Raw genomic sequence first — 72089 nt, forward strand, 5'->3', positions numbered from 1 at the left:
TTCAGATTCAATTTAAAAAGTGGAAAAAATTACAGAGATTTGGGGGAAAGTTACAAAAGTTGTAAAATATCTATAAGAAAGGCTGGTCAATTTTTCCTCATTAAAAATATACCAAAAAATACAACAACAAAAAATCGCTGGGTCTTATTTAGCTTTACAGCACAAGGATAATTATTTAAAGTGCAGTTACTGTTTGTAGCTGATGTTTCACAGATGTGTCCCACAGTGTGATACCTCATTTCTGATACCTCCTTTCTGGAACCGTGGTGGGATATGGATCAACCCAATAGGGGAGACTTTTATAATAATAGTTCAAGGAGATTTTCAATTGCAGCAAGAATTTTCACTAATAATGAAAGAATTAATTGAAGCGCTTATAATCCTCTGCTATGGCTCTACCTTTGACAATGAACTAGCCATCTTGCCTTAACAAAATTACTGCCTGCATTTTTCCCCTATTTTATAAATACTAATTGTATTATATATATATATATATATATATATATATATTTATTTATTTATTTATTTATTTATTACAAATCGTGTCATAATGAAAAACAGGTCAACCTTAATGCTAAGTTTAAAACAAAAAACTAATAGAGAACGTGCGAGCGTGGCACTGACTTTACTGCGTGAACGGGACATGACACTCCACCCAGAATATTCTGCAATAAAGCTACTTACCTTGGGTTTTGGTCGAGCTCCAGTTGACATCTGGTTTGGCACACCATCAAGATTCTGGATGTTTCCAGTTTTATTTCTACAAATTCCTTTCCTCTGATAATTTTTTTTAAAGCTTAGTCATCACATTTATAGAATTCTGTAGAAAGAAATTTTAAGCGGGTTATTTTTCACATACAAAGAATTATTCTTAGGCAGTAATTTATCTAAATTAGTCAATAAAATACATGTTTTGAAAATTAGCATAAACTGTGAGAATATTGCCCTATGTTAATAAATTTTCCAAAGACATTTATGATTAGGCTCAGTGAGATCAGGCTTGTTAAGCCTAAGAAGTTTTTGTAAATATAAATTTATAAATTAAAATTAGTTTGATCTACCAAGGTAAAATATAGTACTATGTTGGCATATCATAAAACTTTCTAAAATTCAAAACCAAAGGTGTTTTTAAAATGGAAATAATAAGATGTGGCTCATACAGAGCCACATTATTCTTTAAGGTTTTAACATCTCAGTTAATATATTTTGTTAAGTAAGGAACAGATTATAAATTTATATTCCTGAGGGTTAGCTATAGAATTAAAATTACTGAAAACATATTAGCATAAAGAGAATCCTGAACTTTATAGATATAAAGTCCTTTTCTAGAATGTTGGATAAATCCTCATTGAACTGGAGTAATTAAGTTTGTCTTGATTAATTCTTCCCACTGCTTGGAAACCTTCCACATCTCTCTATGTCCAAGTTCCTTATACAAGTTACCTAGCAGCCTCTAGTGCAAAGTTCTCTCCTGGTCTGTACTTGTTCCTTCTGGAACAAGTATTAAGTTCTACAGAAATAGGGAAGATTAAAAATGTGAATTTTTCATTTAACTAAAATTTTACTCATTGAGTAAAAATTACTCATCATGGGGGAGGGGTGAACAAAAGATCTAGAATAAACAAACCTCACTGAATTATATATGAATGTAGCACTGCCAAATATTAACTATATATCCTTGGACTTAATTTCCTCAAATACTAATTTGGTCACCTGTAAAGCAATACTTTCTGACATTTATTGAACACTTCATTGTGCCTGGCATATTTGACCAATGGAATATAAGTCCAAAGAAACCAGCCAAGTCTGAGTGGAATCATTAAATGTGCTGTTTGGAAATTACATTTTTCTTACTCTTGATGCTTGCAGCAACTCTCCTGTGGTGAAAAGGATTGACTATGATGATGAGAATAATAGTGATATGGTGATGATAATGGTAGGTAGCATATGTTTGACAGGCACTATTACATGTTTCATATTCTTGTCTTTTAAACACAATCACCTGATATTTTTCTTACACTAGAAGCTTACCAACTCAAAAATGTGTCCTAGAAGGGTTTGAGAATATAGAAGAGTTTGTACACACTTCTGTCCTCGACAAAAGGCCATGAGGAAGCTAATGGGGCCATGTCTTACTTCAAGTATACACGGACTTTTATAGGTATGACTTATTAAATTAAAAAAAAAAAAAAGGCAGCAACAAGTAAGACTACAATGAACTGGCAGCCAGCAGGGCTGACAATGCAGTGAGTCAGCACTGGTTTGACCAATGAGGGCTACACTCTTCTGATTCCTGCTAATGTCTATCTTTGCCACTAGTGTAGACAATTTGACAGGTGCGTAGAGGAACAACTCCCTGCGGGCTCATCTGTAAAAAATGAGGATGGTGCTGGCACCTATTTCACCAGGCTGCAGTGTATTGCATGAAAGCCCTTTGAGGACTGCTGGTGTTGCTGTTGTTACGACTCAGCAGGTGGGGAGAGTCCTCTCCTCTAGGACGTTAGGGACTGTATCTTATCCAGGAAAAAAAAAATGACATTCGCTGAGAGATTGTTAAATACAAGATCCTGTGTAAGGTACTTTCACATATATTTCTTCACTTTCTTCTCCCCAGCCATTCTGTGAGGTGAGTCTTGTTGTTCTTATTTTATAAAACAATTACTAGGGACACCTGAGTGGCTCAGTCCTTAAGCATCTGCTTTTGGCTCAGGTCATGATCCCAGAGTTCTGGTATCAAGCCCTACATTGGGCTCCCTGCTCAGTGGAGAACCTTCCTCTCTCTCTCTCTGTGTCAAATAAATAACATCTTAAAAACAAACAAATAAAAAAAAATTACTAAAGAGAATGAGTTCTTGACTAGGCTCACAAGGCAAATGACAGCATTTAGCTCTCTTGATTCTCCTCAGTGATTTCTCTACTCCCCCAGATTTCTCTTTGTTTCCTTGCAGCCCCATCTCCACGTCCTCTTCAGTCTAAATACCATCATAGGCCCTTGCTCATCTGGCTAACAGGCTTGGGCTCCACTTAGCCCTGTAGATGATGGATACCTATAGAGATCAGGAAATGAGCCTGAAACTGTAGGAAGGAATTGACCAAAAGAACACAGCAGCTCTCTAGAACTCCCATGGCAAAGGTAGGGCCACTTTTAGCACTTTCTGAATGCATGCTAAGGTACCTGATATTTTTGAAGCTGTTATAAGTAATATCTTCTTGTTAAATTACGTTTTTGATGTTCTGTAATTGGTACATAAAAATTCAATTGGTTTTTCTTAATTGATGTTGTATCCATAAATATATGTAAGGTTTTTAATTAATGTTATGTACTTGGGGGTGTTGTCTTTGTACTATTGTATCTGGGACTAATAATACTTTTGTTTCCTTTCTATTCCTTGTACTTTTCTTCCTTTCATTTTCCTAATTACTAGGCTAGGATCTCTAAACAGTGTTGATTAGAGGTGGTAAAAGATATGATCTTACTTCTGATTTTAAGGAGAATGCTTCTGAAACTTCTTCATTTAAAGTGTGACTCTAACTGTAATGGTTTTGTTTTTGTGTTAATCAGGCAGTTCCTTTCTTTTGATCAAAAATTTTTATATGAAAAGATGTTGAATTTTACTGAATGCATTTCCTCCATTTACTAAGATAATCAAATTTTTTTCTTTAATCTCCTAAATTATAAATCATATTAATCCTGTATTAAGCCAACCATGCATTCCTGTATTATATCATCCAAGTGACTTTCAAGTCTTTAAAGATTATTTATCATAATGAATCTTGGAATTTGTCAAATTCCCTTTAGATAACTGGACATATCAATCAACTATATTAAGATATTTATAATTTTTTTTTAGATTTTATGTATTTATTTGACAGACAGAGGGAGGAGAAGCAGGCTTTCCATGGAGCAGGGAGCCTGATGTGGGGATTGATCCTAGGACCCTGGGATCATGACCAAAGCCAAAGGCAGATGCTTAACTAACTGAGCCACCCAGGGGCACTAATATTTACAATTATTAAACCATCCTTACATGCACGACATCAACTATGCTTGGTTGTGAGAAGCAATTCCTTTTAATCTTACTCCGTTTGGTTAGCTGTTGTTTTCTTTAGTACTTTTACTTTCAAATTCATTTTTGTCCTGTGTCAAGCTTTTGTATCAAGATGTTAGTTTCATAAAATAAACAGGGAAGCTACACGTCTTTATAAATGAGATTCAGAAAATTTACATTGCATGAGAATTATCCATTCTTTGAAAATTTCAAAGGACTCACAGGCCCTTAGAGGTAGGTAATTTTTTTGAGAACTTGTTTCATTTATCCCATTGGTTTTGGTCTATTCTGGTATGTAACTCCTGAATGAATTTTGACAATATATATTTTTATATAGTGTTATCTGTTACAAAGTCTTTCAAATTTATTAGTAGACCTATGTATACTCTTATACTTCTAAAATAATATTGTATCTGATACTATAGCCTTCTTGTTCCTAATTTTATTTCTGTTACCTAGTGGAAAGAGCCTAGGATTTAGGTTAGACAGACTCAACAATACGGCAGAAAAGTCAATTCATTTGTTAGATCTCAGCTTAATCACCACCACCTCTGGGAAACCTTGAATCACTCCTGAGAGAAGTTTCTGTGGATTTCTGTACTTCCTCTGTCAAAACATTTGTTTCACAGTATTATCATTGTTTGTTTAATGGGCACCTTCAAAGTTAAACTGTAAGCTCTGTGAGAGTAAGGACAAGATAGGTCTAGTTTACCACAAAGCACCTAGCACAGTGTCTGAAACAGAATGAACACTCAGTAAATCATTCTCTGCCTGTCTCTTCCACAAGTTTTAGTTGACTTTTATAGCTACCATACCAAAAGAGCAGAAGAGTGATTAAAAATGCCAGCTCTGGAGCTAGAGTGCAGAGTTCAAAGCTAGGCTCTGCCATTCACTAGCTATATGCTTATGAAAAAATTACTTCACTTCTCTGGACTTCAGTTGCCTCTCTGTAAAATTAGAAATAATAATCCTGGTCAGTAGGGACTTTGTATATGTAAAACACTTAAAACACTGTCTGGTACACAGTAAGTGATGAATTAATGATAGCTATTCTTATGTTAGTACATAACAAGTAAATGAATGGATAAAAGAATAATGAACCTGTGAAAACAGAGAAAATAGTGATAATATTTGCTCTGCTCTGGGTGTTCTGAAGATCAAGTGACAGGAATTTTAAATAATGAAAACCATTTGAAATATTTTATTAGAACCATCACAAATGGGAAGCCCAAGTGGCCCCAAGAAAGGAGAACTGTGTTCTTCTTTGGAAAAAAAAATTAACAAGGCCAGAGAAATATTTAACAAGGCTTTGTTCCGATTTGGAGCAAAGAAGTTGGAATATATTTCTCAAATTAGAATTTTTCTTTTATATCTCAGCTTCTACAATACAACTAAGTTATTTCAACAGTTTAATTTAATGTTTTTATAACTATGAAATACCTGAATAAAAATTTTTCTTCAGACATGATAGCTCTTTTGGAAGTAATTTCTGATTTTCCAAATCTGTTTTTCCCTAGATATTTCTATCTATTACTTACTTTTCAGAGTTCATACATTATTCAAATAACGCCTTTTCATTTATTTTTCTCCTGGACAAAGAAATTTTAAAATGCTATCCTTATAGTCATTCTCAAAGGTTGCCATGTATAAATATTAGCCCTAGAGTATTAGACTTCACTGATGTAATAATGATTGAACATTTTTTCCTATATACAACTATGTCATGATATAGAATTGCAAGAAACCAATAAGGAAATTCCACATTAAGAATGTGAGCCAAAATCTCATATAAAAAGAGCTAAGAAAAAATTCCTAAAATATTTACAGTTATGCAAACATACCAAAAATTAAAGTGGTGTGCTATTATTGACTGTCCAAACCTAGACAGATAAAGAGAAAATTATGTGACTCATTTTACTCTTTTCAGAAGAAAAGAAATAAAAAATGGGAATACAGACAGATAAATAATCCTTTTCTTCAAAAAATTCTAGGACATTTCTAAAATATAATACGCAATATCCTAATGTTTACATATTACTTAAAAGAGCAGCATGCACTTCTTTAATGACATTCTTTAATTTCCTCATTTGCAAGAGGAAACTTACTAATTAACTGATTTGGAAGTTGAAGACCATTACATTTAATTTTTAGAAGAAAGCACATTTATAAAGAAACATCCATATTTTAAAACACTTAAAATACTGACTTAATATCCAGTTGCAAGAGTAGGCATAAATAATGTAACACCAGTTTTTGATACCAAATATAAATGAAGTGGGCCAAAGGTTAAAACTATGCATAGACTCAAAGTCACCTCTGCCATTTATTTTGCAAGTAGTAGATGTGTTCTGTATATCAAAAGAGAAGCTTGTGTAATTTACCCTCAGGGAACATTAAAAACACAAAGAAGATATTAAAAATTTTCCTGAGCTGAGCTAAAGTAGTTTTTATTGGATTCATTTTTTACAATGTTTCTAATCTGTTCTTCCTATAACTGGGACTAATTTACTTATCCTGCTAAATTAGACTAAAAAAGACATACTTGATTCCAGATCCATCTGAGAGAGGCCTTCCAGTTTTTTGTATTCCTACTATTAGACACAAGATTCACAGGAATGATAACTACTATTTATTTAGTGCTTGTACTGAGTGTAGCAAAAGCAGGTTGCTGCCTCAATTCAGGTTCTGTTTTTTCTGCTTACTGTGCTGTGACCTGAGCAAGTTACTTAAGTTCTCAATGTCTCTGCCATCTCATGAAATTAAGATGGTGTTATTAATAGGACCTATTAATATGATTTTATTTATTACTTCCCTTTTCATTTTTTGGCCCATATTTTATCAAGATGTTGTTAGGACTTCAAGAAACCAGAGTTCTAACTGTATTATAGCCTCTGTGAGAGCTTTGACTGCACCCTTGCTGATGGATCAAGTACCACAAAAAAGACAGTGGAGAACCAACACCTACAGTCTATGGAAAAGGGCCAGGCTGACTGAAGAACCCAAATGTCTCTTTCAAATCCTTCGCTGGGATCCACTGAAGATGGTTACAGAAGTGACAGAACAAAGATTAAGATGTGAGAACACAGAAGACGCATGACAACATGCAGTTCAACTTAACATAGTGACACATAGGACGAGCTTCAGCAGCCTTGTGGCTTTGTCATTTATAGATAGTTGATTGCAGTATCTACATTTTACCCCTGCACCCACTGGCTTCCTTAAGCAAAGTATCTTTGGAGCTACTCAATTCCTGTCTCCATTCATTCATTCATTCATTCACTCCTATGCAAAGCACTGCGCAAGCACTGGGAAAACAAAAGTAAATATATTTCCTTAAAGAGCTCCAGTCTAGGGAGAAAAAGACACGTAGACTGATAATATTACAAGGATTTAAACCAAAGTATGTATACAATGACATGGGAACACAGACAAAACAGCAAATAATTTTGCCTAGGGAAAAGGAAGAGTTCATAGAGAAAATAACCTTTAAACTGCATTTTGAAGGAAGAATAGTACTATTGCAGGGGCAGAGAATCACAAAGACATGAAAGCCTAAGAAGAATACCAAATGTTCAAAGAATAGTGAGGATTTTTGTCTGACTCCATCTGACTGGGCCTGGCAGATAATAACAACACAGGATGTGTGTTAGTGAAATGGGGGTCCCCAAATAAGAAACCACATATTAAGGAGTCTGAATTTTTCCTGTAGGTAATGGGGATGCTGTGGATTTCTTGTTGTTGTATTTTACAACTGAGAAAGTTAAACCATACCGGGAGATTATATAAATATCAAGGAATTTAAACATGCCTCAGTATCTCAACATTTCTCATGTGAATTCAACTCTCCCTTGCCTCTGCTCCCTCCCTTTTTTGCAGATGCTTTTTCAAAACAATGTTTTTATTGTCAACTAGAAATGCAGAAAAGCACATAAACAAATGCATAGCTTAATGAATTACTCAACTGTGAAGAACCTTCTAATCACCATCTGGTCAATGGTTAAAACTTTGCTAGAACTCTGTCCTAGTCCCCCAACAAAATCCTCCAATATACTCCATACCAATTTCAATCTACTTCTTCCTCCCAAAAGGAACTGTTATGGACTTCTATAGAAATTATTTCCTTGCATTTTTCATAGTTTTATCAGTCAAATGTATCTAGATGCTAAAGTTTAGTTCAGACTCTATACAAATTTTTTGATATATTTTAATTCTCTTAATCTATAACTTATTTCTGTTACTGTTTACCTGTTGAAAAACCCAAGTTTTTTCTACACATCATAGTTTTCCACAGTCTAAAATTTGCAAACTGCATATTCAGTACTGCATTTCAACTTGTTCCTGTCTTCTGTTTTTCTGAAAATCAGTATGTGAATCCGATTTGGGTTCCACGACTCTTGGTAGTGCTGAGAGCTTCCATCAAGAAGTATATATCTGGGGGCACCTGGGTGGCTCAGTGGTTAAAGCCTCTGCCTTCGGCTCAGGTCATGATCTCAGGGTCCTGGGATCGAGCCCCGCATCAGGCTCTCTGCTCGGCAGCGAGCCTGCTTCCACCTCTCTCTCTATCTGCCTGCCTCTCTGCCTACTTGTGATCTCTGCCTGTCAAATAAATAAATAAAATCTTAAAAAAAAAAAAGAAGTATATATCTGATTTTCTTTTTTATATTAGCAGCCATTGATGCTAACTACCTACATTTGTGAATTTATTGAGGGTTGCAGTATGATTACATTTTAATTCTTTTTTCATTTATAAGTTGGAATATATTCACATAGAGATGTTTCCCTCATTTATTATTTGGTTACTCAGTGTCACAGTTCATAAAGGAAAGCAGGATAAATGTTTAAGTCTTTACTTCATTATTAGTTTTCAAGATAATAAACTGGTTTCCTATTATCCTCTGAAAGTAATCATTTTCTTTAAATGCCATTATGAACACATGGATTTAAACATATTTGATGAGTTTCAAACCACTGTAATTATTCCCATGATTGAAATTTACATTGTTCAACCTTTGGCCAATAGGAACCTTTTCAAGTAGTATTTGATAGCTTCCTAGCCATGAAATGTCAAGCTATTTTAGGTTTATCTTGTATATTTCATCCCCTAAATCTAGAATTAAATATTTTTCAAGAAGCTCTGATTTCTTTTAATGAGAAATTGTATTCCAAGAATACAATCTACAGAATAAGGATACAATACTCATTACTACTGGGTTGGTGATTAGTTTCTAGTTGTTTTCCACAAGGAAAGAGAGAAATACTTCATGAGTTCATATTGATACTTACAATTCAAATTTAGGATTACAGTACTTTTAATCTCTCAGTTATTACATTTGTTTCCCCTTCCTTCTACACTGAGAACATTGATTCCCAAGGACACAGGCTATGACAGAATAGAAAATCCCATAATCACTCATTTGTTTTAAACTCATATTACATGTAGAATAGTCTCAAATTAACAATATTAATACTACCACCACATGAGTACTAAAAACACTTAAAATATTTTTTTGCATATGCTCTCCCAATTTTTTATCCCTTCCTACATGTTTAGCCATTATGTACTATACTCTCATTCTCTTAGCCTTCATTTTGTCTTAGTCCTACTAAGAACTCCATATTCAATGCCCATCATTCCTTCTGTTGAAAACTCTCAGGTCATTAGGTTACCTGAGGCTCAATCTCTAGTAGATTCTTCAGAAAGAGCTGAAGAGTCCTGGTGCTCTTTTCACTTGAAAGTCAATTTCACTGGATACAAAATGCTTGGCTCATGTCTTCTTTCCTTCAGAATCTAAAGGAAAGAAATGAGAGAATTTTATTTTATTTTATTTGAACAGAGTTGCTCTTGAAAAGTATGATTATTTAATTATAATCTCCTATAAATTGCATGTCCCCCCCCAGTCAAAGAATATTTTTTCTCTTAAACCCACTAATTGTACTAGAACATCTTTGGGTGTGTCATTCTGGGTTGATATTCTTAAGTGTATGGTGAGCTCTTTCAACATTTAACTCCAAATCACTTTTATCTCAGAAAAGTTTTCTGAATTATAATTTTTTGAATTTCTTCTGATCACTTCATTTAGTTTTCTTCTTCTTTTGTGGCTTTTAAAAATATATTTTAAGAAATTCTATTTTGAAGTCATAAAAACATTCCAAAATTTTCAAGCTTTGACTTTCACTCTTAAGCTCTTCATACCTCTGGAACTGAGTTTTGTGTAAAGTGTGATGTGTGTAAGCAATTCTTTTCATGAAAACATAGGAGAGAAACTTATGTTACTTGGGTTATCAAAAAAGTTGTACTTCAGAGCAATTGTTGCCTTGTATCTCATGGAATTATGAATTAGTCTGATTCACATCTGGTATCTGATTCACGTAAAAGGAATGTAAGTGTAGCAATGCCCATGTTCACTTAAGGCAGCAGAGCAGAGAGATAGGGCCATGTTAGGAACTCACTGTACTCCTATGTACGACTTAGCCAAGGAAGGACAAGTACTTTGTGTGGACCAGATGCACAACTTTCAGATGAAGAAACCAGCCAAAAGGTCTCTTAGAAAGGACTACATTGCCAAGAGATATACTTAAGGGAAAGAACCACTTTTTTTGAGATCTCCAAAGAATGAATCTGGGTGACGTGAACTCACCAGATGCCACAGCTAAATGTTGCTTGAAGTCTTAAGTGGTCAGTTGGGGAAAAAGGCCCAACTTGGAGTGCTTGGAGTAGTTGAATATTACAGGCAGAGGAATTTAAAGGGCCTGCTTTAAATACCAGTCAAGCCCCAAGAATGCCAATTCCAGATTACTACACTAATGGCCATGTAAACTTGGATCTTTTCCCCCAATCCTTTCAACACTGTCCAGCTCTAGGGGAAAGCCCTACACAGATGCTAGGCCCTTAACAAACGATGGCTCTCATGATGAGTGCCCTTCTTAGCTATCATAGTCTGAGATATCGTCTCTTACTTGATCACAAGGTATTTCCCATTGGATGAGTGTCTCCAATTATTCTCAAAGTTACTAGAAAGTAAGGACATATTTTATATTTACTTCATAGTCATCAGAATATTAGAAAGAACTTTGTACTTACAATTTTTGAATAATTTGTTACTGATTAATGAGTACAGGTAAGTGGAGTTAATACATCACAACAGGAGTGCCTTGGGGCAGGCATGAAAAGCCAATCAGCAGCCCTGAAATAGTACATTCTATTAACCTAGTCAGCTATTTACTGCATTTTCTAGTCTCAGACTTCTAATTATCAATACAATGTCACTTTGTTTTACATCTTGGAATCTCCTACCATAAAAGATCAGGCCTTTAAAAATTACATTATCTGGGGATATCGGCATCTTTTCTTTGGAATGGTACGCAAGCTCAGTGAGAGTCAACTGACTTCACTGGTTGATGGTATATCATCACAACAAATGATGATGTATAAAATTGTCTTTAAGCTATGTGAGAGTGTTCTGAAGCAACAAGGAAAATAGCTGAAAACGAGAAGGGCATGTTTTCCTTTGGATTTAAACGTAATTCCTGAGGTATTCGAAGTCAACATTTTTAAAAAGGTCTTTTGCTTTTTAATCACTTAATTTAATCGTGTAATCCTTGGTTTAAAGATGTTTGAAACCATATGCCTGATTTTTTTCATGCATTTTTCATGGCTCTATTCTAGGATCATGTGTACTGTTATGTAGGCAGAAAAGAACATTTTCTTTTCTAATATATTTCTTTTATTCATACAATCCACTGTTGAAATACTGTTGAAAAAGATTTCAATGTCTTCAGATATATTTACATTCTTCTTAATCTAATCACTAAGTGTCTTCTGTAAACACCATGAGGGTAGGGATTGTGTCTGTTTTAACATTATTTTATAAAAACTGAATTTTCTTTCATTAATCTATAAATTGTGTTAATCCACCATCCAAACAAAACACCCCAAAGATAGACAGTAGGGAAAATTAAAATGCATTGTTTTCTTTTCTAAGAAAAGAAATAGTTTTTCTTTGTTTTTCTTTTTTAATCAAGTAACTTTTCTAAATTCCAGAAAAATACAAGAAACAAAAATGGGTTTTCATTATCATGTAAACTGAATGAGTGACCAAAAATAAAACCAAAGGAAAAAAAGGCACTAACTGGAAATTTTAGCACCAAGTCATCATGTGAACATTCGTATCAGTGATTTAAAAGCAGTGTGGCATAGATAATTAAATATTTAATCATGATAATGATTACTTATAATTTAAAAGCAGTTCAGGAGAGTCATGTGGAATTATTTTTGAACTATAACAATTTCAAATTAATGTGCTTAACTAAAATACACTTGTATTTTATATTTTACCACAGAAAACAAAAGGCAATCAATTAAGGATAGAATTGATTTTTAGTAATTTAAAAACAAAATTTCAAGAAGCAGATAATCGAAAGAAAAAGTCAGTTTTTTTGTTTTAATTTTAAAAATAATTCAATTGTATGAATTAAAGGGATAGGACAATGGGCTGCTCCAAAGGGAGGTAGGGCAGAGAGATACTTCTTAGACTATAGTAGTTGTTATATACTAAGGTCAACTTTATTTTGAACATAGAAAACTTATATTCTTTCTCTTATTACAAAAGCCAAAGTAAGTATGTTCCAGTTCTCAATATGACTATTTGTGTTTTGGCAATAAAGGAAATGTTGCACCCTTATTTATGGCTTCTTCTTCTATCTCTACAATAACCCCATTCAGAGTAGTAAAAGGCACATTTGTTGTACTGTTCCATGTAAGTCCATTATAAAAGGCAAGATGACTGCCAGAAAATCTATACTTAAACTACTGGATTGTAATAGGACTGAGCAATCCCTTATAGAACACATAGAGGTCAGATTTAACACTCCAACTTGACCTCATCATGATCTGGTATAAGAGCATTTGATAATTTTTAAGACATTAATAGAGCAGGGTTATGGGAAAGCCACTCTAGCCTTGACATTTAATTTTTTGTATGTGCATATAAATGAATTCAATATATGACTGTTCCAAAAGAATCTCAAATAATTCAAGTTTGCCCAATTATAGAATAGATATAATTAAATGTGAAACCCTCGTAATACATTTAGAGAACTGGGAACTCAAATGTAGGGAAAAAAAATGGTGAGGCAAGACTGAAATGGTAAATAAGATTACTAACTTGTGTTGCCATTATTTCTTTGTACATGATTTTTAGAGCAAGGAAATTAGGAAATTTAATTAGTGAAACATAATTTGGATAATTTTATAGTTAATATTTTAAGAAATTTTCTTATTTTATCTGTTCCAAGCTATATATGTCTATTCTATGGATTAGGAAAATAAAGCAGCACCAAATAATAAAGGAAATCAACCTCAGAAAATAGAGTATTTCATTTTGAATGGTGTTTTCTTATCACAGGAGAATCTCTTACTGGATCTGAGTATCTTATAAAATTACTCAGTTCATATACACTTCTTAACTGTTATGTTCCCTTGATAAAATAGAAATTAAGTAGGTAGACCTTAGAAATGGATATGAGAGTTGACATGATAAAACCTGAGGACAAGTGTTTGTATTCAAGGGTCTTACAACTGTGTCAGAGCTAGAACAATCTGAAGAGAAGGGATAAAATGGAAAAGCCAGCAGATAGTTCTTTTAATGGACATTCAACTATAAAATAAATTGGTTTTCCCCTTTAAAGAAAAAAGAAAGCCCTCTGCCAGCACATTGAACAGAACTTCCCATGATGTTTGATAACAGCCTATCCTCCAGTCTTTGGATGATCCAGGCTAATTATTAATACACTAAAGCTGAGCTCATGTTCCATTGTGTTATATAGTTTTCTAAGCAAAACTGCCTCACAATAGTGTTCCATTGGTTTGTTAATAATAAAATTCCCTTGGAAATTATTCATATTAGAGCTGTTTTATATTAAATTTTATTCTAAGTTAAACTCTATCAAATTTTATTTTAGGTAACAAAAACTATTTCAGGATTCATTAAATAGCAGCGAGAGAACAAAATCACAAAGTATTATACTTGAACACTATGGGAGATGAAACTGTTTTGGAACAGTCCTGACTGTGGCTTTCAATAAAATGGAGAAGCTATGTTTACAGAACTCTGAGGCAAGTTGTTTCATAGTTTTTATAGTTTTTGCATCCTAGTGCCATGTTCAGTGTTCAACAGAGGATCAATCAATGTTTACTGAATAAAGCAAACTATGAGATGAGCAGAAATCTCAAAATATTGTGGGTTCTCAAACAGTGCTGCCATACGGACAAATACCTGAAGTCTATAAAAATACTATTTCAGGATAAAACTATAAAAATATAAAACTATAAAAATAGTTTTATACATAATAATAGAACCTATCATGTATCAGCCACTTTATAATAGTATCTTTTTAAACCCAACAATCACCCTGGAAAGCAGACATCTTGTTTTTCAAATTAGGGAACTGAGGCTTACAAAACTTAAGTAATTTAATTCTCCACCAAGAAGTGGAGAATGGATTAAGTCCTGCCCATTCTGACCTTTCTATAGCATACCCATGAGCTAGTGGGCAATGTTTTACATAATTATTGCTTGAAATTACAGTAAGAAATCAAATCCACTTTCTGTTTGGGGAGTGTCTATCTCTTTACTGGTATCTACAAAAATAAAGGGATGCATTTCTTCCTGTGTAGACTGGAACATATTTTTGTATTGTTAAGAATACCAAAGGTGACAGTCTGAATTCATAGCTACAGCAAGTTGTGCTTGGTTTACGTGAAAACAAAACTGCCTTGGGACCCTCAGTAGAAGGAACAGAGAGCAGAAGACATGGATAGGCAAACTCTGAAAAGAAGTAAGGGTATTTCCTAGGAACCCATCTGTGGCAAATGTGGGTATCACCTCCAGGAGGCCCTAGAGACACTTCCAGAAGCAAGACAGAAAGCCACTGATGTGTCTCCCGCATTGTTTCTGGTGTTTGGGGACAAGAATTGGTAACACTGATACAGGAAGAATCATTGAGACTTTTAAATTTTATTTATTTGAGAGAAAGAGAACCAGAGAGAGCACAAGTGGGGAGGAGAGGGAAAGCCAGGCAGGGAGCTCCATCCCAGGACCCTGTGATCATGACTTTAGCTGAAGGCAGCCGCTTAACCAACTGAGACACCCAGGCACTCTTCATCTTTGAGACTTCTTAAGTTAAGAGGATCTTCCACTTATGCCAATGATGTACTTCTTTTGTTTTCTTTCTTTCTTTCTTCCTTTTTTTAAATCAGGCCCTCTTAATGAGGAACTAAAAAAGCTGGTTAAAAATACAAGAAGGATCTTTTGATGCCATCTTGAGAGGACAAGATCCTGGAGAGAAGGTATAGAGAAGTCTGCCCACATTCAGCTGTTTTTCCCTTTGACTTACTTGCCAATTTGGAAGGTATTCCTGAGGCTGGAAGTCACTCAGAACATGGCCGCTAAGAAGTAGAGAAGCCAAGAATAGCTTTTGGGAGTCCCACGGTTCTGAGAAAATAAAAACTGCAGTTCAAGGACAACCAATGAGGAATAGCCTTTGAAAATACCCCAGGGGGTGCCTGGGTGGCTCAGTCAGTTAAACATCTGCCTTTGGTCATGATCTCAGGGTGCTGGGATGAAGCACAGCATCAGCTCCCTGCTCAGCAGGGAGTCTGCTTCTCCCTCTGTTTCTCCCCCTCGTGGCGTGTGCTCGCTCTCTCTCACTTATTTTCTTTCTCTCAAATAAATAAAGAGAATCTTAAAAAAAAAAATACTTAAAAAAAAAAGAAAATACCTCAGGCTTTCAGTTGAGACACAGAAAAGGGCCATCATAGGAATAAGGAGGGACCTAAAATAGACCAGACCTAACAGACTGAAAAAAAACAGATTAAGGTGCTCTATCCCTGACCTACCTTCTTGACAGAAGAAAAAGTAAAATCTTTCATGGAAGTAAAAAACATTCCTCAGAGTCTAGTTTTTTCATAAACAAAGATAAAATTCCATTAAGAACTTCTGGGCACATCAGGAAACAGGAAAAAGAAAAAGACAATAGAAACAAGATACATAGATGATTTACATATTGGAGTTACTAGGCATAGACTTTAGGATTTTGCAAGAGATGTAGAATCTAAAAGAATCAAATGGAAATTTGATTTGGAAATTTCTATCACAAATGGAAATCAAAACCAGAAGCTTAAATTTAAATAATACATCTCTTAAATTAAATTTAAAAAATAAATAATACATTTATAATAAAATAAAAAAACATTAAATACTTAGGAAAAAACTTAACAATAGATATGCAAGACTTGTATGCTGAAAATTACATAGAGAGATTAAAGACCAAGACAAATGGAGAGATATGCTGTGATTATAGATTTGAAAACTCTTGTTAAGATGTCAGTTCTCCCCAGACTGATCAGAAGATTCCCAGAATCCCAATCAAAATCCTAGCAGTCTCTTTCAGAAATTGAAATGCCAATTCTAAAATTTATACTACAATGCAAAAGGAATCAGAATGACCAAAACAATTTTGAGAAAAAAGGAAGTGGATAAGTTGGCATAAGGATAGACATATATTTATCAATGAACTGAATACATATTCAGATAATCACACAAAGATACCAAAGTAATTCACTGGGGGAAAAGGATAATCCTTTCATCAAATCCTGCAAGAATAACTGGATTTTGAAAATTATGAATATCAATTCCTATTGTTATACCATACAGATGAGTTAACCTTTGATGATGATAAGCTTAAATGTAATTGTGAATATTAAAAGCATAATAGGATTTTATTTATAGCTTTATGCTAATGAATTTTAATATTTGGGTAATATGTACAAATTCCTAGAAAAATACAACTTACAAAAAATGCTCTTCAAAATACGCTCTTAAAAAAATGAAAAGACAGGCCACAAACTGGTAGAAAAACATTCACAACACACACTTTGACAAAAAACATGTGTACAAGGGGAAGGAGAAATGGAGAAGTATTAGTCAGAAGGTACAAAGTTGGTTATACAATAAGATTACAGCACAGTGCTGACAGTACAATAATGTATTATATACTCAAAAATTTGTTAAGAGGGTAGATCTTATGTAAAGAGTGCTTTTATCACAAAACAATAAATAATAAAGAAAATAATGTACATAATCCATAAATAATTCCTACAACTCAATTACAAGAAAAACTCCATTTTAAAAATGGGCAAAAGTTTCAAACACACTTCACCAAAATAAAACTAACACCATACAACCACTCAACTTGCTAAAACAAAAGACAGAATCAAGTGTTTGCATTTGATAGAAAGATCCATCATCCTTTTAAACTAGATGGAAGATGTTCAAAAAGTACAGATGCAGGTAGAGGAGATGGTGGAAAAGAGAGAATTCTTGGCTTATGCTCACAATTTTATTTTTTAATAAAGTATGAAGCAAAGTCATTGGTTGAAGAGGCAGCTGGTAATTTGAGAAAGTAAGAATAATAATGAAATATTTGGTTTCCAGAAGACAGCAAAGTAACTATAAAGAAAAGGAGTTGGATGACTGGACAATGTGGAGAGCCCATCTAAGTGTGAGATCGTTGTTAGTTCATCCAATTGTTGAGCTCTGGGTGCAAGCACAGAAAATATAAATGCATGAGTTCATCCATGAGCCAGGTTTTGCCCGGCAAGCAGTGGTAAGGAACAAGAACTGAGGTATTTGCTCAAATGATTTAATGCTGATGATTTAATGTGATTTAAATGCTGCTATTTGTGAAACTAAATAAATAAAATTGATGCATTTTTTAAACTATGAAGAAGCATGTTAGTGTAAATTACTGATATAATGATGGCAAAATGAAGCACTCTTTCAACTACATGCAATATATCCAAAGCTGATATGTCTAATAAAAAATTTATTCCTTATTCTACACATTCAGGTTGAGATCTAAAATGGTTTTTCCCTTACTATCTTCCAAATATGCCTCTTTCCACATTTTCACAACTTTGACTCTTTCTCCTTCACATGTTTTCTAATATCTACCACCATGTTTTTTTTTTTTCTTTTTAAATTTTTCCTGGATGTCTTGACCCCTGTTTGTCCTATTTCTACACTTGATCTTAGCCAAAGGGCCAAGAAGCGATCTGTTTGTCCTATTTCTAATCAGCCTAATGATACTGCAATGTTGCTCACATTTTTTTTCTTGGATTTTCATATAAACATATGTCATGGCACTCCTCAAGCCACAACAGATTCTTTTACACCTGCTACCAAGACCACCCAAAAGATTTTATTGAGAAACAGTAAAACGTCCTTATTTAGCAACTAGAGACAATCTAACTTTCTTGCATTCTCCAGTCCACCTGTTTCTCTCAGTATATCCGCTCAAGTTTCTATTCCTTTCCCTCTGGCTTTCCCAAGTACTCCGTTCTTATGTAGGCCACAGAAAAGAAAGAGTTCTGAAATACAGAAGCAAAAGTGTTTACCAAAACTGAATGAATTTCTTGGGAGAACCAGTCACCTTGCAAGCTGACACTTTTCGAATTAGTCTAAAATTAATGGATAATGAGGATGGATACAGATTGATTTCTCCAATGTCTTAGTTGTTTCCATGCGGCATCTAAAAACAAAACCAAACCAGTGCCCTTTTCATTAGTTACTAAGGTCTGTCCATACATAAAAGTGGTTTTCCTCTCTACAAAACATGGAAAAACGGCAGAATCTTCCTCTGGAACGCTTTGTACAAGCAGCCTGCCTTTAGTTAACAAAGTATGATCAAGACCAAGGCTACACCACAAAAAGTACAATATAAAATGTTTACACTGACAAAAACAGAAAAATGAAGTCGACTGAACTCCTTAAATTCCCGAGAAGCACTGTTAAAAAGCAAACGGACCCTTCCTTAATTAATTTTTTTGGGTTCCACGGGAGTAGTCTATTTGCCTGAGTCCCTTTCCTTGTGACATCTACTGCCTCATCATGATTGATACTTGAAGAAACAGTGGGTGGATCGAGCGGGTCCAGAGACTTAGAAGGAAAGGCTGGGTCCATACCAGAACTGGGACCGCACCCGGCAAACATGTGGATCGCTTTAGAGTGAAGAGGAAAATACAGCTCGAGTTTTTACCTCATATACCATTAACTTTCCACAAAGATTTCCAGAAACCTGACTCACAGATAGAAACCCAAACCCTGTGGGCGGGAGTGGGGGGGGGGGGGGGGACAACCTACTACGTCACCACTTCCGCCTCGCCAGGCTAGCAAACGTGCAAAAATGGAGAAAAAGACGCACACGCCAGCGGCGATTACGTCCCGAAAGTGCGCACGCGCACGGCGAGGCCCCGCCCCTCGCGTTCCCCCGCCCCACCTCCACCAGCCCCGCGCTCCCGCCTTGGACAGGCGCGCGCACCACAATGCAGCTCCCTCTGGCACCGCCCGGGGCTTCCGCCCCGAGGACCGACGGTCGCAGTTCGGTTCCGGTCCTAGTCCCGCCCCCACGCGGGAACTCTCCAGAAGTCTTAATATCCGGGACCAGAGGCTGGCGCCAGGGCGCATTTCCGGCGAGGGACACGAAGGGAAGGATCCGGTGACGCCTCTTCCCGTCCCCCTAGTCACCCAGGCTCCAGCTCTCGGTGCGGCAGCGCCATCTGGTGCCGCGTCTCCCGCCGCCTGCGAAGGGGGCGCGCGCACCTTTCTTTCGGAACCTTCCAGAGAAATCGCGGCCCCGGCGTATTTTTCCCCCTCGCCCCACGGAAGGGAGGCACCCCAGTCTCCGCCCTGCCGGTTCCCGCGCAGGAGGTACTTCGCAGGACTTTGAAGAGGAGGTTGCTTGTAGGAGTGGCGGTGTACTCTCAAAATGGAGAGGAAACGGGTTTCTTTCTCTAGTTTTAAGCTCAGAAAAAAGGTTTCTGTGTTTTTATGCTTCCATGTGCCTTGTTCCTGAACTATTCCCAGTCATCCCCGCATGAATTTCTTAAGTCTGTCAGGAATGGGGTCCTCTGTTTCTCATTTGCTGGGACGATGGCTCAGGCTTTGTGGCTTCGGTTGTCCTCTGATAATAAAAGCTTTTGTTCCTTTCCACGTATTAAACCACTGTTGTAAAAGCGTTTGGAGCCCACTGAGAAGCGTAAAATTTGGTAGATAAGTTGTTTGCAAAACAGGCTAGAATCGCTTAATTCTACCTTTGACGCTATGTTACACTATATGTTAACTAACTAGAATTTAAATAAAAACTTGAAACATTAAAAAAAGAAAAAAACAGGCTAAGGAAATTTCCCAGTCATAGTCTCAGAGATGCTCAGGCTGAATATAGATTTGTTTGCCTGGCGTATTTCTTTTAAATAACTCGAGAGGAAACAAATTCCCCAAAGTCCGCAAAATCGAGGAAAATGTCTTGACCGATAATGCATTCTTACGTGGCAACCTAACCTAGATTTCCCTGGAAGCTTGTAGGCCTGATAATTTTAGGTAGCTAGCACAAGATTGTTCTTGGTGTTTTATTGGAATGGGGTTTTAGCTGAATATCAAAGGATATAATGAAAGTGAGATAAGTTTCCTTCAGAATTTGTACAGTAGCGTGTATTAACTTGATTCAATTCTTCCATAATAGGGCTGTGGTTCTTAAACTTGAGCATCCATCAGAAGTCCCTGAAAGGTTTACTAAGCAGATTGGCCTTAACCTCCCAAGTATCTAACTGGGAAGGACTGGGAGTACAGCTGGATAATTATAGCTTTGATAAATTCTCCCCTGATATTTAAGGTATTGGTACTAGAACCACACCTGGAAGAATTTCGAGTTCAGGATTGCTTTGTCATTAATGTTCTTTGCTATTACAGGAGAGACAGTGATGATACTAGAACTGGAGAAATGTGTAGGCCTTTGACCCCTTTACTGGAAAGTAGTAAGTAAGCCTTAGAACCAGGAAAGTTGGACATAAAGGAATATTCCCACATTAAAGTGACTACCATGTATAAATGTTCTATGTATGATCATGTGATAGAGGGTGCTGTAATACCAGGTATATTAAATATTTCAGTTATTCTGCAGTAATTTGTGCCCTTCACATTTGCTGCCTGAAGTCAGTAAACCAGAAATTACTAGAATTAAGGACAAGGTTTTTCTAATTTTATCCTCTGGAAGATGCCAGGCTTTTTCAAAGTCCTTTTGCATCTCCCCAAGTTCCCTTATTTCTCTGAATCCTTTACCAACCCTACTTAACTTCACCCACACCATGCCATTCACAAATGGACACAATGCTTTCATTGGCTAAAAATGGCCCTCTCTTTTGTAAAAATGGCTTACCTAATCTTTTCTGCAGGCCTTTTCCTCTTAATTCTGTCAAATCCTAACTTTGCCACTGCATTTGACTCTGACACAGTATCGTGTACCACACACTGTTTTATTCTTGCTCCTAAGCGAACTACAAACTGTTACATAGGTTTTTTATGTTCATAGCTGAAATTATTTCTAAAATCAGTTAAAAGTTTAGAATGTTTGCTGTTGTGTGACTGCCTTTACTGTAAAAATAACATATAGGGGCGCCTGGGTGGCTCAGTGGGTTAAGCCTCTGCCTTGGGCTCAGGTCATGATCTCAGGGTCCTGGGATCGAGCCCTGCATCTGGCTCTCTGCTCAGCAGGGAGCCTGCTCCCCCCCCCCACCCGCCTGCCTCTCTGCCTACTTGTGATCTCTCTCTGTCAAATAAATAAATAAAAATCTCTTTAAAAAATTTAAAAAAATAACATATACCTTTGATTTGTAAATTTGTATATCTAAAGATCAACAAAGATGGGATCCCTGGGTGGCTCAGTCGGTTAAGCATCTGCCTTTGGCTCAGGTCATGATCCCAGGGTCCTGAGATAGCCCCACTTTGGGCTCCCTGCTCAATGGCGAGCCTGCTTCTCCCTCTCCCTCTGCTGCTCCCCATGCTTGTGCTCACTTGCTGTCTCTATTGCTCTGTCAAATAAAAATCTTAAAGATCAACAAAGACCATTGAAATGTTTTTGCAGTAATTTTTTTAAAGATTTTATTTATTTATTTGATAGAGAGAAATCACAAGTAGGCAGAGAGGCAGGCAGAGAGAGAGGAGGAAGCAGGCTCCCCGCTGAGCAGAAAGCCCGATGCGGGGCTTGAACCCAGGACCTGGGATCATGACCTGAGCCTAAGGCAGGGGCCTAACCCACTGAGCCACCCAGGTGCCCCTGTTTTTGCAGTAATTTAGTAAGGTTTTTATGAATCAAAATCAATTTTAATAATATCACTGAAGTGATTAAAGGAATGAATTCATTGTAAGATTTGAGGAATCAATCCATGCTGTCTAAAATGTAATATATCACAAAATTACATCAGATCAATGAGATTGTCCTTTATATATTTTTATGAAATCAGATATTAATCACACATGCTTGTTTTTCTGTGTATTTTAGTTGCACCCACTACATTTTGTATTTTGAGCTCTATGTCAGACACTGGGTTCCCTAAATCAGTCTTGATCTAAAGCAAATTCATGGCTTTGAGAACGCTCTTCCTGGAAAAATGCCAGGCTCATAGTTTTATAGTTACATACGAACGAGCCCAGTTTCGTAGATTGATTTTTACTGACAACTACGTGCTTCTTAGTAGTAACCTGCTGAATGAGTTATTAAGGCTTACTAAATTTGGTATTCATAGACGAAGATTATTGCAGTACCACAAATAACTGAGAATTCTAACTCAGCACTCCACGCAGCTGTGTGATGCCACCGACTCTTGGCACCTTTACAAACTCTTACCCTATATGCAGGCATGCAGGCGGTTGGAATTTCCATAATACTCAAAAAGGTTGCTTTCCTGCCAGTGTATCATCAGTGTTAAATACTGAGATATGTTAACTATTCTTAATTACTGCTAGTCTTCCACTAACTACCTTTTTAGAATTGTTTAAGGTTTTATATTTATGAATTGATGTGTACTTTTGTAATTGCAAGGTGTTAATCATTTGATTATTTTCTACCTCTCAATTTTTAAAAGTCATTACTATTTTGTTCACTGGACTCTAGTCCTTTCTTTTCCCCTATAATATGAGTGAGCCTCCATCAGAAAAGGAAGAAAAAAGAACAATGGTTGAGAGCACCTGTCCTAAAACCATGGTATTCCCCTAGGAGTCCTAGTACTTTGTATCTGAGTCATTATTGATTAACCATTTTTTTTTTAAAGATTTTATTTATTTGACAGAGATCACAAGTAGGCAGAGAGGCAGGCAGAGAGAGGAGGAAGCAGGCTCACTGCTGAGCAGAGAGCCCGATGCGGGGCTCGATCCCACGACCCCGAGATCATGACCTGAGCCGAAGGCAGAGGCTTAACCCACTGAGCCACCCAGGCGCCCCTTGATTAACCATTTAAACCAACGAAGGAAAGGCACATGTTCTGTGCCTTATTTTAAATGAACCTTGTTACAAATTTACTCATGAGAAAGGTGTGATATAAAACCCAAATATTCATTAGAAATGCTACCTGTTGTGTTTGGGGAGCATTATTAAATAACCTGACTGTGTTGACTAAATGTAATTAGTAATTTGTAACATTTATTTATTATGGCTATTAACGTCACCATTTATCTTGGCTAATTTTGTTGTTAAGCACCATGTGAGATGATGGAGTTTACTTTCACTCGAGGATTGGTGGAGTTTGACATAGTAATTACATTAGGACTCCAGTATCAGATTTGTTTTCAAAAATATTTTCTATTGATTACTTTCAGGTTCCATTTTTTTTTAAATCTTTCCTCCACTTTCTAAAAACATAATACCTAAATGGATGTGTAATGAACATCTGTGGAAAGAAGCATTTCTCCAAAGAGAAATTTTGAAATAAGTTGATTCAACTCTTGTAGTGTCTTAACGTTTTTAGATACCTTTTGTTTTTTTAATATTTAATTTATTTATATGGCAGACAGAGATCACAAGCAGGCAGAGAGGCAGAGAGAGAGAGAGAGAGAGAGAGAGAGGAGGAAGCAGGCTCCCCGCTGAGCCTAGAGCTGGATGCGGGGCTCGATCCCACCCTGGGATCGTGACCTGGGCTGAAGGCAGAGGCTTTGACCCACTGAGCCACCCAGGCGCCCCTTTAGATACCTTTTTAGCAACATTATTTTTGCTACAATCAATAGCCTCATTAATACTTAACATTTTAGCCTAACACACATTACTGACACTCACATTTTTACTCTGTATTGGGACTTTTTTTTTGGTACGCTGCCAATATATAAGACTCAGTCACTGGCAATTGAATCTCTGTAGCCTTAATACTGCCTTTTTATGGTGTTTGAGTTATAGTTATTAAACTTTCAAACTTTCAGCTTGTTGTATTTTAAATCTCAAACTGCCTATCATTTCTTTTAAGTTATTCTTTGGAAGTAAATTTGAACTAATTGTTCTGCGGTACTCATTTTAATGACTATTCTGGTGGTGAGCTATATTTATTATTGTGTTGTTAAAATAACAGAATTTCTTATTTGTAATCAATTAGATACAAGATTAACATATTGTACATGTTTCAATGATGACTGATATAATTTGATATATGATAAAGTAAATTAACTTTTAAAGTATAAGGACTGATGCAAAGCATACATTTATTGTAATAGCACATTTAGAGCCCTTGACATTTGATACGGATAAGATATTTTAAGATCTAAGTTTACTAGTTTGAGCAATGCCAATTATTAGTACTTTGGAAAAAGCAAAAATACAAAGGTATTTTCATATGACTTAAATACTACTACAAAAATAGCCATTTTAAGTAGATCTTTTTCAACTGTTATGGTAAGCTTTTACTATTAATATTCCAGCCATTTATTGATCAGAATTAGTCACATACACTACTGAATTAACTGCATCTAGCTCTTCTTCAGTAGTCCTGATGTTTTAGTTATATAGGTAGAGTCATTGTATCAGCTCCACTGTCTTAAATGTGTTTCCATACCGGATGAAATAAAGTCCCATTAAGCAGATTTCTAATATTAAACACTTCCTGTTGAGTACAGTAATGTCTCCCTAACTATAATTCCTATTGTTCAAAATTCTACAAATGTGGATTTGTGTACTTTTACTTTTTCCACAAATGTGAGAATTTAGCCTACTGTATTTGTGAACATGAGTAATTTTTCTTGAGGATAAATTTTAAAATTACAATGAAAGCATGGGGTCCTGGGAAGAGAGAAAGGAGATAAATACATAGAAGAGCAAGTATATGTAGATATCTTTGTAATGTAATCTTGGGAGAAGTAGAGGGAACTGAGACAAAGTGAAACAAAGCAAAGGAATTGAGACATGTGAAAGCTTTAGAGGTAGAGCAATGTTCTGCCATGGTCATTTCTATACTGGTATTAAGTTACCTTAAACATAAAACAATGCATTAGAAAGGTCTGAAGACTATCACAGGATACTGGCATTTTTCTCCTTCAGTTAACCTAAGCTAAAAAAGGTAACAATCATAAAAAACACTGATTATTTTGTGGAGATCCAAGGGAAAATGCTTCTTATAATTTATATTTACAACAAGGCAAAAACACATTCATAAAGCATTTTGAAAATTGAACAGTGCAGATTGTTACTGTTTAAAATACTGAAAATGCCAGGAGTTGATTTCTTTAATGCATTGTCTATCATCATTTTAGGTTCACTTATTACTATAATCCCCTAACCCTGCTTTACCTAGAAGGTCTTAAATACTTCATTCCTGGGGCACCTGGGTGGCTCAGTGGGTTGAGCATCTGCCTTCGGCTCAGGTCATGATCTCAGAGTTCTGGGATCCAGCCCCGCATCGGGCTCTCTGCTCAGCAGTGAGCCTGCTTCCTCCTCTCTCTGCCTGCCTCTCTGCCTACTTGTGATATCTCTCTCTCTATCAAATAATTAAAAAAAAAAAAAAGAATATGTTTAAATACTTCATTCCTGTTTTCACTTTTTTTTTTTTAAGATTATTTATTTATTTATTTATTTGACAGAGAGAAATCACAAGTAGGCAGAGAGGCAGGCAGAGAGAGAGGAGGAAGCAGGCTCCCTGCTGAGCAGAAAGCCCGATGTGGGGCTCGAACCCAGGACCTGGGATCATGACCTGAGCCGAAGGCAGCAGCTTAACCCACTGAGCCACCCAGGCGCCCCCTGTTTTCACTTTTAATAATAGGCTTTAGAAGTATAATTTCTCAAGTTGGTAAGTAATGCTAGGTGGAAGGATAAAGTTAAAACAATTTAAATACTTGACAAAAATAATTATAAATATTGAATGTTTACTACAACGCTCTAACTACAGTATGCCCAAAGAATATTATATATAAAAGAATTATATTTTTTCATTTGAAATGAGTAAGATACACATTCACCAAATAAATTCTAGGTAGAACAAAGTAATATATATAAAGAAAGCAAAACCAAAAAATCAGAAGAAAATGCAGATGAATATCTAATCTCTAGATAGGAAAGGACCTTTTTTTTTAAAAAAAATTATTTTACAGAGAGAAATGTACATATGTGCATGAGCTAGAAGAGGGGCAGAGAGAAGGAATCTCAAGCAGACTCCCTGTTGAGCAAGAGCGAACATGGAGTTCAGTCTCAGGACTCTGAGATCATGACCTGAGCCAAAATCAAGAGTTGGAAGCTTAACCAACTGAGCCTCCCAGGTGCCCCAGGAAAGGACATTTTTCAATCATAAAAGTGATCAGAAATCAAAGGAAAAGCCAACTGATAATTCTTTCTATATAACAGTGTTAAAGTCTTTGTGTTAGAATCTATGAAACAAATAATTAAAAAAAAAAGTTTGTCCTTAGTATGTCAATCCATTTTTAAAAACCTAATATATTAACCAATTTTATTTTTCTTTTTGTAATACTAGTGCTTTCTGATTTTTCTATAATGAAATGACATGTAAGAATTGTAAAAAATTGTAAATCGCTTAAATCTGCTCACTAAAAAGTCTCTCGGAATGGATGTATAATGAAATAAAATCCAATGGTTTACTACTTAGAAGAGATGCATCTAAAAAAAATTCGGAAAAATTACAAATGAAGCAGTGAGCATACTTAAATCATACTAAAAGATGCATCAGTATTAATGTCAGATTAAGTAGAATTTGTGACAGAAAGCAATGCTACGATAATTTTAGAATACTATAATATAGAGATAATACCATAGAGGGAAAAAAAAAAAAGAAGTTAAAGCAAGGGGAATTGAGACTTTTGGAAGTAGAAAATAGGATTGAGAAAAAGTGGACAGAGCACGCTCCAATAAAACTGATGAAGGAATTTGGAAGTCATTCTTAATTTGAACTATTGGTTGAAGAAAATCCAAAGGTACAAGGTCTTTCACTTCTTAAAAGTGGAACACTGCATAGAAAGCTTAATGACACAACATACCAATTTCATGAAAAGGACTAAAGTTATATCTGTTGGGTGGACTAAGGAAAATGTGACATGATGCCTGAATCAGAAAGTAATGGCTCAGGTAAATGATTTGCATGTAGGTAAGGTTTTGCAAAATCAAGTCTTTCAGAAAATAGCAGAGATAGGTAACCAGCAGATGTGAAACTGGATATTTGTAGTACATTTTGAATGAACCAACTGTAAGTTTGTGATAGGTCTTTTATTTTTTAAAAAGTATTTCCAGGCATACTTAAAAAGATTATACTCTCGGGGCACCTGGGTGGCTCAGTGGGTTAAAGCCTCTGCCTTTGGCTCAGGTGATGATCTCAGGGTCCTGGGATTGAGCCCCTCATTGGGCTCCCTGCTCAGCAGGGAGCCTGCTTCCCCCTCTCTCTCTGCCTGCTGCTCTGCTTACTTGTGATCTCTCTCTCTGCTATACAATAAACTATCTTAGAGAATTCAACAGTTTGCTATTTTAATATACATCTTCTTAACTCTTAGTCTATTCTCAATTACACAAAAAATAAATGATGACAGAATTTTTAAAAGCATAATTAAGATGGTAGAATATCTAAAGCTGGGGCAGCATATCTAATTGATCTATTATTTAGTCATCAAGATACCTCAATAAATTGTCTAAGGCAGAAGTTGGTAATCAGCATTCTCATAAAATGAAATAAACCAGGCCAATGAATCTTACCCCAGTGAGACTTCAGCATTACATGGGAACTTCTTAAAAATACAAATTCTAGATCCCTGCCCCAAGCCTATTGAATTAGAAATTCTGAGAGTAGAGCCTATGTTTTAAAATATAAAAATCAGTGTTTTAATGAGTTCCCCAAGTGAGCCCTGATGGATGTTAAAGTCTGAGAATCACTAAACTTGATAAAGTAATGGAAATTTAAACAAAAATCTAAGATTGTTGCAATTAAAAAATAACCATAATTTCAAAAAGGAAACAATCCAAAACATATTCCAGTGAATGTTATCCTGTGAAACACCTCTGTGCAGAGGCACAGTGCTAGAAATTTGAGGATATTCGTGAACAAAGAAATAAAAATACAGCCCTCACTCAGTTTTAATTTTAATGGAATTATGTAATACCGATAACTTAAATTCATAACTAGATTTTTATTTTATGAGCAAAACCAATCATTTTATTAAATAATTTAGAAAGTGAAAAAGCAAGAGGAAGACTAGTAAAAATAAAAGCAGTAATAGCAAATGCATTAGGAAATAGGAAAAAAGTGAACAAATCACAAAATAGTAAATTCGAAAATCCCAGTAAAAATTACAAAAGATAGAGAAGTAATAGCATGTAGAAAACATGTTAAATATATATATATTATTTACAACTGTCAAATTTGAAAACTATGAAGCGAATGATTTCTAGAAACAAAACTACATAAAAGTTTAATAATATTCTACAATAACAAAAATTTTGTTTTATATTATCAAATTAATTACTTTCTCCAAAGCTTTCAGTTCTAAATGGTGCTGATGACATTTCTTATCCTTAAGAGGAATAGATAGTTCCATATATAGAAGGTAGAGAAAAAAAAAAGGTGCAGTGATTAATCCATATTACCAACTAGGAATTGGGTTGGAGACCAAAAAAGACTATATTTGCAACCTAGAGGATTCTCAGGGGCACAGCTTATTACTTTCATGCCCAATAGTAAAAGTCAATGTGAAACTATAGCAACCAAGACAAGGCAGAACAATTGAGGATGCGCACCCTTCAGGAATGAAGGTCTGGGTCATTCAGGTAAAGAACTCAAGGTTTTAGCATAGAGTAAGGGGAAAATGGAATGGGTAGTTAAAGATGGAATCCATAGATACCATCTACAACCTTGAGACAACTACAGAAATTAATATATTTTTTCTCTTCTTGCTTCAGGCAATGTTTACTTGTGTACACTGTTTTCTTCCCTTTCTTTTTATTTTATATACAAGCTCTTGGAAGCTAACATCATAGTCTTTCTGTAACAGACTATTCAGTGAAACTGCGGCCTACTTTGAGGAGTTATTACTGTAACCTGTGTTGAACACAGTAACTGTAGGGACTTGGGACTATGCACTTCCTCATTTGGGGGAGAGTAGGAGGGCTTCTTGCAACATGGATAGCTGCATTTTGTTAGTTGCAAATATATTTTGTTGCTATATAGGAATTCAAATATGTGTAGAAAGTTGCATATATAAGTGAATGGCCAAAGGAATGAAATGTGCCCATTATTAATATATTGCCTCTCAGTTCCAAATTCCTCTTCCTTTTCTGTTTTATGAAAATGATTTTTTTTTCTTCTTTTCCAGCTGTCAGTAAGCCTTGTCAGGAGATGGTGCTGGAAAGACACTGCAGGAAGAAGGGTTTTTCCTTTCTGGTTCCATTGAGCCTAGTTGGTAGTAGCCTACTGTGTGGCTTCTCCCGCTCCCAGCTTCTGCACTGCAGGCAGCTTTTTCTAGCACCCATCTCCTATACTGCATGGCAATCAGCATCCATTGGCCAGCATAGAACTCCAGAAATGCCCACTGGGCAATATTGTAGGAGAGTGCCTCCAGGTAGATACCTCCTTATGAAGAGATTTTGCTAGCACTGTAGAGGGGGATTTCCAGCAGATTCTGCCCATGCAGCTCTAAACTGACTTCTCTGCCATTCAGTGACCCAAGGTCAAACCTACTTGAACCAGATCTGGATCTCATCTGTATTTGGTTGTGGGCATGGGGTCTTTCTTGGGTGTTCTAATATCAGCCAAATGGATAATGGCTTCTTCTTAATTCTCTAGTCCTGCATTTTTTAAGAGTTCTGTTTACTTTTTATGAGTCAATTTCCCATTACTTGAATACCCAGCTCTAGGTGATAATTCTTTATATTAAATTTTTTCAAATTACTATATGGCTTTTCTCTCCAGGTGGTTTGCAACCTGAAGAACAGAAAGAAAAATGAACAGAGTCTCAAAGATCCGTAGTACAGAGAAGCATACAAACACACGTATTAGGAGCCGTAGAAGAAGAGAAAGAGAAGACTGTGTGGTTTAGAAAGTGTATGAAGAAAAGATGACCAAGTACTTTCCAAATTTGATGACGAGCATTAATATACAATCCAAGAAGCTCAATAAACTCCAAAGACTATTAACCCAAATAAATTTATACCAAGATACGTTATATTCAAACTGTTGAAAGACAAAGAGAGCATCTTGTGGTGCAGCAAAAGAAAAGTGACTCATCATGTAACAGTGGAAACAGTAAGATTAAGAGGGGATTTCTCATCAGAAATTGAGGCCCAACGGCAGTAGAATGACATATTCAAAGAAAAAAACCTGCCAACCAAAAATCCTGTATATGGAAAAACTTCTTCAAAAACTGAAGGGAGAATGAAGACAATCTCAGATAAACAAAGACAATTTGTTTTTACCACATCTGCCTTACAAGAAATACTAAAGAAAACCCTTCAGGCTGAATGGAAATGACAACAGATGGTAACTCGAATCCACATGAAGAAATAACACTGGAAAAGGTAATTACATGGAAAGACGGAGAAACTTAAATGCAAATTACTAAATGGAAGAACTCAATCTGAAAAGGGTATCTACTGTACGATTCCAACTATATAACATTCTGGAAGGGGCAAAATAGGAAGACCAAAAAGATCGGTGGGTGCAGGGGTCAGGAGGGGATAAATAAGCAGAACACAGGGATTTTTAGGGCAGTGAAAATATTCTGTATAATGTTATAATGATGGACATATAATAGACTGGGTCCAAACCCATAGAAATGTGCAACATCAAGAGTGAACCATAAGGTAAACTATGGACTTTGGGTGATCACAGTGTGCCAGTGTGGGTTCATCCATGGTAACAAATGTACCACTCTGGTGGGGGGATGCTGATAATGAGAGAGACTATGCTTGTGTGGGGGTAGGGGTTCTATGGTAAATCTCTGTACCTCTCACTCCAATTTAGGTTGTAAACCTCAAACTTCTCTAAAACATAAAGTCTTAATTCAGGGGAAAATTTTTTGTAATTTACCCAATTACATAGGTAAATATAAAGGACTACAGAAATACTATCTAAATACTTACAATACAATGTAAATACTTATAAAGACAAATAGTTTTGTCTTTCCTCTTAACTGATTTACAACACAAATGCATAAAACAATAATTACAAAACTTATTGAGCTTATATAATGATGTGATTATGGCAATGATAACATGAAGGGAAAAGAAATACACCTATGTTAAAGCAAAATTTCTGTATTTCACTGGCATTAAGTTAATCTGAAGTAGATTGTGATTAATTGTAGTAGATTGTAACCAGTTACCAGTTATCTTAAGGCCAAGAGCAGCACCAAGGAAACAATTTAAGTCTTAAAAATTGAATTAAAATAGTATATTAGGATGTATCTATTTAACATAAACAAACATAGTTAAAGAGGAACAGAGGACAAAAATGACTTGAGACATATGAAAAACAAATACCAAAATAGCAGAAGTCCAGCTATATCAATATTTTCATTTCATGTGTATAGATCAAAGGGTAGAGATTGTCAGACTGTATTTAAAAAATCCAACTATATGCTGCCTACAAGACAAATCCAAAAGACACAAATAGATGGGAAGTTAAAAGAATTTAAAAGTTATACCACACAAATAGTAGCCATAAAAGAACTGGATTGAATATATTAACACCAGAAAAAATACACTTAAAAAAAAAATACTTGAGGAGCGCCTGGGTGGCTCAGTGGGTTAAAGCCTCTGCCTTCAGCTCAGGTCATGATCCCAGGGTCCTGGGATCGAGCCCTGAGTCGGGCTCTCTGCTCCACGGGGAGCCTGCTTCCTCCCCTCTCTCTCCCTGCCTGCCTCTCTGCCTGCTTGTGATCTCTCTCTCTCTGTCAAAAAAAAAAAAAAAATAAATAAATACTTGAGACAGAGAGGGACATTTCGTAATGATAAAAGGATCAATTCAACAGGAAAATAGAACAATTATAAATGTATACATACCTGGCATATATCCCCTAAGTACATGAAGCAATATGATGGAACAACTAGACAGAAAGTCAGCAAGGATGTCCTTTATATCCCTTAACACTTAACACTATCAGCCAACTTGACCTACTGATCTCTGTTGAATACTCCACCAAAAAACAGAATGCACATTCTTCCCAAGCACCTGGAGTGTTCTCAAAAATAGACTACACTCTAGGCCATAAAACACATCCCAATATATTTAAAAGGTCTGAAATCATATAAAGTATGTTCTCCAACTGTAACAGAATTAAATTTGAAATCAACCAACAAAAAGGAAATTCTTTTTGAAGTGATGGAAATGTAAGACTGGATTGTGGTGTTTGTTGAACAGCTCTATAATTTACTAAAAAAAAAAAAATCATTCAATCGTGTACTTAAAATGTGAATTTTATATGTAAAGTATACCTCAACGAACCTGCTAAAAATTAATGCAATAGTCAATATTTACCAGAGCAACAACAGCAAAAACTTTCAGAATAACTTTAGTGAGAAGTATATGTGGCCTAACATGAATAAAAAGTGATGAAGCTCTGAGAAAAGAGTAGAAATAAATTAGAAAAACTAATCTTCTGCATGTCAAAAATAGTATTTCCAAGGATGTCAGTTATGTCAGAATTGCTTTATAGGATTAATGCAATTCCAGTGAAAATCAAGGAAATTTTGGTTTGATTTGTTTTCAAAATCATTCGATTTCTCAAAAAAATTTGGTTTGTTTTGTTTGATTTGTTTGACAAAATCATTCTAAAGTTCATCTGAAAGATTAAATACAAAAAAATGCATAGAATATTTTGAAAGGAAGAGAAATGAGTTACACAAGTGATACTGGACAATAAACCATATTTTTAGGTTATGATAATACAAATATTATAACACTGATGTAGAAATAGAACATGAATTAAATAAAATATCCAAGAAATATCTTCTTGTATGTTTTAGTACATGTTAAAAGACACAACACAAATTGAAATGAAGGATTCAATAGTTTTATTATTATTATTTATTGATATAAATGGTTGAAATAGACCTTGCAATTATATTCCTGTGTATCTCTTTTATGGAAATAATCCTAAATGGGGTGAGGAGGAAATATTAATTGTAACTTTATTTGTAATTGTACAAAATTTGAAGCAACCTAAACACCTGAGCAGGGGATCAATTAAGATAACTACAGTTAACTTACAACTCACGGATAGGAATATTATGCTGTGACGAAGATGATTATAAATAACATGTCATTATGAGAGACTGCGTGTAAATTTGATGTTAAGAGAAATAGTAAAATTTTAAATTCTCTTATCTTCAGAAACATACATGACAGAACAATGGGTGTGGGGCTTCCACAGACATAGGGCTTCTTCACTGGGGAAGCAAGAACTGGCAAAAGTAGTAACAAATGAAAGCTAATGCTGTCATGCTTGCTCTTAAGACTAGCATTTTGGGGACGCCTGGGTGGCTCAGTTGGTTAAGCAGCTGCCTTCGGCTCAGGTCATGATCCCAGCGTCCTGGGATCGAGTCCCACATCGGGCTCCTTGCTTGGCGGGGAGCCTGCTTCTCCCTCTGCCTCTGCCTGCCATACTGTCTGCCTGTGCTCGCTCGCTCTCCTCTCTCTCTCTGACAAATAAATAAAATCTTTAAAAAAAAAAAAAAAGACTAGCATTTTGCACAATGTAGCAGACTTTCAATATATCAGCCTTCGTATGAAGAAATTCATTAAGGAAATGGAAGTTATAAAATCAACGTGATGTTTAGTTGTTCCTTTGAAATAATGATGCGTAGATATTTGGGGTTTTTTAACAGGAGAAAATTAAATTTAATAGGTGTATGTATGGGGAACGCACATAGACATGAAATCTCCCATGTTCGTGTATTTGTGAAGAATGCTGCCCATGCTTGTTCATTCTCTTGCTTCCCTTCTTTCCTTTTTTCTTCCTCATTCTTATTTCTCATTTATTCCCATTCTAGAAATAAACTTTCCATTCTAGAAATAAACTGAGTTTTATAAAAGTAATTTTTAAACATTCTGGGTTTATGATAGATCTATGAACTTCTACATGCTTAAATTACCTTTTAAAGGGTCAGACACTTAGGTAAAGACTTCTTACTTGAAACGGACATTTGGTAATTCATCGTGTGAAAAGAAAAACAGATTTATCAAAGCAACACCCCACTAGATGAAATCCTCCTGCCTCTCATGCTGGTCTGTAGAGAACTGCTGAGTGCACTAAATTAATCTGAGACACATTGTGTGAGGAAATCCTTAATTTTGCTCCTTTAGCAATATATACATTACAATTAGGATAATATGTTGCTCTTTTAGAAACCTAAACTGAACATGATTTTTAAAAATTTAAACTTCACTGAGGCACTTTAATGACTCATGATTATTTCCAAGAAATGATTACTTTCAAGTAGCATAATAATCCTATACAAATCCAGGGCTTGGGGGAGGACTCCTTTTGAACTTGCATAAGGAATTCTACAAAAAATTTTTTTCTTAAGTCTTGTAGCCACCAGTTTTGCAATGATCTTATTAAGGGAAATTTTTGCTTGCTTTTTCAGACTATATGAGAAATTCAAATTCTTCATAAGGTTTGGTATTGTTTTATTTGGTTATAGTTCTTTCAGCGCTGTAATTATGTCCTTTATCTTTATGATCCCAGTACTAACACTCTGTCTGCCATATAGTAGGTGGTCTAAAAATGTTTTTGTGAACTGCTATTTTTTGTTCTTTATTGGAAATTCAAAACAAGAAGCTGGGGAAGGGTACTAGTTCTATAAAAATGATTTAACTCTTTCTCTTCTCAACCTTTCTTTTAGTTCTCTGGAGCAAGGAAGTAAGCCAGGGTACGAGCTCTGGTGAGGAGGAAAGTAGGGGTACCTATGGAGGGTTTCTTCAGAGGCTATAAAGAGTTTGGGGAGATGAGATAGTGAGGAAACCATGGGCTCTAAATTAAAGGAATGTAGAGTTTCAAGAATCTCCTTTTCTTTGGGTCAGAGCATTCTCAAGTGTGGATGACAGAGAAGCACAAAGGAGTAAGCCACCATGTCATGTTAAACTAATAAGCATGTGAATGTCCTTTTATAAAAATAAAAAAGTCAAGATTTTTAGGGGCACCTGGGTGATTTTTAAAAGGAAACTACACTAAAAACTTAGTTTGTACTAAAGGTTGAAATACAGTTTTATTTATAGTACAGAAACAAAGTAGAACTTTAAGAGGAAAAAAGACACAGTTGCCAAATTCTAACACTTTTTCACTAATAAATATTTGTTAAATAAATAATACTTGAAAAGTATCTCTACCAAAGCATATTTATATATTTTCTTTTAAAATGTGGCACTGTTGCTAAGATACATTTTCACGGTTTGCTTTTAACTATTTGTGTATATTTCTTGAAGTTAAAAAAAAAAACAACTAGTCTATCTTTATAGTAGACAGAAAGAAATGAGGGAAGAAAGGAATAAAGAAGGAAAGGAAGGAAATAAATAAAAAGGAATACTAAGTGTTTTTAAGAAAAAGATTAAAAATTTTGACCTTTGTCATAAGAAAACAGTACAATGATTTTTTTCTCACTTTCTGGTTTCTATTAGACTACCTGACTATTAGGGACTAAAAATGAAGGTAAGTAAAATAAAACTCTCACATAATTCTTAATATTTAGTCTGTGGAATAATATAAAATGGTTATTATAATAGTCTATATACTAATATAAAGTTACTACTATTATCAGCCATGAGATTCACTCAATATTAGAGTTTTATTTTTAGCTCTCAGTAATCTTCAGAGTCAATGTCATTTTTCTAACCAAGTCATTCATGCAGAAATTAGCACATATCCTAAGGATTAAAAACAATAAAATGTTAAATGTAATAACAGGTGACTTTTAAACTTTATGTTTCTAAGAATCTGATAGGCATGTTTGTATCATAACATATGATAGACCTGTCATTCAAATTTTCTGTTTCCCAGAAAACAATATTTTTAGGTGATTTGAAAGAGTACTGAGTTTCTTTATTTTCTCTATGTTCACACACTAGAAAAGAGATTTGAAAATGGTTTTGAAGTCTAATACTCTTAGACTTATATTAACCTAATACATTTACTTATAATATTTCTTTATAATGTTATTTTATTTCAAAAGTATCATCTTTTTTTTTTCAGCTAAAGTAAGTTCCATTTAAGTACAAAACATGAAATTCAGGTACATCTCAGTTTTGAAAGAATTTGAATACAGTTAGAATATAACAAAGGTAAAGAGTAGAGAAGATACCTCAAAATATCATATTTGGTGTTACAGACTGAATGTTTGTGTCCTCCCCAAAAATCATATACTGAAGCTCTAAACCCCCACTGTATTGAGAGGTGAGGCCTTTGGGAGGTAATTGGGTTTAGATGAGGTCATGAGAGTGGAGCCCCCATGATGGGATTAGTGCCCTTATTAGAAGATGAGAAGACACCAGAGATACTTCTTTCTGTTTTATAAAGATACAGTGAGAAGACAGTCATTTATGAACCAGGAGGAGACCCCTCACCAAAAACTGAACCTGATGGAGCCTTGGTCTTGGACTTCACAGCCTCCAGAACTGTGAGAAATTAATGTCTGTTGTTTAAACTACCCAGTCCATGGTGTTTTGTTACATCAGCCTGAGCTGGCTAAGACATGTAGATATTATTTTCAGATTCTGGAAGCTCAGTATAAAATAAGAAAATTAACTGGCATTATAGCTAATATCCTAAGAATAGTATATATTTCCTTACTTATCTATCCACACATTTACACTACAACTTTTAACAACTTTTTATCTAATAGAACTTTAGTTTGGTTTGGAAACTTAAATTCATAGGTCTTAGTGCAGACTTTTTTTTTTTTTTTTTTTTTTAAGAGAAAGAAAGAGAGAGAATCCCTGAATGGGAGTGAAAGGGGCAGAGGGAGAGGGAGACAATCTTAAGCAGGCTCCATGCCCAAAGTGGAGTCCCAACTTAGGGCTTGATCTCAGACCCTGAGGTCATGACTTGAGCTGAAATCAAGAGTGGGATGCTTAACCAACTGAGCCACCCAGGCCCCCCAGTGTAAACTTTTTTTAACGGCCAAAACAGTCTCTCCATAGACTTTCAAAGCCTAATATCTTAAGGACCCAGGGGAAATTATTTTAAAGGGAAGAAGATTAGCCTTTGGAAGAAGAAAGCCCTGGTTTCTTTGTTTTTGTTTGTCTGTCTGTTTTCCCCTTTCCACAGAATCTAGGGTGACAGAAAATATGGAAATGCCACCTCAAAATATGGAAGGACTAAACATAACAATCCTGCAGACCCTGCTCACAATAAAGAGGTCCTTTCACACGTCATAAAAATTGTTGCCAAATGAAATTGAATAGGTCTTGGCAGCAACATCCCAGAGAGAACCACTCACCTTTTTGAGTGTGTAACTAAAGAATCCATTTGTAAGCACACAAGCTATCCACCATTTAAAAATTCTTGAAACACCTTATTGCACATCTTTAACTTTAGATAAATATATATTTATATATATTTCAGAGTCAGCAACATTATAGGTAAGTTTTAGCCTTGTTTTGCTATGCTTTGGTTAAACTGAAAGGATTTGGAGACACAAAATTAGGGCCCTTCAAATAAAGCCCCATAAAATTAAATGCAATCTTGTGTTTTGGTTAAAATCTTTCCATACCTAGTCTGCAAACTGTGGACAACAGCTCAACAGACTTACATTTTTGTACTGGTAGCACATTTTTCTTAATGCCTTGAGTGTAAGTATTAGTGAGCTTTTAGAAAGTATTACTTCTCCTGGATGCTACTGTTGCCACTGCTGTGTTAAAATATGTTTAAGAATCTTTTATTTCTATGCTACCTCCTTTAATTTTTCCAGTTCCTTCTTCTAGTTTGCTATAAAGCCCATAAGCTTGTAAGTTATTAATACAAATAAAAGGGTTTTTCTTTTCTGGTCTGGATTTCAAGCTGAAATCCTGACTGTTGTGAATTTAGTTCAAAAAGTCAAAAACAGGAAAAAGATAAATATGGGCTTTAGGAGTCATTCTAGAGTTCAACCTTTGCAAAAGATCTGAATGTTTCTTGTCACACTGATATAAATTGTTTACTTGAGTTCTATTATTCTACTCATTTTACAAGTACTGTTTATTTCCAAATTGAAGATATTTTCCCTGTGATAGCCTCTGTGTATAATCCATATGATTGCTAGAAATACTCTATCTTATTACTTTTAAATGGCATTACTTAGACATGTTTTTTTTCCCTCATTACATTTCTTGTCTTTTTAAAATGTCTTTATGAGTGACATTAGATGGGTATTACAAATTGGATTTAAGAGATCCATGCCAGTGTACCTGACTGAAATTCTGTACTGCCTTCTGCCGGTGTATCCAGTTTAATACCATAAATAGCCACAAAACTTAAGACCACTTTTCAGTTTAAATCTTTATAAGTTAGTTGCTTTTCAGAGCTACTTGCTTATCCCTTGCAATCCAAAAGCCTCAAAATATCATCATGTAATGCTTTTTTGAATAGGACAGAGATGACTTATAGCATTACTCTAACAATTCCAAAGGTGTCATCATTTTTTGATAATTACCACACCTGGGGGCCACTATTGTACCACATAATCTGACTCTGACTAATGCTCTGTCATTTCTTTCTGTTTAAATCACAGCCACAAATCGAAGGGTAACAAGTTTTGGCTTTGTTTTCTCAGTCAGCCTGAAAGAAATGGTCATCTTTTTCAACTTTAGCAGGTTAACATCTCACTTGAAATTTTTCAAACTATTCCATAGCTGAGATCACATTTCTGTTGCTCTCTAAGAATAACTGAATATTATTTGTTTCTGGACTTCATTTTCATGTTTCCTTCTCCCGTGATACCGAGAGCCAGTATAAATTTGGGGGTTAATGAATGGAAGTGGTAATTTTTGAAGATAAAATATTCAAATTTGGAAACTCAAATCTTCACATTAATCTTAGCTATTTTCTTCCTGCTTTTTTTTTTAAAAATGAGAAATGTCTAGCATCCACAATTTTTTTTATGACCTTGCCATCAAGTGACTCTGACCTCTATTTATTCTTCAACATGGCTGCCTACACCTCTTCACTTATATGGCCTCACTTATATTTTTCTCTTTGCCTAAAATAACCTTCTTCCATTCTCACATGTCCAATGTCCATCCAGCACTTAGGCCTGGGTCAAACGGTACTTCCTCTATGAAGTCTTCCTACATTCTCCACAAAAAATAATGTTCTTTTTCTTCTGAAATTACATAGTACTTTATGTAGACTTCTAATTTCATACACTTATTAATTAGGAACACTTCTAAAATGTGCACCACTAAGCTCTCCAAGATCTAAGGATCTCATCTTCTCCATTCAGGAGAACCAAATTATCAATATTTGTTGAATAAATGAACTATGTAGATAGCAAAACAATGTTAATTTTCTGTGTAAAAGGAGAAATTCACCTAAATTGGTTCATTTAAAAAAAAATGACACCTGGGTCACCTGGGTGGCTCAGTTAGTTAAAAAAAATGACACCATGTTTTACAAGTATGCTATATAATAAGATTAAAATATCAATTTATGAGGCATCTGGGTGGCTTAGGTGGTTAAGTATCTGTCTTCGGCTCAGGTCATGATCTCAGGGTTCTAGAATCAAGTTCTGCTCAGGCTCCATGCTCAGCAGGGAGTCTGCTTCTCCCTCTCCCTCTGCCCCTCCACCTGCTCGTGCTCTCACTGTCTCTCACAAATAAATAATAAACCTTTTAAAAATATCAATTATAACTATAAGTAAAATTATATAAATTTTATATAAATTATATAAATTTCCTAGCATGATAGTTGGGAGTTGAGAAGAACTAAAAAAAAAAAAAAAAAAAAAAAAAAGCCAAGGAAACCCTTATCAAGGCAAAATTATATTGAGCATAAGCTATTGCAGGAGCTGTTAAGAATGAATGTGGTAAGATACTGGTAAGGGTTATTTCACTGTGGTTTACTTTTAAAAAATTATATTACCTTTGTTACTTTTGGTCACAATTCTTTCTTTTTTTAAAGATTTTATTTATTTGACAGAGAGAGATAGCAAGAAAGGGAATACAAGCAGGGGGAGTGGGAGAGGGAGAAGCAGGCTTCCTGCCAAGTAGGGAGCCCGATGCAGGGCTTGATCCCAGGACCCTGGGATCATGACCCCAGCCAAAGGCAGACGCTTAATGACTGAGACACCCAGGCACCCTTTTGGTCACAATTCTTAAAAGGATTTTTAAAAGGTATATTTTGATAAAGTATGTAACTACTTGGTGACTTTAAATAGAATGACTTGGGCCTCCTAACCCAGGAATGGGGAGAACATGAGCACACAGGCTCATGCAGATTTCTCACTCAGCCCAGGACTCTGCCTCTAAAAGGATTAAAAGAATATGTCATAGATGGGCATCATTATTGTCACTGACATCAACCAGCAGCTCTTCTCTTTTCTTTTCTTCTCTACCTAATAAGTACTTTCCCATTTCTTCATCTTTCAAAGCCCAAATCAATGCCACCTGCTTTAGAAGGCTTTCCCAAGCCAAATGAATTACTTTCTCCTTCTGTGCTCTTCAAACACTTGTACCTATCTATATCTGTTATGGAATGTAACACCATATTTATGCCTCCTCATCTTCTCTAACTGCCTGGACTCAGAGACTATAGTTTTCTGTGCAAGTCCAACCACTAGCACAGTTTCTGGTATTTGTGAAGACATTGGATAAGCAAAGAATTTCCCCCTTTCATTCAGTTTGTCTTATGATAGACCTCATGTTCTATCATTTTTAAAGCTGCTTTCACTTTCATTTCTGTGGAACCAACAAATAAGAGGTACAAAAAGTCACAAGATCCAGAACATGATGAATGAGCTGGTTTTCCAGCTCTATTCTTGAAAATTGTTTGTCAAGGTAACCTGGGAGAAGTGGGAAATCTACCAGGTCAGAGACACCCTGATTCCCAGATGGAGGTCTTTTATTGAATTAGGCAGCAGGAGGGTCCTCTGCCCTCAAGAACTACCTTCTCAGTTTCTACTCTAATGGTTCAGCGGTTTCTTATTCCTCTGCATGTTAAGCAAGCCATTGCATGCCCTTCCAGTTTGCTCCCAGTGCAATCCTTCCACTTTACTATACTCCTCAGCTTTTCTCTCAAACTTCCTTTAAGCTTGTCTTGGTCTTGGTTTAACTGTATCTTGCTGAAACAGAATGCTTCCACCCTGCCTGTATCTACACTCACCACTGTACTCATTACTCCAAGAAAAAAACATAAAAGCCCAACTTTTTATAAAATACCTAATAAATATTCTGATAAGAATACAAACACAAAATAAAACTTGCAATAGCATAATTTTAACTGGACAGTGAAGTAAAGAATGATGGCATTTTTTGAAAACAGCTATTAGTGACCCAGGGAAAATTGGATCTCAGTACAAATAATAAACAAAATATAACTGACAGCAGCTGACGCTGCACAAGGCAGAATCTGGTGCAGACTATAAATCAATAGAAAAATCAAACCTGGGTAATACTAAGATCATAGAAAATGGAATTTCATAGAAATAATGGCCAAAAAGCAAATTTATAATGGTGAATCTACAATTAAGAAAACAATATGGACAAAGACTATCCTGGGAATCAAATCTTCATGTAATTTATGTAGGAAAGTGATAATAGTGGACCATTTCAGAAAAATAAAAAGGAACATGACAAAAAAGGAAAATGGTTCAACTGCTTTGTGTAGAGATTGGATTTATTAGTTAAAAATTAGATTAATGAAATTTGGTCTGGAATATTTTCTCATTGATGTCAGTATGCTTCTTATTGAAATACTTGTATTATAAACACAGGGTCAGAACATCCCCAGTGTTAAAATAACTGGATCAAAGGACCTCCTGTGCCTCTTGTGATTGAGGGTCCCCCCTCTTAAAGTCACTGATGCTTCTCCTAGAAGTCTGTATGTTAACGGGGTCATATGTGACTAATTATTAGTAAAATGTCAAAATGTATTTATGGGTTTGCATTTCTTCTTTAGGAAAGATACTGGTATTCAGGGACTTTTTGGGAAGGTCACTATTTAAATGAATAGTGTATATATATATGTGTGTATGTATATATACATATATATATATTTTAAGATTTTAGAGAGAGAGATCATAAGTAGGCAGAGGCAGGCAGAGGGAGAGGGGAACGCAAGCTCCCCGCTGAGCAAAGAGCCTGATGTGGGGTTTGATCCCAGGACTCTGAGAGCATGATCTGAGCTGAAGGCAGAGGCTTAACCCACTGAGCCACACAGGCACCCCTATTTTAACGGATGAAATGTCCAGGAGGAAACAGCTGGGACACTAAATTTGCTTTGCTGAATGAGCTTTATTAATTTACAAACATTAGTCCTGGGCAGTCATTGCTAGTCATCTACACTATGAACTCTTATCACGAGCATTTCCCAGGACTCCTGCTGTTTGCTTTGGTACTTACAGTAAATGAAGATAAAGACAAAAAATGGGAGGCAGCTCAGGCTTGTGGAGAGAGTAGCAAACAGGTTATGAAGTACCTGGTGTGATGTAACAATGGCAGGGAAACCATTACACAGCTCACCAAGGTCTAATGACTTTTGTCAAATTCTAGAAGGTGATCAGCACACTCCTGTGGCAATTGTTTAATAAAATGCTAGAAAAAAGAGCTCTGAAACTTTTCTTAAATATTTCTGTCCTAGAGATAGCACATTTAACAGAAATAGGATAGTACTCAAGGTAAACTAACATTTAACAGACTAACAAATAACAAATAACAAACTAACATTAAACAGAAATAGGATAGTACTCAAGGTAAACTATCAATTTAATTTCATTTGTGATCCAACCCAGCTTCAGTACTGTGGTGTCCTCTGTCTGCACAGAGCTGCTCTCTGTAACCAGGCACCAAATAATTGAGTAAGAATTAGTTTCTCAGGTTGTAGAATTTATCACAAAGTCCCCGATACGAATGACTGGATTAAAGTGAATGCAACAAATGTATAAGGTTGTCTATTTGCTGTATTTATAAGGCCTCAACATAAATTACAGAATTTACATGTAGCTGTATATTTATCCAAGGGAAATTTTTTAACCTACATTTCATAAAGATTTATTTGTATGGGTATATAGATATACACACACACAACCTGTTTAGTGATGAATTGTTCCTAATTAGAATAAGATTGCTTATACCATCAAAGTTCAGAATAAACTGAGTAAGAAATACATCTGAGCTTTACTTTTGGATAGAATTATTCTAATGATATATTAAGCTAAATAACTGAGTTTTCCTATAGGTCTGTTTTATCATTTTTATTAACAACCAATAACCATTAATCCCCTAAAAGAAATCACAAATGTAACAGTGTAGGAGAGGACAGATAGGAGAATTTCTCATTGGGCAGTCATTCTGATTTAACTGATTGCAAATAGCACAAAGGTCAAGTTTATTTGGCATTTGGCCTACAAAATCTACATATGAAGAGGGGGAGAGTATTCATTTACATACACAGTCTGTTAAATGAATAGTTTTTAAAAAATCAGATCCTGTATCCATCAACAAATCTCGTGTATGATATATCAGCGTTTTTCTTTGTCAAAAAGCAGGAAGGGCAACGTAAACTTCAATGCTACTTCCTATTTACATCGCCCTGTTAAAAGTGTAAAATTGTCAGATACTTTGAAGAGCAGTTTGGCAATATCAAATATGAGTTGTAAATATATGTAAATGTCATGAAACGAAGAGCTTATGCAAAATTAATAAGGAAAAAATATCTCTGGAAAGCCTTCCCCTAACTGTCCCCCCCCCCACCGCCCCAGCCTGGACTAAATATTTCAAATAGATAAATTATTTGTCATTAAAGGAGAGTCTAGGGGCACCTGGGTGGCTCAGTCAGTTAAGCTTCTGACTCTTGGTTTTTGCTCAGGTGATGATCTCAGGGTCCTGAGATGGAGCCCCACATGGAGCCACTCATAGGACTCCCCTGCTCAGAGGGGAGACTGCTTCTTCTCTTTTTCTCTCCCTCTGTCCCTCCCCCAGCTCATGCACTCTCTCTCTAAAACAGACAAATACATCTATTAAAAAAAGGGGGTGGAGTCTATGTTTAATTATGGGAATGGCTTTAAAGAAATTTTAAGGATTTAATAATTTTATATAATAATTAGGCATGGCGTTAAGAGAAAAAGGCATTAAATGAAGAAAAAGTGAACAGAAAGTGACAGCATACAGAGGTGACATCTCAATTGGAAGAAAGGCTAAAGAAAACCTGCATCAGTAAGGAAACAATAATTACACAAGTAATTCATTATGAATTTAAATTGTAATTGATTTGCATTATTTGACATTCAAACTATAATATACGGTATAAATTACGTGGATTATTTTTTTTTAAAGATTTTATTTGTCAGAGAGAGAGAGGAGAGCGAGCGAGCACAGGCAGACAGAATGGCAGGCAGAGGCAGAGGGAGAAGCAGGCTCCCCGCCAAGCAAGGAGCCCGATGTGGGACTCGATCCCAGGACGCTGGGATCATGACCTGAGCCGAAGGCAGCTGCTTAACCAACTGAGCCACCCAGGCGTCCCACGTGGATTATTTTTGTACTGTATTTTGGTCATGATGTAATGGAAACAGTTAAATTATTAACTAAACTTTCAGACAAATATTAATTTTCCTTTGGGTCAGTATGTTACGATACAGAAAAAGCAGATGAAGAGAGTGCTGCTTGTCTGTGTAAAAACATGGCTATCTGCAAAGGAAAGGAGAGTGAGAGATAAATCAAGAAACAAGACTCCTAACTGTAGAGAACAAACTGGTGGTTACCAAGGGGAACTGGGTGGGTGGATGGAGGAAATAGGTGATGGGGATTAAGGAAGGCACTTGTCTTGATGAGCATCAGGTGAGGTATGGAAGTGTTGAATCACTATATTGTACACCTGAAACTAATAGAACACTGTTAACTATACTGGAATGGAAACAAAAACGTAATAAAAAGAAAAAAAAGAGACAAAAATTGCTATCCGGAGAAGAAATGAACATGTGGCTATTTTTAAGCACAAGCTCAGAGTCATGAATATTCTGCTTCTCTTCAGAATCTAGGCTTCCCTCTGGCACTGTACATCAGTAAAGGGATTTATGAAAGAGCATGGGATGCACGGGGGTGGGAGCGCCTGAGTGGCTCAGTCTGTTAAGTGTCTGCCTTCTGCTCAGATCAAGATCCCAAGACTGTGACTGAGCCCCTGCTCAGCAGGAAGTCTGCTCCTCCTTTTCCCTCTGCCCCTCCCCCAACTCATGTTCTCTCTTTCTATAAATAAATAAAACCTTAAAAAAAAAAAAAAAAGAGCGTGGGACGGGAAGCCACAATCTCTAAAATCCCAGCTACTCAAGCAGTTCTCAAGTGTGTTAGATTACTTGGGGATTTGACTTTTCTGTCAGTTGGATGGTAATACCTCAATGCTTGAAATATGAATAGATGATTTAAACTTTATAATTTATGTTACCAATTTTGCTCCCATATAAAGCCTTACTAATGATCTTTCTTCCTTTCACTTTCCTCGACAAGTGTATTATAATCTATTTAAACTGACAACGTGGAGGAGCCATCCTTCAAACATTTGTAGGAATCATTCCTGTCATTAGATAAACACTCATCACTAGATGGTTTGCTCTTTTGTTCACTTTCATGTTGTTATCTAATGTGCTTCCAAAATGTTCACTGAAACTCTCTTTATGATGTAAATCTTTCTTACTTACTGTGGGGGAAAGCTCCTGACTGGGGTCCCTTTATAAGTGTTTCATGGGGACAGCTGTGGGAAAACGTAACCTCCAGTTCTCTTTCTTCCTCTCTACAGACTCCTCAATGAGATGGCTGTCACCTCACATATCCTGAGTTCTCTACTGGCAGCCAGGATTATATAGTTATAGTTGGAAAAAATAAACAAACAAACATCGTGCTGGGGTTTGTTTTGGATTTTTCTCTGCATATCTGACTGGTAGATGTATAGAGAGACGTGGCTATCACGGGAGGACATATAAATATTATCTTGTCCTGCTCCTAAGGTGGTAAATGATGGCTCCCGTGGCTCTCCTCTTCTGAATCACTCATGATGCTCAGACCACCAGGCATCCTGAGAGTTGCACCTTGCTCCCAGTGCTCCTCCTCCCTGAGGAGGAATCCTTTGGTAGAGATCCCAGCTCCCATGGATTTGGCAGGAATTCTCAGGGTGGTCTCTGATAGTTGCTTCTGGGCACATTTTGGAGTTTCTGGGCATTTAGCAGATACATCAGGAGAAGACACCTGCTTCTTTCTGAAGATTGAGAATTCTGAAGATTGAGATTCCATTCTAATGAGTTGTACGCATTAGAGAAGGACTAGAATTATCTTCATTTTTGGTTGGCTCAGCAATTATAATTCACATTACATTCTGTCATAATCACCCAGGTGAGAAATTCCTCACAAATGAACCACGAATTCAACTTATCTTAAGGTTATTTTCCTTTGGGGAATAAATGAGAAATACCTAATGTGTAGATAGTTAAAAATTAAGTGCGATAGTTGTTTGTAGTACCTGTGTACTACAGGTATACCTGTATACCTTACATTATATATATAGTTACATAACTCCAATACCCAACACTAGGACCCTCTCTGCTGTGCCAGCAAGGCCACACTCTTGCCCCACTGCTGCCAGCAGTGACCCTATGTTCAAGTTCTCCAGATCTCCAAAAGAAACGAACGGTTTCTAATGTGGGCAGTGGGGTCTTAGGCCTTTTTCCCTCCTTCCATGAGATGAGGCTGCTATGCAGGAACTCAGAAATGAGATGTGGTCTGGTAGTTAGCAGGTGCCTGCCGGCCACAGAAATAACCTGCTCACGTTCTACAATCTGACTGGATGCTGTGAGAAGGAGATTTAAGTGGACCTGGAAATATTCCTCTTCTGGGAATAAGACCTCATAGGCTTCTGAGAACAGGAGAAATACGGAGAAAAACTCAGTGCTAGCATGGTTGAGAAAGAAAATAACAAGAGGGGTTATTAAACCAATGTTCCGAGGGCCTGATGTTACCAGCCTACTGGGAAACATCAAAGCCTAATAAGTATTAATTAAATTGCAGAGCAAAACAGAGATAAAGAACTAATATTTGCTCAAATAAGCAAGCAGGGTGCTAGGTCTCTCTCTCCCCCACCGCATACAGAGTAACATCCTCTTCTTCAATTGTTAATTGTTCCTAGTTGCTCTTTTTGGGTACTAGATTTTCTTTCATATAATGCAAACATGGCTCTGGGTTACAAAGCAGTTTTCTAAATATCTTCTATACTATTTTATAAATATAAACTTTAACATGTTAAGCGACCTGGGACATACATCCCATTTCTGTATTTTTATTACAAAGAATTGTGGCTTTGTGGCCTCTTCTCTCCTTCCTAAGTTATACTGTATTCCTTTAGGTTCCTATAGTGAAAAGTGGAGGTATTGGGATTTCTGCTTAATTACAAGAATAATCTAGACAGGGTAATGCATTTACATAAGAAAATATCTTAGCTCATAAACTGTAAGCATTAAAAATATAAAGTACATTCTATATCCATAAAGAAAATAAAATGTTACCATTTGAAGTTACATCAATTCCCTGGAAAATGCATGCCCTAGTTAAGTATCTGACATCATATATGCCAACTTACTTATTTACAGGTCTTTCTTAAACAAATGTCTATGAGGTCAATACACCATTGTATTGATGTTTTACATACACAATAAGCCCTAAAGAGGGCTTACTGGTCAACGTATTCTATTGAATAAGTAATATTTATTTAAAGAGTTTAAGAGTTAATAAGTCATGCAAAGAAAGTCAATTATCATATGGTTTCACTTATTTGTAGAGATAAGGATTAACACTGAGGATATTAGGGGAAGGAAAGGAAAAGTGAATTGGGGGAAATTGGAGGGTGAGGCAAGCCATGAGAGACTCCAAGAAACAACTGAGGGTTTTGGAGAGGAGGGGGGTGGGGCGTTGGGAGAGCCTGGTGGTGGATATTAAGGAGGATGCGTATTGCATGTAGCACTGGGTGTGGAGCATAAACAATGAATCTTGGAACACTGAAAAAAATAAATAAATAAAAATTTTAAAAAAGAGCTTAAGAGTTGCAAAGAAAACACCTTGTTTAAAGAGTTGCCAAAAAAAAAAAAAAAAAGAAAAAGAAAAAGAAAAACAACCTGAGATATAATTGGCTTTACTTTTCACTTTTTCTTATGTATTTTCCTAAGGATTTTTTTTTTTTATTATTCTACAATAAAAGCCATATGCACAAAATATCTATTCAGATTAGCAATTTCAGCCTCTTTTTCAAAGATAGTACCAAATTAAATTGAAACTTTGCCTCTTGAGCTGTTTTCTACTTAATTGATTCCTGGTTAGGATGCCCTGCAGAGGTATAACAGAAAAAAATCTGAAGGGATCTGAACCTAGAATGATTTTATGTAACATTTATCAAACAGCTACCAAAAATATAAACTATAACCTTTGTAGAATTTTTATATAAGAAAGAAAACCAACAAGATAAAAGAATTCTAATATTGACTTTCTAACCAACGTGAAATAAATTCAGTTTCCCGGAATTGTACACCATTTACACAATTAAATAGATTGCACTTAATTTATTGGTTCATGTTTGTTAGTTTGCAACCCCCCCCCCCCATTTTGTAAAACGTTTGAAGGGAGGGACCTTACTTTATAAAAGGCAAAGATAGCAAGTCATGAAATTCATTTTTATGTGTGGCAACTGGAAATATGTCACATTGTATTACAATCATGCATCCTATCTTTAGTTCATCCTGAGGTGAATACACAAACAGAACAGCACATATGTGAGCTAATGCTACTAAGGAATAGCAATTTCATTTCAGTAAATGCAGGTTAAGCCCAATTTTGCCCTGAGCTCTTAAAGGGAAAACACATAAGTATCGATCCCATTATAAGATATGTAAAACACTGTGGAAGTCACCATAAGATTAGGGATCCTAATGGCTGAATATCTGGGTGTACTTGTATATGTAAGAGCCTTGATTTTCCTGAAAGTCACTGCACATCTCTAATAACAATTAGATTGTATTATGGTGACAGATGTTTTTGGGGGGCATGGTTTAAAGTAAATAGGTATTCTGGGAGATATTCCAGGGAGCAAAAGCAGATAATCTCTGAATTGTGCCTCATAAGAATATCAAATATTTTAACTGAAATACATTGTTTCTTTATTAGTTCAATTGGGCAAACTAGATTGAGAAAATATCTAATTCAGGACACCCTGTTGGTCTGGCTTTACCTTGATTATCTTACCACCAGCGTCCTGGGACCCTGCTTTCAGCCACCCATTTCCCAAAGCATATTGTAGATAAAACTGGTGGGCAAGAACAGTATTTTTATATGTATGTATATAATGCATTAGAAAAAATAGCACATATGACTGTGATCAGAGTAATAAGCTGGGGTTATGATTATGTTAAAAAGAAAAGTTGGGCTTAAAAATATTAAGGAAATAAATAGTACAGCCAGTATAGAGATATGACAAAAATCATGAAGGTTTCCTGCCAAATGGAGAAGTCTGGGGAGCCCTGGCTGAGAGGCCTGCAGGGCTGGTGCATGAAGGGACATGATGGTTTGTCTTGATTCACCAAATGCCCTGCAGGAAACTATAATTAGTGAACACACCATAAGGAGCGAGAGCCTCTCCAGTAGTAAATGTTATCTTTCCAGAATGCCGTGAAGTTTGTCACATTGATATGAAATACGGGAAAAGGCAAAGTTTTTAATCTGGGACAGAACATAATAGGTGAAAGCACAGATCATCCCAGAGAGAGGACTTTGGCCTCGTTTTTATCCAGGAGATTTTTGACATCAAAGAGCCACTTCTAAAATGTATGAGATTATAGGTACTTTCAAACTTCCAATAAAAAAAGATGAAAAGGTGACAAACTATAGTAGAGACAGGTTTCTAAACATGATAGAGTTATTTACTTAGGGATGCAGACCCAAATAGCACAAGTTGTTACCTTTTTGATTTAAAACCACTATTTTCACAGTAATGGTACATATACCTGCATATTTTGTATCCATAAATATTTGCCTATAATATATTAAAACAACCCCCAAAATCCTAAGATAGTATGTCTGAAGTATAATTTATTAGAGGAATTATTTTAAAATGAAAATCCCCATTAATTCCCCATCCTCTGAATATATTGCCATGTTGAATGTTTACCTGACTTTTAATTAGATTATTGTACATTTATTATCTTATATATTAAGTACTGAAGGGGAATTTTGCATTGTAGTTTATAAAAACATCAGCTTCCAGCCTAACCTTTGATGGATGTCTTCTCTTGTTTAATGCTTCTGTTTGAAATAGAAGCTTGGATAGTAATAGTGGCAAGAATAAACCAGAGTGCACAACTTGTTCCCAATCTCCCCTTCATCTTAGTTCCCACCACGTCAGGCCATTTCAGCACATTGCAGCTTTATATGTGCTTGGTTAAGTGGCTTTGTGCATCATGTCACCTCGCTTTAACTTAATTAACCTTCCCATAAGGGAGAAGTGAATAAAAAGGATCCTGTTAAGAAACCAGGGAATGCAGACAATGTTGAGAAGCACAACCGAGCAAGAAAATATCTGAGTGGCCCTGCTCCTTATGATACTATGAGCTCTATCTCAACTCCATTAAGAGATAAAATTCATTCTATTAGTTCTTACAAGAACCAGTCCAGCTACTTTTAGACGTTTTCAAGATCATTTTAAATATGGCTTTTTAATCCATTATCATTAACAGAGAACTTCACTCCTAAATTCACTTAGCTAATGATAGCATACAACCATCAAAATTGGTCAATCATTTATTTTTTCATCTTTTTTTTTTTTTACAGATTTTATTTATTTATTTGAGAGAGAAAGAGACAGCAATTGAACAAGAGTAGGATAGCCAGAGGGAGAAGCAGACTCCCTACTGAGTGGAGAGCCCAATGCCCGGATTGATCCCAGGACTCTGGGATCATGATCTGAGCTGAAGGCAGTCACTTAACCAACTGAACCACCCAGGCGCCCCTAAATTAGCCAATCATTTAAAATAGTACTTAGTTCCTCTTCAATTCCACTATTTTAAAGATTTCTGTTTTTGCATGTGTTTTATACTGTATATAATAATTAGTAATAACTGCTATAATATGTAAGTAAACACATTAATATCTGTTGGGGATATATTTTTTTAATGTTTCACTAATAGGGATATGTTTTCAAAAATGTTTGGAAAATATGGGTAGTGGGTTGACACTAGCAGTTCGTCTTGCTTTAGCTTTGGAAGTACCTAATATTCATTTCACATAAATCGTATCAAGGATTTAGTGGCTCTGAGTTTTTGAAAGATATGACTAATGTATATGTTTTGATAAAACCTTTCAAAATCAACTGTCAAACAAAATTTCAGCATATTGGATAAATTTGAATTTAGCTGTCAAACTTCCTCATCTAATCTACACAACCAGCAAATTCATTTCAGGTAGGCACCAAGATTTTTGAAATTAATCCCATTGCCACCTTCTCCCTGCTGCTTTCAATCAGAGCAGGCAGGGAATTCCACAAGCTTGTAAAGAAAAAAACCTTAGATCTACTCATTTCTTTAAAATACAGCTCATTCTTAGGATCCAAATCAAAAAACGGAGTGGTCAATAAAACTATATGCTGGAAACATTTAGAAAAGAAGAGATTTAGATTTAAAATGAAAAATTATTTTTTTTTCTGCGTCAATAAGCAATATCAATTATTTTAATTAATTTTGCACTTCATGGATTACAAAGTGCTTTCACATTTTCTATTCCCACTTGTCTTCTTCTTCTTCTTTTTTTTTTTTAGAAAAAAATAAAATGTGTCTATGGGTTAAGAAAAATGTAGAAAGCTTACATGTGAAAAGTTCCCCCAAAAGCTGTTTTTAATCACTGAGTTATTACAATTTCTTCTTAGTGTTAGATTCATACATTTGCCAATCATTTCCTTTATTCAGCTGAGCAAATAGTAGGCCAACCCAATGAGCTCTGGAGCAATGGAATTTATATACTTGGTCCTTTATAACTGTGCCAGTTATAAAATCTGAAAGAGATAACCAGACATCCTTCCCTGTCTTGACCAAAATCCTATATTTGGGGAACAGATACAAAGAAGACCACAGCACCCCATCCTCAACAGCTATGATTTTGCACATGCTGTTCTTTCTACCTGAATGCCCCTCTCCCTCCTTGGCAGCCACACCATCTAATGCTCAGGCAGAACAATGTATATAGGGCTAACAGTGCTAAGAAATCAATTTCGGACTGATACTTCAGTGGCTTGAGATAGTAGGTCTGTTCCCAATGTATTTTGATTCTACCACAGCATCTAGCTCAGTTGGTGACTTAACTCCTTATTGAACGAATTAATGATTTAATTAATCAGTAGATACATATTATTAGCTCAGTTTAAAGAACACATTGTTTCTACACCAACTGGCTATATTTACTTCAAATATTTTGAATTATTGTTGGTGCTGCTCTTTTGATGGTTGATAATCAGTTAAACTGCCCTCAATTGTCTAATTCTCTCATTAAGAAAAACTACATATCAGTTATCCACAATATTGATGCGCTATTCCTCAAATATTCTTCACAGTAACAAATTTTGAAAGGAATTTAGCATATTTTCACCAAAGATAGGGTAAAAAAACAATGTGTGAGAGATTTAAATTAGGCATACAATAATAGGATCAGAGTTATAAATTTCAACATAGTTTCATGGAATTCAGTGGAAACCTCTTCTCTGGAGGGCACTTAAGAAAGCATTCTTAGTGATTTTAATATTCTAATGCTTTAATTCCTGGTTTAAAACCATCAGTTGTCTGATGGCAACTAGATGTACTCATCTTTAAAATAGTCCCTTAAAATCCTATTATTCAATGAAAACAATACCCACCATCTCTTTAGAATTTCACTTTTTACAAAACCCCTTTCAAATATATTTTATCATATAATCTATCACAATACTGACTGCTATGCGTAATTGTTTCCATTTCTTTACTGCAGAAGTTGATTCTTGATTAAATAATTTGCATAAAGTACTACAAGCATGTACAATACAGACCTTGGATTCAAACTAAATGAAACCAAATCCACTTAGATTATAGTTGATCATGACAGTGGCGATTGTGGTAGTGACAGTCTCTAGTCTACAAAACAATAAGCTCATAGTAAGATGGGCTTTCACTCTCTAAAGTGTTTTAACTTAGTTATAAACATTATAGCATAAAATACCAATAGTTTCATACTGTTGCATTAAAAAACCAAGAATCTCATCAGGTGTTAAAAAGGGAAGGGATCTGTGCCTTTTGCTATTTGTGAATTTTACCTTAAAAACATAAAGGAAATTTTAATAACCAATAATGCCATGAAGCAAGAGCTGGTAAATAATCAGAGTTATTGATCATTATATGGGTTCCTGATTAGACAGCCCAGAAATAGAGCCACATAAATGTAATCAGCTGATCTTTGACAAAGGAACAAAAGTAATTCAATGGAGAATGAATAGTCTTTTCAAACGACTATGGTCTGGAATGGTGCTGGAACAACCAGACATCCATGTACAAAAAATAAATTTAGACCCAGTCTTTATACTTTTTACAAATATTAACTCAAGAAGGATCATAGACCTAAATTTAAAGTGCAAAACTATAAAACTCCTAGAAGATAACATATGAGAAAATCTAGGTGACCTTGGCTTTGATGATGACCTTTTAGATAAAACACCAAAAGCATAATTCATGAAAGAAAATATTGGTAAGTTGGACTTCATTATAAAATTCAAGACTTCTGTGAAAGACACTGTTAAAACAATGAAAAGATAAGCCCCCCCCCTCCAAATCTTTGTGAAACACGTATCTGATAAAGGACTGGCATTCCACATATACAAAGAACTCTTATCTTCAACAATAAGAAAATCAATGACCCAATTGTAAATGGGCAAAGAATCTGGGCAGATACATTATAGGTGAAGATACATGGTTGGCAAATTTTCATAAGTCTATGAAAAGATGCTCAACGTTATCTGTCATTAGGGAATTGCCATTAAACCAACAATGAGTTACTACTACATACCTATTAGAATGGCTAAGATCTAAAACACTGACAACAGGGGCACCTGGGTGGCTCAGTGGATTAAGCCTCTGCCTTCAGCTCAGGTCATGATCCCAGGGTCCTGGGATCCAGCCCCTCATCGGGCTCTCTGCTCAGCTGGGAGCCTGCCTCCCCCTCTCTCTCTGCCTGCCTCTCTGCCTACTTGTGATTTCTGTCTGTCAAATAAGTAAATAAAATCTCTAAAAAAAAAAAAAAAAAAAAAAACACTGACAACAGAAGTGCTGTTGAGAATGTGGAGTAATAGGAAATCTCATGCATTGCTGATGAGAAAGAAAAATGGTGCAGCCACTTTGGAAGACAGTTTGGTGGTTCCTTCAAAACAAAACATACTCTTCCCATATGATCCTGTAATTGTGCTCCTTGGTATTTACCAAAATGAGTTGAAATCCTAAGTCCACACAAATGTCTACATGTAAATGTTTTAGTTTTATTCATTGCCAAAACTCAGAAGCAAACAAGATATCCTTCCATAGGTGAATGGATAAATAATTGTGGCACAGCTAGACAATGGAGTATTACTCAGGGATGAAAAGAAATGAGTTATCAAGAAAAAAAAGGAAAAGAAATGAACTATCAAACTACAAAAAGATACAGAGAAGGGGCACTTGGTAGTTCAGTTAGTTAAGCTTCCAACTCTTGATTTCCACTTAGATCATGATCTCAGGGTCATGAGTGGATTAAGATTCTCTGCTTAAGATTCTCTCTCTCTTTTCGTTTGCTCCTCCCCACTTCTCTCTCTGTCTCTCTCTCTAGGAAAAAAAAAAAGACACAGAGGCAACTAACGTACATATTGCTAAAATGAAAGAAGGCAATCTGGGAAGTCTGCATAATTTATGATCCCACCCATATGACCTACTGGAAAAGAAAAAAAAAATGGGGACTATTAAACGATCAGTGCTTGCCAGAGATTCAGGGCAGGGGATAGATGGAAGAATTGGTGAAGCACCCGGGATTTTTTAGGGCAGCAAACTATTCTGCATGATATTGTAATGGTATATATATGTTGTTACTCATTTGTCTAATCCACAGAATGTACAATAGAAAGAGTGAACCCTAATGTAAGCTGTGGACTTCAGTTAATACTAATATTTTGAAATTGACTCATCACTTGGAACAAATGTACCACACTAATAAAAGATGCTGATGAAACGGGAAATAGTGTTAGGGTCAGAGAAAGAGGAAGATGGAATATATGGCAACTTTGTAATTTATACTCCGTTTTTCTGTAAACCTAAAACTGAACTAAATTTTAAAGTCTATTAATTTAAAAATTAAGTTAAAAAACCACATATTAACAACAACAAAAAGAACTCCACATTTACAAAGGGTATGAAGGCGGTAAATAGTAAGAATCAAAGGAAGGAAATCAACTGGATTCAAGGCTAGCCTGCCTCAAATTCTTATCTTTTTTTTCTTTTTTTTTTTAATTAGCTTTTTTTTTAAAGATTTTATTTATTTATTTGACAGAGAGAGATCACAGTAGGCAGAGAGGCAGGCAGAGAGAGAGAGGAGGAAGCAGGCTCCCCGTTGAGCAGGGAGCCCAATGCGGGGGCTCGATCCCAGGACCGTGGGATCATGACCTGAGCTGAAGGCAGAGGCTTAACCCACTGAGCCACCCAGGCGCCCCTTCTTTTTTTTTTTTTTAAGATTTTATTTATTTATTTGACAGAGAGAGATCACAAGTAGGTAGAGAAGCAGGCAGAGAGAGAAGGGAAAGCAGGCTCACCACTGAGCAGAGAGCCCGATGTAGGGCTCAATCTCAGGACTCTGAGATCATGACCTGAGCCGAAGGCAGAGGCTTTAACCCACTGAGCCACCCAGGCGCCCCTCAAATTCTTATCTTTAGCTGTAAACAAGACAGACATAATATCATGATTTCAGGATTAGAAAATACACATACACATACACTTCTCCAACTCCCCCGGGGAACATGAAAAGGTATCAAAACAATAATAATTAAATGGATACTTCTTAAGAAGCCCAGCTTTAATATTCTCACAAAAATTATAAATCTGATGGCCTTCAGGACATTATTTACACTCTCCTGTTTAATTTAGTACTTGTTAACCAAGTTTAAATTAGTAGAATTTGATTTTTTTTTTAAGATTTTATTTATTTATTTGACAGACAGAGATCACAGGTAGGCAGAGAGGCAGGCAGAAAGAGAGGAGAAAGCAGGCTCCCTCCTGAGCAGAGAGCCTGACATGGGGCTTGATCCCAGGATCCTGGGATCACGACCCAAGCTGAAGGCAGAGGGCTTAACCCACTGAGCCACCCACGCGCCCCTAAAATTTGATTTCTTAAAATAATCATAAACATAAGAAAATTCTCTGTCCACTTAATTTTTAAATTAGCCGTTTTCCTCATGCCCATCTTCACCATAATTTAGCTTTTGAAAACAGAAGGATGACTGTCAGACTATTTTAGTATTTGGTATTTATCAATCCATCATTAGAATTCTGGTCCTAAAATAGGACAGTTATAAAAGACTTTCCCTGTAGACAGTCATGTAAAAATTTTCCCACCATAATTCTGGAGATCTGTGAAACTTTTTTTTTTAAGATTTATTTATTTATTTTAGGGGCACCTGGGTGGCTCAGTCAGTTAAGCATCTGCCTTTGGCTCAGGTCATGATCTCAAGGTCCTGGGATGGAGCCCCGCATCAGGCTCCCTGCTCAGCAGGGAGTCTGCTTCTCCTCTCTCAGGCCCTCCCCTGGCTTGTGCTCACTCTCTCTCTCTCAAATAAATAAAATCTTTTTTTTTAAAAAGATTTTATTTATTTCTTTTAGAGAGAGAGAGAGAGAGCACTCGAGCAGGCAGAGAGGCAGAGAGAGAGGGAGAGAGAGATTCCAAAGCAGACTCTACACTGAGCGTGGAGCCTGATGCTGGGCTTGCTCCCAGGACCCTCAGATCCCAACCTGAGCCGAAATCAAGAGTCTGTCATGCTCAGCGAACTGAGCCACCTGGGTATCCCTGTGAACCTTTCAATAAAAACCTTTGGAAAGTTCTCAAATCAATATATTTTTTTAAAGTGCTATGAACTCCCAGTGGGCACAAGATCAATTCTATAATCTCTTCTGGTAGTTTTTATAATAAAACAACCCTATTAACTCCTATGTAAAAATAAGGGCTTGCCAACAATATCTGTTTGAATATATTAGGCTTCAATGAGATCTGCTTCCTGTCACATTGTCAAACTGGCATTTCAACTTATGTACTTTTCATCCTATTTATATATACTGTACACAATCACAAACTATGAATATTTAATAATACAAAGCAACTCATTTATTTTATAGAACTCAGGAAGAATTATTATTTTTAATGCTAAAACATTTTGTGGAAAAGATAATACACATTGATAAGTAAGTGATTTGATAAATAATTGTATTTGATTTCAACAGCACTAGGCACATACATATTAATGGTACCTGTAGAAGGAAAGGCTGGGTAAATGAATAAATATATACTCCTAAATTTAATAAAAAAGTAAGGGAAGGTTGCTAATATTTGTCAAGCATTACTACATACTAGGTGCTCTTTGTACCTTATCAATTAACAGCACAGCCAACTGTCACTACACAATTACAGATGAGAAAACTGAGTCCAAGAAAGGCTAAGTAATTGTCATAGGTTACACAGTTATTTTTTTTTTTAAGATTTTATTTATTTATTTGACAGAGAGAAATCACAAGTAGGCAGAGAGGCAAGCAGAGAGAGAGGAGGAAGCAGGCTCCCTGCTGAGCAGAAAGCCCGATGTGGGGCTCGAACCCAGGACCTGGGATCATGACCTGAGCCGAAGGCAGCGGCTTAACCCACTGAGCCACCCAGGCGCCCCAAGGTTACACAGTTATTAAGTGGCAAAGATGAAAGACAAATCCGGAATGTTTTTTACTCTTATTCTCCTGCTTTTATTTACCCTATATTGCCTCAGAGATGAAGACTGGAGATCTGAACATTTGAAATCATGCCATCCTCAAACATGGGTGGAAGTCCTCCCTTCTCCAAGTTTTTCTTTTTCTTTCTTTCTTCTTCTTTTTTTTTTTTTTTAATTTTATGTACTTATTGCCAGAAAGAGAGAGAGCAAGAGAGCACGCACAAGCTGGGCGGGCACGGCGGGGGAGAGGAGCAGAAGGAGAGGGAGAGGCAGACTCCCCACTAAGCAGGTAGCTCCATGTGGGGCTCAATCCCAGGACCCTGGGATCATGACCTAAGCTAAAGGCAGACACGACCAACTGAACCACCCAGGTGCCCCTCCAAGTTTTTCTTCTAAGATTGTATTTATTTATCTATTAGAGAGTGAGAGAGAGAGAGACAGAGAAAGGTGCAGGGGAGGAGCAGAAGGAGAAGGATAAGCAGACTCCAGGCCAAACGTGGAGCTGCAGTCAGGTCTTGATCCCATGATCTTGAGACCATGACCAGAGCCAAAACCAAGAGTTGGACATCCAACTGACTTAGACACTCAGGCACCCCTCTACTCTCTAAGTTTTTCCAGTAGAGGAAGGTAGAATTAAAAGCATGTCAACAACAACAACAACAACAAAAAGCATGTCAACAGTCCTTAAAATACTGCAGAGGGCCCTGACTTCCCTTTGCTATAACATAGCAGATGTACTACAATGTTCAGAGTAACCTGACATGGGCCCCCGACCTAACCTCTTTCTCACGAAAGCTTCCGACTAAGCTACAAGAAATATTTTCACTTTCAAAGAGAAACTTGTTAATCTACAATGATTTCTAAGTGACACAGAATTGACAAAAAGGATCCTATTTATTATATTCCTTGACCAGTTTCAGCTTCTACCAATTCATCCAACTTTTCCTGGAAAGGTCAGGGCAGTGAGCACTTTTTTCAACCTTGTCTCCTCTCACCCTCTCCTTCCTGCCCTGAAGGTTTTCTGTGAGTGATCTGTTTGGGACGCTGTTCAAAACAAATTAATTTCATAGTGATATAATGACACCAGGAAAATGGTTTCAGTTGGTTTGTGTTTTCTTTTGCTGCTTGGAATTGATACCATCTGGAGAAGTCAATAGATTTACTTTACAGAAATTTTCATTGTCACTCAACTTCACTCATTCATAAACCCAGTGATAATCACAGATTCATCGTAGTGAAAATGGGGCCCAGAGAAACATACACCATGAACAGTGAGAACCTTTGAACTCTGATGAACTCATTTGCATATGGGTTGAAATGTTATCCCAAGCTCAAAGGGTGATCATCCTCCCAAAGTAACTCTGACTGACACATCCATTGAGGATCAAAATGTCCCTCGCTGGCTCCTACTTCCCCTTCAGTCCCAGGTGCTTCAGAATTGCTGATGCTTCACAGTTCCCCTTTCTTTTAATGGCTCTAATATTTGAGTCTACAGTCTCCCTGCATTTTGATAACTGGGCATGTCTCTGTCCCTATGCTCTGGCTTCTGTCACTCTAGTGCATTCTCTTGACTGCCTCTTCTTCCCTTTCCTGGTGTTTAGAGCAAAGCAACATTAATGCTAGAAATCCCAGAAAACTGACCAATGCATGCATCCATTCCCCTGTTCAGGCACCACTGCATTGAATGTCAGCAATATGTATCTCCAAACCACATGCCACTGATCCCAAACATGGATAAACAAAATGTGGTATAGACATATACTGGGAGATTATTTGACTTTAAAAGGGAATGAAGGGACATCTGGGTGGCTCAGTAGGTTGGGGCTCTGCCTTCAGCTCAGGTCATGATCCCAGGGTCCTGGGATGGAGCCCCACATTGGGCTCCCTACTCAGTGGGAAGCCTGCCTCCCCCACTCCCACTCCCCCTGCTTGTGTTTCCTCTGTTGCTGTGTCTCTCCCTGTCAAATAAATAAATAAAATCTTTTTAAAAAATATAGAGAGTTTCAGTTTGGAAAGATAAACATTCTGGAGATGGGAAGTGATGATGGTTGTACAACAGTGTGAAGGGATTCAATGCTACTGAACTGTACACTTAAAAATGGTTAAAATGGTAAATTTTGTTATATATAATTTACCACAATAAGAGAAAAAATAAAATTTTAAAAAATAAAAAAAAATACAACTGGAAATGACTAAATGAAGAGATTCACATATCAAAACACCTTGTTTTACTGGTACAGAAGCTGAGGCCACAGGAAATTAAACTTTTGATTAAGAGAACAAAGCTAGTTATTATGAAAGAGCTCAAACTAGAGCCCCATAATCCCATGACTCTCCAACCAGAGTCTTCTATTGTCCCAGAGTCAGCTCCCATTCTTTTTGGTGATAGTTGACATTTTTGATACACCATCATTAGAAGAAGGGAGTGTTGCTAATCTTCCAACAACAATATTAGTGGATTTCCAGTTCTCAGCCCTGCATTATTTTCCAGCTGGATAATATTCCCAGACAGACTGACACAGTTTAACAGCTGGAATAAGGTGTCTTGACCCAACATGCCGACTTAAGGAAAGGGCAAATGTTAAATGAGCACAATGACCAGTTATCTGATCCTTTGGTCCTGTTAATGTGTTAGTAAACCAGATGTCCAGAGTTGTGCAACATATTTTGATGGGGGGTGGTCACAATAGGTGTATGAACATAATGTGTGAATCTTAATTAACACTTGCATTGCCCCTGTGGACTTCCCTCTCTCCCATCCAATCTTGCATGAACCTGCTCTGACAGTAGTTCCCATTTGAGACTCCCACCAAAAACATGGAATCCTGGCATGTGACAGCAGTGATGGTCTGTAATTCTATTTGTCAATTTTCATATAGTTTCAGACACTTTTCTTTTTTTTTTTTTTTTATTTGACAGAGAGAGAGAGAGAGAGATCACAAGTAGGCAGAGAGGCAGACAGAGAGAGAGAGGGGAGGAAGCAGGCTCCCTGAGGAGCAGAGAGCCTGATGCGGGGCTCAATCCCAGGACCCTGGGATCATGACCTGAGCCGAAGGCAGAGGCCCTAACCCACTGAGCCACCCAGGCACCCCATTCAGACACTTTTCTTATAGTTAAAATCTTGTAGCACTGGAGCCTGCATCTGTGACTCTAATCCATCAGTAATGGAATTATATAAAACTTCTATGTCTGGAAGCTAGGCATCATGTAAATTGTTTTATCACTCTCTCTAATTTAAACATCAGTCAGTCCTACAAGATGAGTAGGATTAGTTTTATTTTGAAGATTGAGGAACAGGGGCGCCTGGGTGGCTCAGTGGGTTAAAGCCTCTGCCTTCGGCTCAGGTCATGATCCCAGGGTCCTGGCATCAAGCCCTGCATCGGGCTCTCTGCTTGGCCGGGAGCCTGCTTCCCTTCCTCTCTCTCTGCCTCTCTCTCTGCCTGTCTCTCTGCCTACTTGTGATCTCTGTCTGTCAAATAAATAAATAAAATTAAAAAAAAAAAAGATTGAGGAACAAACACTCAGATCAAAATGGTTTTATCAAATTCCTTAGAAACAACTATCCATATACTCTTAACTTTCACTTCTCACATTGTTCTAGTGATGGCTGGACCTTAAAACTTTCTTCAGCACTCTTAACTCCAGACTGTTTTTCATACTTTTCCCTATCTAGACCACTGCTTCTCAAACTTCAATGTGCATGGGAATTACCTGAGAATCTTGTTAAAATGCAGATTTTGACTCAGTAAGTCTGGGATGGAGTCTGAGATTCTGCATTTCTAACATTTTTCCAAATGCTGCCAATGCAGCTGATCCCCAGACCATAGTCTGATTCTAGAACTATGCTTTCCAATATGGTAGCCATTAGTTACATATGGCTCTTAAGCACTTGAAATATACTAGTCTGGACTGACATGTGCTTCAAGTATAAAATACACACCAGATTTTGAAGATGTAGTTTAAAAAAGGAAGTGTAAAGTATCTTGTAATTTTTACACTGATTAGATGTTAAAATAATATTTAAATATGTTGGGTTAAATACAATGTGCTATTAAAATCAACTTCATCCATTTCTTTTTTAGCTTTTTTAATTAACTATCAGAACATTTAAATTTGCATATATGGCTCACATGGTATTTCCATCGGACAGTGCTGCTTTAGTGAGTCCTCCTAAATCTTCTCCACTCATTTAAATGTTATTTACTTTCAAGAACTAATTCAAGTCACCCTTCCGTAGTGTCTCTTCCTTGTGTTCTCACTTCAGATGACGTCTGAAAATGTGGCCCATTTATCCTTGAGCACATATTGCTTTGTGTTGCTAAAGGTCACATACCTACATCATGCTGGCTAGGCAGAGTTCCTGAAATTCTAACCTTATATATCATTCTTCCCTGTAGAAAATCTTATCTTATTCCTCCTTGTTATCTACTGGCTCTGGAGAAGTATTTACCTGCTAATAGATTCTTGATGATGACCATTGAATAAATTATGAACCTGAAAGTCTGCTATGACTTTGTTATGCCTCAACATGCTTAGCACACTGCATTTTAAAAAGGAGGGCCCAAAGTAAGTTTTGGGTCAGTCCCATTGATTGATCACTGTGTTCTTAGGCTGCCTGACCTGCTGTCCTCCCTGCTAAGGGGATTCCAGTATCTGTAATAGAAACCTAATCAAAACATAATTAGGAAGGCAAACTACTGTAAAAAGCCATCATATAATGCATTCCAACAAGAGATTTGGGATTATCTGCACCACTGCTTTCCTCCTTTAGCATAATTAAAAGTTGATTGAAAGAGAATTGCTTAAAAACAAAGAAGGTGACTGCTTCTCTTTCAGTACCATCATCATTATTGAAATGGGGAACTTGAGAAGGCTTTTGGCTAGAAGTAAGGGGCAAATTCCCAATGTTATGTCAGACAGGATTTAAAAAGCGTTTACTCATCTTCTATTTGATATTCCAGGATCACTGTCCCTTTGCATTAAATGCACCGCCTGGTAAATCTTCATTCATTCATTCATTCAGTCAGTCATGCGTGCATTAATTCATTCTTTTTTAAAAAAGATATATTTATTTATTTGAGAGAGAGAGACTGGGGGAAGGGTTGGGGCAGAGGGAGAAGGGGGGAGAATCTCAAGTAGACTCCACATTAAGTGTGGAGCCTGACTGAACCGAAACCAAGAGTCCAATGCTTAACCGACTGTACCCCACAGTGCCTTGCATTCATTCATTCTTCACTCACTTGTTTACTTAACCAACAGTGTCATTCTTTCCACAAAAGACTTGCTGAGCACCTACAATATGCCAGGTGCTGGTGACCCCAGGACTCATAAGGCAGTCCAAGGCAAGATACAGACACAAGTAACATCTTAAATAAAAGGCGGTTTCCAGACCATTCTCTTGCCCTATTAATTACTGAGCTAAATTTGGTAATTTTATTTTTCTGACCAATAATTCATTCATCAGTGTCATTATGTAGTTGGAAAAAAATAATTTTAAGTTCTCAAAGCATTTTGAAAGGGTATTAAACATATCTAGTTCTGAAGATGCGTTGAGGGATTAAAATTATTTTTTCCCAAACTGCAATAAAAAAAAAAAAAAGCTTCTTGCATTTGTATAACAGAGCAATATTATGGAAAAGAGGCCCTTACAGTTTAACATATGTGACTTTTATAGTCTAATTAAGTTTGGAATTTTATATTCATTTCCTTTTTAAAAACTGCCAGACCCCTGTCAGTAACATCCTCCTTCAAAAGCTCTCTGTTTGTTCTCATTTCAGCTGTCCTAGGGCTACAGAACTTCACGATAGATGTCTTAGGGCAGAATCCATGTCTCCAGAACTCTGGCTTGTCATTCACAGGCATCCATTCACCTTGACTTCCAAATGAGAAGGTCCAGCCAGTAGGGAGTGCCTGGAACACCACCATAGACTTTCCACTTTAAAAAACCTTCTCTGCCAAATATTTCCTTGTTTCTATTTAAAACAAGGGATGAAATGCCAATTGAGAACTCGTTTTCCATAAACATGTTCATTTGCATGCATTATATGCATGTATCGGTAGATCGTGGTGGGATCCTATATATCCTACTAGAATATAAGCTTTGTGGGGGGGGGGCAGGGATCTTGTCTTTTTCCACGTTGTCTTCAATATGGTTTTCTAAATTGAAATGGTATCTATGACAACATAAGTGAGGCATGACAGAAGAGAGAGGCATTTGTATTTCTAAATCTCATTCACCACTGTCATCAGAACAAATTTAACAGTCTTTCTTTCCAAGAAAAAATAAAGTAATCTATTTGATATCCCAGCGTAATCATATTCTGTGAGAAAAATGATTCTGTTCATTTTTCAGAAGCCACACTTGGCGGTGTGTATGAGGAGCTCCCTATAGTCAGGTTCCACATATGACAGTCATTAATCTAGTGATGACATTGGAACAGGGAAAAATTAATTTCTTGCCCTGAGATAGATGGAGAAGAAAAAAAAGGAAACATAATATCTATTATTTGGACAACTTTAAGCTCCGACCTACTTAAAGCTAATGCAATAGTGATGCTCATTCATTAATTAACATTCTTTTAGTATGCATTTTCTATTAATTGTGTATTTTATATTCATAGTACATATTAGACTTGTATGTCCATATTACTAATATTAGTAATTACAGATCCGCCAGCAGCCTGCTGCTCTTCAGCAACATGGTTTTGAATTATAGGAAGCTAATATCGCATATCATTTGTCATCCATGCTGATTCTTTTTCTCCCCAAAACTTAATCAGCATTAGTTCACTTTATTTTAGTTAAAAAGCAGCAAAGCCAAGTGGTTTGATGCTTTTCACTAGCTTTGAGACCATTAGATACATTTTAAAATTTGGCATAAAAAGATGAATTTTTAGTTATTCATGCATACAGATTAAATCTCCTTTGATATTCAAAAAATAAAAATCAAGAAATGGTATTGAAAAAGTAAGTTTGTTTCAGTATTTAAGCCATTGTATTATTTTATGTTTAACCACTTATTTTTGTCATCATTTACCCCAAAAAACCAAAACGCTATTACAGACCTGAGATCTGGATGGACTGGGAGTCATGATTAGAAAGAGATTGGGAATGAAAGAGAATTCTAAGGCCCCGTGTCCTTGGGCCAGGGATCAATTGTTAGTAGGAGAAAGGGAGATTCCAGATATTAGAGACGCAGTTGTAAGCCCAGAGACCAACATTTTGGAACTATAATGTTGGTTTTGTTTTTTTTTTTTGAGGACTTAACTTTTTTTTTTTTAATTTTTACAAGGAGAAAAACAATGAAATTAGATACTTGCCTAAGATAACAGTATTTGTAAATAGCTAACTCCTGCTTCCTCCACAGGCCAATTTTCTGGCACCTGAATACACTTAGAACTTGAGAAACTTAATGCATTGAAATAGTTTTATTTTGCAAGGGAGGTTTTCAACATAATTCAACAAACACTTTTTGAATACTTTCTACTGAGTGGGGCTAATGCAGCCCTAAAACACCAGCCCTTTCAAAAAGTTCTCATGTGCACACTGGAGTGGATCAGAAAGAGGGAGGAAAGCTAGATTGGAGGTGTTAGAGCTCCAAACTTCTTGGGGAGGGGATGGAAGGGCAGTGGAACATACGGATGGTGATGGGCAGCTGATAGAGGATGGAAAGAGGTCCAGAGATGCTCAATGGTGCAAGGAGTCCATATACTAGGGCTGAGGATCTGATAATGTGTGTCTCTAGAAACTATGGCCACTGACTTTCAACTAGATTGGGAGTGATTCTTTAAACCTAAGACTCTCAGGACTTATCTTGGGTCTTTCCATCCAGTCTGCACCCACAACCTATAAATTCTCTCTTCTATAATAACTAGACTCAGCTAATATCCATCTGCAGATTGAGCCCTGTGTCAGTCTTACCTAATAAAGAAGGATTTAAGGAGCCATGATCAATTCTAAGGGGTCACAGCCTACGTTACTACATTTTCTGAACTTGAACCCCAAATACCAATCACTGTTTCTCCTTGGTCCTGAGACCAATTTACTTAAACTGCTTGCCCCCCCCCCCACACACACACATATCCCATTCTCTAAGATTCCTATGTTAGGAATCACCTGTCCAGAATGTCCCTTCTCTAGAGAAGGGACGTCTCCCATACCCAAGGTTGATAGAATCCCCATTGGCAGCTGCCTGGGCTCTTCACGTAGCACCTGCTTCTAATTCCTGTAATGTCTTTCCATCTAACACAAAAATGCCCATTATGTTCTTTTTTTTTTTTCCCAGTGTTCCAAGATTCATTATGTACCACACCCAGTGATCCATGCAATACATGCCCTCTTTAATACCCATCACTGAGCAGCCCATCTCCCCCACCCCCTTCCTTCTAAAACCCTCAATTTGTTTCTCGGAGTCCACAGTCTCTCATGGTTCATCTCCCCCTTCAATTTCCCCCAATTCACTTTTCCTTTCCTTCTCCTAATGTCTTCCATGTTATTCCTTATGCTCCACAAGTAAGTGAAACCATATGATAGTTGACTTTCTCTGCTTGGCTAATTTCGCTTAGCATAATCTCCTCCAGTCCCATGCACGTTCATACAAAATTTGGGTATTCATCCTTTCTGATGGCTGCATAATATCCCATTGTATACATGGACCATATCTTCTTTATCCATTCCTCTGTTGAAGGGCATAGATTTAGGAAGACCCTGCCTATTGAGCACGACTGGAGTTCTCATTTGAAGTACTGTCTCTCCAAGGCTCTGTCTACCTTAATTATCTCATTTTTGGTTGCACAAAAGCTAAAATAACCTCTAGGACTACGATTTGCTAAAGCAGTAAAAGTTAGAGTTTGCTTTTCACCAGTCATTACTAAAATATTAGGGTCACTTTTTAAAATTAGTTGTTACATGGTAGTAATATACATGTAACATAAAATTTACCATTTTAACCATCTTTAAGTACCTAGTTCAGTGGCACTAAGACCTTCCATTTTGTTGTATAGCCATCACTACCATCCATTCTCCAGAACTTTATTAACTTCCCAAACTGAAACACCATATCCATTAAACAATGACGTTCCCTTCTCCTTTCCCCAAAGCCCCTGGCAGTCCCCATTCTACTGTGTCTGTGAACTTGATGAGTCTTAGTAGCTCACAAGAATGGAATCATATAATATTTGTCCTTTTGTGATAGACTTAGTTCACTTAACATATTGTCTTCAAGATTCTTTCATGTAGTAGTGGGTATCACAATTTCATTCTTCTTTAAAGCTGAATAATATTTCCTTGTGTACATTTACCACATTTTGTTTATCCACTAATCTGTCAGTGCACACTTGAACTGCTTCCACCTTTTGGTTATTGTGAATAATGCTGCTACGAACATGGTTATATAAATACGTCTTTGAGTCCCTGCTTTCAATTCTTTGGGGCATATACCCAGAGGTAGAATTGCTAGAGCATATGATAATTCTTTTTAATTTTTTGAGGAACCTCCATACTATTTTAAAATTACTTTTCAAATCTGATGTTGAACAATAACATCTTGCCACCCTCACCTTTTCACAGATATATGTACTTCAGAGATAACAATGAAATGAATTTGAATGCATGTGTACTAAATGGAGTTTCTAGAGAATGTTATTTCATCACCTATGAAAGAGAGCTTAAGTGTGATGAAGTTTGGACAAATAAAAGTGCATGAAAGTCAAATAAAAAGTGGAAAACCTCTATCCAGTAAGATCTGAGTGTTGATTATCTAGAGAACATGTCAACTACAGAAATTCACTAAATGACTTTCATAAACTTTCCCAGGCATAATATAATATTTTAGATAAAGATATGATGAGTTGAAAATAAAATGGATCACTGGGCTTAAATGGTTTTTTAAAATAGACAATTTAAATTATAATGAAAGCAGAGCTTGAAATACTATAAAGTTATGAAGGAAATTACTAATATATATAAAAAGTTATCCTTAATTTCAATTATACCTAAGTCTTTCTAAAAACAGTGAAGATCTTCAGTCTAAGATAAATGATATGTGCATATATACACATAAAGTAGATGAAATCTACTTTAAGCAGATGACTTAATGTGTACCCAAAGAATAGATTCTTTCACGGGAACTAAATACTCAGTTACAGTTTATTACAGAATAATAAGCCAGCCATTTGGAAAAGCTTTGTTGTGTCAGCATGGTATGGATTTCAGCAACTGGGAAATGGCTAGATTTTAAATCCCAGTGATTTAATCATACCCTAAAATACTCTTCTACAAATTCCTGCAAGACAGCTCTGTTAAAACAAAGAAACAAACAAACACAGGTTCTAACTGGGTTTCTACCAACTGTGCTTAAACCACCATTAGAACTGCCAAGCTTTATCCATGTACTGGTCACTACTTGGATTGCATTTCCTTCTGAGATTTGTAGCTTGAGTTTGAAATCAGATGCTCTTCCAGGTATTAATCAACTGACTAAATTCCAAGGAGTCACACCAAGTCACTGTCTAATGTGTGAATTAATAATTTTTCCCTAGGCTATGATGTATTAAGCTGATGGCTATTGTTATCATTAGGGATTGCTCATATATGGAAATTATTCATTGTAGAAAACTGTTAAGTTATATTTGTCTCAATCATCTTATTTCAAAGGCTAACTGTTGGTGTTTTATTTCTATTTTGGGCAAAAAGCTCCAATAAAAGGGTCAAATCATCAAATTATATTTTTATTTTTATCCCATTTCAAATTACTTTATTTTATGGGGTGCTTGGGTAGTACAGTTGATTAAACATCCCACTCTTGGTTTTGACTCAGGTCATGATCTCAGGGTCATGATATCAAGCCCCACGTTGAGCTCAGTGCAGTTGGCTTGAGATTCTCTCTCCCTCCCTTTCTGCCCCTCCCACCTGTGCTCTCTCACTCTCTCTCTATCTAAAACAAAAAATAAATCTCTAAAAAAAAAAGTGCCTTAATCTGTAGATTTCATTACATCATGGTTTAGCTCACAAACCCAAATATATAACATAATAAAATGTCTGTAACCTATATATTATTACAGACCCTTACTCTAATGTGTTTCTACATTCTTGGTTAAGAAAATTATCAAAAGTCTTCCCATTTAGTCATGCAACATTTATTCTATGATGTGGTGTGTAGTGCAGTAGGCACTGCTAAAACATAGATAAATAAGATTTGATTCCTGCCCTCAAGAAGCTCAAAAGTTAGTCAGTTAGAAGTTGAATGGAAGGCAGAAGAAAGAATTAGCGATATAGAAGACCAAATGACAGAGAATAAAGAAGCTGAGCAAAAGAGGGACAAACAGCTACTGGAGCACGAGGGGAGAATTCGAGAGATAAGTGACACCATAAGACGAAACAACATGAGAATAATTGGGATTCCAGAAGAAGAGGAAACAGAGAGGGGAGCAGAAGGTATATTGGAGAGAATTATTGGAGAGAATTTCCCCAATATGGCAAAGGGAACAAGCATCAAAATTCAGGAGGTTCAGAGAACCCCCCTCAAGATCAATAAGAATAGGTCCACACCCCGTCACCTAATAGTAAAATTTACAAGTCTTAGTGACAAAGAGAAGATCCTGAAAGCAGCCCGGGAAAAGAAGTCTGTAACGTACAATGGTAAAAATATTAGATTGGCAGCAGACTTATCCACAGAGACCTGGCAGGCCAGAAAGAGCTGGCATGATATATTCAGAGTACTAAACGAGAAAAACATGCAGCCAAGAATACTATATCCAGCTAGGCTATCATTGAAAATAGACGGAGAGATTAAAAAGCTTCCAGGACAAACAAAAACTGAAAGAATTTGCAAACACCAAACCAGCTCTACAGGAAATATTGAAAGGGGTCCTCTAAGCAAAGAGAGACCCTAAAAGTAGTAGATCAGAAAGAAACAGAGACAATATACAATAACAGTCACCTTACAGGCAATACAATGGCACTAAATTCATATCTCTCAATACTTACCCTGAATGTTAATGGGCTAAATGCCCCAACCAAAAGACACAGGGTATCAGAATGGATAAAAAAACAAAACCCATCTATATGTTGCCTACAAGAAACTCATCTTAAACCCGAAGACACCTCCAGGTTTAAAGTGAGGGGGTGGAAAAGAATTTACCATGCTAATGGACATCAGAAGAAAGCAGGAGTGGCAATCCTCATAGCAGATCAATTAGATTTTAAGCCAAAGACTATAATAAGAGATGAGGAAGGACACTATATCATACTCAAAGGAACTGTCCAACAAGAAGATCTAACAATTTTAAATATCTATGCCCCTAACGTGGGAGCAGCCAACTATATAAACCAATTAATAACAAAATCAAAGAAACACATCGACAAGAATACAATAATAGTAGGGGATTTTAACACTCCCCTCACTGAAATGGACAGATCATCCAAGCAAAAGATCAACAAGGAAATCAAGGCCTTAAATGACACACTGGACCAGATGGACATCACAGATATATTCAGAACATTTCATCCCAAAGCAACAGAATACACATTCTTCTCTAGTGCACATGGAACATTCTCCAGAATAGATCACATTCTTGGTCCTAAATCAAGTCTCAACCGGTATCAAAAGATTGGGATCATTCCCTGCATATTTTCAGACCACAATGCTCTAAAGCTAGAACTCAATAACAAGAGGAAATTTGGAAAGAACCCAAATACAGGGAGACTAACAGCATCCTTCTAAAGAATGAATGGGTCAACCAGGAAATTAAAGAAGAATTGAAAAAATTTATGGAAACAAATGATAATGAAAACACAACGGTTCAGAATCTGTGGGACACAACAAAGTCAGTCCTGAGAGGAAAATATATAGCGGTACAAGCCTTTCTCAAGAAACAAGAAAGGTCTCAGGTACACAACCTAACCCTACACCTAAAGGAGCTGGAGAAAGAACAAGAAAGAAACCCTAAACCCAGCAGGAGAAGAGAAATCATAAAGATCAGAGCAGAAATCAATGAAATAGAAACCAAAAAAACAATAGAACAAATCAACGAAACTAGGAGCTGGTTCTTTGAAAGAATTAATAAGATTGATAAACCCCTGGCCAGACTTATCAAAAAGAAAAGAGAAAGGACCCAAATAAATAAAATCATGAGTGAAAGAGGAGAGATCACAACAAACACCAAAGAAATACAGACAATTATAAGAACATACTATGAGCAACTCTACGCCAACAAATTTGACAATCTGGAAGAAATGGATGCATTCCTAGAGACATATAAACTACCACAACTGAACCAGGAAGAAATAGAAAGCCTGAACAGACCCATAACCAGTAAGGAGATTGAAACAGTCATCAAAAATCTCCAAACAAACAAAAGCCCAGGGCCAGACGGCTTCCCGGGGGAATTCTACCAAACATTTAAAGAAGAACTAATTCCTATTCTCCTGAAACTGTTCCAAAAAATAGAAATAGAAGGAAAACTTCCAAACTCATTTTATGAGGCCAGCATCACCTTGATCCCAAAACCAGACAAGGATCCCAACAAGAAAGAGAACTACAGAC

The 72089-nt window shown here is 36.3% G+C and overlaps 1 long non-coding RNA gene across 1 annotated transcript; it reads left to right on the forward strand.

The window, feature by feature from the left end:
* Positions 1-19542: 19542 nt before the first annotated feature.
* On the forward strand, positions 19543-31653 carry LOC125096297 (uncharacterized). The gene is made up of 2 exons (XR_007126126.1): positions 19543-19816; positions 30316-31653. It is a non-coding gene; the product is annotated as an uncharacterized LOC125096297 (long non-coding RNA).
* Positions 31654-72089: the final 40436 nt, after the last annotated feature.

Source organism: Lutra lutra, chromosome 3, assembly GCF_902655055.1.
Source record: "Lutra lutra chromosome 3, mLutLut1.2, whole genome shotgun sequence".
In the NCBI taxonomy this organism is placed as follows: Eukaryota; Metazoa; Chordata; class Mammalia; order Carnivora; family Mustelidae; genus Lutra; species Lutra lutra.